The 72089-nt window shown below is 30.5% G+C and overlaps 4 protein-coding genes across 6 annotated transcripts in view; 3 read left to right on the top strand and 1 right to left on the bottom strand.

Annotated features, from left to right (window-relative positions):
• The window catches only part of LOC141392610 (pickpocket protein 19-like), a 13402-nt gene extending 9179 nt beyond the window's left edge, over nt 1-4223 (bottom strand). The window contains exon 1 of one of the 2 annotated variants that reach the window (XM_073965543.1): nt 3756-4223. In XM_073965543.1, the coding sequence (XP_073821644.1) occupies nt 3756-3985 (230 nt within the window). In that variant the 5' untranslated portion in view covers nt 3986-4223. The remainder of the gene's footprint in view (nt 1-3755) is intronic. The other variant, XM_073965542.1, reaches the window with a different exon arrangement.
• Nucleotides 4224-11646: 7423 nt separating this feature from the next.
• LOC141392608 (pickpocket protein 19-like) lies at nt 11647-31876 on the top strand. The gene is made up of 4 exons (XM_073965541.1): nt 11647-11896; nt 11966-12623; nt 12680-12830; nt 31761-31876. Exons 1-3 carry the CDS (start codon nt 11739-11741, stop codon nt 12809-12811), a joined length of 948 nt encoding a protein of 315 aa, XP_073821642.1. The 5' UTR covers nt 11647-11738; the 3' UTR covers nt 12812-12830; nt 31761-31876.
• A 977-nt stretch (nt 31877-32853) lies between these two features.
• On the top strand, nt 32854-41778 carry LOC141392607 (pickpocket protein 19-like). The gene is made up of 6 exons (XM_073965540.1): nt 32854-33053; nt 33118-33775; nt 33830-33979; nt 40926-41112; nt 41175-41420; nt 41480-41778. Exons 1-6 carry the CDS (start codon nt 32896-32898, stop codon nt 41692-41694), a joined length of 1614 nt encoding a protein of 537 aa, XP_073821641.1. The 5' UTR covers nt 32854-32895; the 3' UTR covers nt 41695-41778.
• Nucleotides 41779-45814: 4036 nt separating this feature from the next.
• LOC141392606 (pickpocket protein 19-like) lies at nt 45815-70393 on the top strand. Of its 2 annotated transcripts, none has more exons than XM_073965538.1 (6): nt 45815-46160; nt 46218-46881; nt 46959-47108; nt 68763-68949; nt 69015-69260; nt 69332-70393. In XM_073965538.1, the coding sequence occupies exons 1-6, from the start codon at nt 45955-45957 to the stop codon at nt 69517-69519; spliced, it is 1641 nt and encodes a 546-aa protein (XP_073821639.1). In that variant the 5' UTR covers nt 45815-45954; the 3' UTR covers nt 69520-70393. The 2 variants fall into 2 exon arrangements, with proteins under 2 accessions (XP_073821639.1, XP_073821640.1); XM_073965539.1 differs by lacking the exons at nt 45815-46160; nt 46218-46881; nt 46959-47108 and adding exons at nt 58213-58495; nt 58553-59216; nt 59275-59424 and having other exon boundaries at nt 69332-70013.
• Nucleotides 70394-72089: the final 1696 nt, after the last annotated feature.

Here is a 72089-nt window from a genome sequence, read left to right as displayed (position 1 = left end):
GTCAATGAAAAAATAATTTTTAAAAAATCCACGTTTCTGTTAGTCAATGAAAAAATAATTTTAAAAAAATCCACGTTTCTGATAGTCAATGAAAAAATAATTTTTAAAAAATCCACGTTTCTGTTAGTCAATGAAAAAATAATTTTTAAAAAATCCACGTTTCTGATAGTCAATGAAAAAATAATTTTTAAAAAATCCACGTTTCTGTTAGTCAATGAAAAAATAATTTTAAAAAAATCCACGTTTCTGATAGTCAATGAAAAAATAATTTTTAAAAAATCCACGTTTCTGTTAGTCAATGAAAAAATAATTTTTAAAAAATCCACGTTTCTGATAGTCAATGAAAAAATAATTTTTAAAAAATCCACGTTTCTGATAGTCAATGAAAAAATAATTTTAAAAAATCCACGTTTCTGTTAGTCAATGAAAAAATAATTTTTAAAAAATCCACGTTTCTGTTAGTCAATGAAAAAATAATTTTTAAAAAATCCACGTTTCTGTTAGTCAATGAAAAAATAATTTTTAAAAAATCCACGTTTCTGTTAGTCAATGAAAAAATAATTTTTAAAAAATCCACGTTTCTGTTAGTCAATGAAAAAATAATTTTTAAAAAATCCACGTTTCTGTTAGTCAATGAATAAATAATTTTTAAAAAATCCACGTTTCTGTTAGTCAATGAAAAAATAATTTTTAAAAAATCCACGTTTCTGTTAGTCAATGAAAAAATAATTTTTAAAAAATCCACGTTTCTGTTGGCCAATGAAAAAATAATTTTTAAAAAATCCACGTTTTTGTTGGTCAATGAAAAAATAATTTAAAAAAAACACGTTTTTGTTGGCCATTTAAAAAAATAATTTTTAAAAAATCCATGTTTCTGTTAGTCAATGAAAAAATAATTTTTAAAAAATCCATGTTTCTGTTAGTCAATGAAAAAATAATTTTTAAAAAATCCACGTTTCTGTTAGTCAATGAAAAAATAATTTTTAAAAAATCCACGTTTCTGTTAGTCAATGAAAAAATAATTTTTAAAAAATCCACGTTTCTGTTAGTCAATGAAAAAATAATTTTTAAAAAATCCACGTTTCTGTTAGTCAATGAAAAAATAATTTTTAAAAAATCCACGTTTCTGTTAGTCAATGAAAAAATAATTGTTAAAAAATCCACGTTTCTGTTAGTCAATGAAAAAATAATTTTTAAAAAATCCTCGTTTCTGTTAGTCAATGAAAAATAATTTTTAAAAAATCCACGTTTCTGTTAGTCAATGAAAAAATAATTTTTAAAAAATCCACGTTTCTGTTAGTCAATGAAAAAATAATTTTTAAAAAATCCACGTTTCTGTTAGTCAATGAATAAATAATTTTTAAAAAATCCACGTTTCTGTTAGTCAATGAAAAAATAATTTTTAAAAAATCCACGTTTCTGTTAGTCAATGAAAAAATAATTTTTAAAAAATCCACGTTTCTGTTGGCCAATGAAAAAATAATTTTTAAAAAATCCACGTTTTTGTTGGTCAATGAAAAAATAATTTAAAAAAAATACGTTTTTGTTGGCCATTTAAAAAAATAATTTTTAAAAAATCCACGTTTCTGTTAGTCAATGAAAAAATAATTTTTAAAAAATCCATGTTTCTGTTAGTCAATGAAAAAATAATTTTTAAAAAATCCACGTTTCTGTTAGTCAATGAAAAAATAATTTTTAAAAAATCCACGTTTCTGTTAGTCAATGAAAAAATAATTGTTAAAAAATCCACGTTTCTGTTAGTCAATGAAAAAATAATTTTTAAAAAATCCTCGTTTCTGTTAGTCAATGAAAAATAATTTTTAAAAAATCCACGTTTCTGTTAGTCAATGAAAAAATAATTGTTAAAAAATCCACGTTTCTGTTAGTCAATGAAAAAATAATTTTTAAAAAATCCTCGTTTCTGTTAGTCAATGAAAAATAATTTTTAAAAAATCCACGTTTCTGTTAGTCAATGAAAAAATAATTTTTAAAAAATCCACGTTTCTGTTAGTCAATGAAAAAATAATTTTTAAAAAATCCACGTTTCTGTTAGTCAATGAAAAAATAATTTTTAAAAAATCCACGTTTCTGTTAGTCAATGAAAAAATAATTTTTAAAAAATCCACGTTTCTGTTAGTCAATGAAAAAATAATTTTTAAAAAGTCCACGTTTCTGTTGATCAATGGAAAAATAATTTTTAAAAAATCCACGTTTCTGTTAGTCAATGAAAAAATAATTTTTAAAAAATCCACGTTTCTGTTAGTCAATGAAAAAATAATTTTTAAAAAATCCACGTTTCTGTTAGTCAGTGAAAAAATAATTTTTAAAAAATCCACGTTTCTGTTAGTCAATGAAAAAATAATTTTTAAAAAATCCACGTTTCTGTTAGTCAATGAAAAAATAATTTTTAAAAAATCCACGTTTCTGTTAGTCAATGAAAAAATAATTTTTAAAAAATCCACGTTTCTGTTAGTCAATGAAAAAATAATTTTTAAAAAATCCACGTTTCTGTTAGTCAATGAAAAAATAATTTTTAAAAAATCCACGTTTCTGTTAGTCAATGAAAAAATAATTTTTAAAAAATCCACGTTTCTGTTAGTCAATGAAAAAATAATTTTTAAAAAATCCACGTTTCTGTTAGTCAATGAAAAAATAATTTTTAAAAAATCCACGTTTCTGTTAGTCAATGAAAAAATAATTTTTAAAAAATCCACGTTTCTGTTAGTCAATGAAAAAATAATTTTTAAAAAATCCACGTTTCTGTTAGTCAATGAAAAAATAATTTTTAAAAAATCCACGTTTCTGTTAGTCAATGAAAAAATAATTTTTAAAAAATCCACGTTTCTGTTAGTCAATGAAAAAATAATTTTTAAAAAATCCACGTTTCTGTTAGTCAATGAAAAAATAATTTTTAAAAAATCCACGTTTCAGTTGGTCAATGAAAAAATAATTTAAAAAAACCGCGTTCCTGTTGGCTCCGATGGAAACTATTTGTTAAAAATACATGTCTGTTGGCTCCTCAGAAATTTTGTTGTAAAAATCAATTTTCTTTGTCTAAAAATAAAGTCTTTAATATGCCCACGTTTCATGACCTTCTTGAAAAAAATCGTTTTTCGGTTTCTTGGTCATTGGGTCAAATTTATTTTCCCGACGATGTTTATTCACCAACAGTTGTCCTGTTTCTGAACCAAGGTTTGTATTACCAATCCACCACATTGTCTGGCCCTTAAATGTTAACTGCATTTAATTTGTCATCATTTATTCTAAATATACTTCAACCTGTGCAAATTACCTTCTAAATTAATGTTGATATTTGCAGAAAAGGGCTCTTTAAAATTAACATGCAACAATCTTGCAAAACCACGTGTTAGCTTGCGTGATAAAATATTATTTTTATAAATAGTTGTTACCATTAACATTTGACATGTTAGTGTAAAATGCTGTTAATAGGAAATCTGGTCTTGTACTAATAACTGGGGTACAGGGTTAGTTAGATATATGGGACAGGAGCCTTTTGTTTTTTTTTGCAAAGACATTTAAATGCTATAGAGAGCATCCTTGGTTACTCCATTTTTGGCAATATAACTGTTAGAGATCTTCTAATGATGATAGTATCCTTCTATATCCCCTTTGAAATTCAAATTATTATTTTACATATCTTCATTATAAAAATTTTTGAAATTAGTTGACTTCTTAAAGTTTCTCAAAAACATGTATTAATTGCATTGTTTTTAACTGCTTTTCTTCTCACTTACCTCTCATATTTATTGGCATTTCGATTGAATAACCTTCCCATACCATGTACGGTGGTCTTCTCACTGAAGATCGCCAATAACTCCAATAAATCATCTTTTAGCTTCAACAGATACTCCTTACGACTGGCATACACCCGATTTTGTGAATCTCGACGTTGAAATTTTTGATTTAATCGACGAATGGCTTCTGGTTGGGCTGGCTTAAAATCCGGGTAAGCCATTATGGCCATAACATTACAAGCGAACCTTCTAAACTACACTACGTCTACGTCTTGCGGTTGTTAATATCCAAGGCTAAATACATGTCCTTTTTGGCCTCTAGCCAAATTGTTACTAACCTAATCAGTCAAAAGCCAGTCAATTAACATTTGTGAGTTGAAGTTTATGGTCACACAAAAGTGGTTAGATGACCATCGGCTTTTCTATGACTGTTTCCTCTCTATGCAAATAAGCTAATCTCTGATTTGACTTTTGATAACACAGGACAACAGAAATTTGTTTCATAAATATTTTTATTTTATAATATTTTTTCACAGCTCCGAGAATGTTTTTTTAAGCACCCAAACAGAACATGAATTTTTTTAAGAACATATTTTCAAGTACCCAAAGGGAACGTGGAGTTTTTTTTAAGAATTATTTTTCCAGCAACCAAACAAAACTCGGATTTTTTAAAAATATTTTTCAAACTCTCAAACAAAACGTGGATTTTTTAAGAATATTTGTTCAAGCACCCAAACAAAATTTAAATTTTTTAAGAATGTTTTTTCAAGCACACAAACAAAACGTGGATTTTTTAAGAATTATTTTTCAAGCACCCAAACAAAACGTGGATTTTTTTAAGAATTATTTTTCAAGCACCCAAACAAAACTCGAATTTTTTAAAGAATATTTTTTCAAGCACCTACACAAAACGTGGATTTTTTAAGCACCCAAGCAAAATCTGGATTTTTAAAAGAATATTTTTCAAGCTTCCACACAAAACGTGGATTTTTTAAAGATTATTTTTTCAAGAAAGCAAACAAAACGGTGATTTTTAAATGAATATTTTTTTAAGAATCCAAACAAAACGTGGATTTTTTAAAGAAATTTTTTCAAGAATCCAACAAACAACACGTGGGGTTTTTAAAGAATATTTTTTTAAGAATCCAAACAAAACGTGGATTTTTTAAAGAAATTTTTTCAAGAATCCAACAAACAACACGTGGGGTTTTTAAAGAATATTTTTTGAAAATTCCAAACAAAATGTGGATTTTTTAAAGAACTTGTTCAAGAATCCAAACAAAATGGGAATCTTTAAATAACTTTTTTCTGAAGAAACCAATATCCAATATTTTTTTGAAAAAAATCCATGTTACTGAAAAAAATATTTTTAAAAAATCCACGTCTCTGAAAAATACATTTTCAAAAAATACACGTTCCTGAAAAACATTTTTAAAAATCCACGTTTCTAAAAAAATGTTTTAAAAAAAATCCACATTTCTGAAAAAATATTTAAAAAACCCACGTTTCTGTTTAAAAAAATTCACGTTTCTGAAAAAGAATATTTCTTAAAATGCAACGTTTATATTTTTTTAATCCAAAAAAAAAATATTTTTAAAAAATCCACATTTCTAAAAAATATTTCTTCAAAAAACAGCGCTTCTGAATTTATTAAACCCAAAAAAAATATTTTTAAAAAAATCTATATTTAAGAAATACATGCTTCTGGAAAAATATTTTTATTATTATTATTTTTTTTTTTTTTTTTTGAAAAAATTCACGTTTCTGAAAAAAATATTTTTTGAAAAAATGCACGTTTCTGAATTTTTTTTTTTAAATATAACGTTTCGGAAAAAATATTTTTTTTTCTGAAAAAATTCACGTTTCTGAAAAAAAAAATTTTTTTGAAATATCAACGTTTCGGAAAAAATATTTTTTGAAAAATCCACGTTTCTGGAAAAATATATTTGAAAAATCCACGTTTCTGAAAAAAATATTTTTTTTTTTTTGAAAAATCCATGTTTCTGAAAACATTTTTTTAAACAATCCACGTTGCTGAAAAAAATATTTGTTATTAAATTTTACCGAAAAACTATTTTTTAAAAGAATCTTCATTTCTGAAAAAATGTTTTTAACAGAATCTTCATTTCTGATATATGTTTTAAAAAATCCACGTATCTGAACAAATATTGTTTTGAAAAATCCACTTTTTTGAAAAAATATTTTTTTAAAAATCCACGTTTCCAAAAAAGTTTTTAAAAAAGCCACGTTTCTGAATTTTTATTGTTTTTTCGTTTCTAAACATCCACTTATCAAAAAAAATTTATAGAAACCCGACGTTTCTTAAGAAATATTTTTAAAAAATCCACGTTTCTTAAGAATTTTTTTAAATCCATGTTTCTTAAAAATTATTTTTTAAAAAAATATACGTTTCTTAAGAAATATTTTTTAAAAATTCACGGTTCTTAAGAAGAAATTTTTTGAAAATCCAAGTTTCTTAAAAAATATTTTTTACAAAATCCAATTACCTAAAAAGTAACTTTAAAAAAATCCACATTTCTTAAAAATTATTTTTAAAATTAAAAATAATTTCTAAAAAATCCACGTTTCTTAAAAAATAATTTCTAAAAAATCCACGTTTCTTAAAAAATAATTTTTAAAAAATCCACTTTTCATAATAAATAATTTTTAAAAAATTCACGTTTCTTATAAAATAATTTTTTAAAAATTTACGTTTCTTAAAAAATAAATTTTAAAAATTCACGTTTCTTAAAAAAATTTTAGAAATCCACGTTTTTTAAAAAATAATTCTTATAAACTCATGTTTCTTAAAAAATAATTTCCAAAAGACTCACGTTTCTTAAAAAATAATTTTTTAAAAATCCACTTTTTTAATTATTATACCCTACACCACTATGTGGTAAGGGGTATTATGTGTTAGTGCATTTGTATGTAACATACAAAAGGAAGCGAGATAGACCCATAGTTCCTTCTAGGGATATACATAGAATCACTTTCTGAGTCGATTTATGCATGTCCGTCCGTCCGTCCGTCCGTCCGTTCGCAATATACAGGTCGCATTTGTTGACCGATTTCGCTGAAAAATGGGGAATACCATTTTTTTAGCCGTCGGAAGATCAAGTTCGAAGATGGGATATATCGGTCCACGTTTTGGTATAGCCCCCATATAACGGTACCCCCCGATTTACGATATTTTGACGTTTTCAGCTACATTTTCAGACCGATTTGGCTATAATTTGACATTTAGGGTTCTTAAGTGTCAATAAACTTATATAACAAAAGTTGTGGACATAGGTCCCCGTTTTGGTATAGCCCCCATATAACGGTGCCCCCCGATTTACGGTGTTTTGATGTTTTTAGCTACATTTTCAGACCGATATAGCTATAATTTGACATTTAGGGTTCTTAAGTGTCAATAAACTTATATAACAAAAGTTGTGGACATAGGTCCACGTTTTGGTATAGCCCCCATATAACGGTACCCTCCGATTTGCGGTATTTTGACGTTTTTAGCTACATTTTCAGACCGATGTAGCTATAATTTGACCTTTAGGGTTCTTAAGTGTCAATAAACTTATATAACAAAAGTTGTGGACATAGGTCCACGTTTCGGTATAACCCCCATATAACGGTACCCCCCGATTTACGGTATTTTGACAGTTTTAGCTACATTTTCAGATCGATTTAGCTATATTTTGACACTTAGGGTTCTTAAGTGTCAATAAACTTATATAACAAAACTTGTGGACATAGGTCCACGTTTTGGTATAGCCCCCATATAACGGTACCCCCGATTTGCGGTGTTTTGACGTTTGTAGCTACATTTTCAGACCGATGTAGCTATAATTTGACATTTAAAGTTCTTAAATGTCAATAAACTTATATGACAAAACTTGTAGACATAGGTCCACGTTTTGGTATAGCCCCCATATAACGGTTCATTTAAGTTCATATTTTCGTATAGCCCAGATACCTCCGAACTAGCTGTTAATGACATTTGAAGTTCCCACGTTATGTACCGATTTTCGATATTTTGAAGATTCTAGCTAAATTTTTTAACCGAATTAGGAGTTATTTGACATTAAAGGCTCCCATCAAAAAATGTCAACATAGGCCCATGTTTTATTATAACCCCTATATAACAGTACCTCCCAATTTCTAGCCCACCAAAAATTGTCAACATACATAGTTAGATATAGGCACCATAAAAAAGGGCCTCCCGAATGAAGCATAAATGTACATAAACATTATCTGACATTTTAACGTACCCACTTAAAGTTGGGGACAGGAATATAAAGTAATTATTTCATTTTAGTTCAGAATATTTTATGGTGGAGGGTATGAAAAGTTCGGCCCGGCCGAACTTAATGCTTTTTTTACTTGTTTTTTTAACTCCGCGTTTCTTAGGAAATATTTTTTTAAAAATCCTCATTCTTTAAAAATATTTTTTAAAAAACCATGTTTCTTAAAAAATAATTTTCAAAAAGCCAACGTTTCTTAAAAAATAATTTAGAAAATTCGCGTTTCCTAAAAAATAGTTTTAAAAAAATTCACGTTTCCTAAAAAATAATTTTAAAAAGATCCACGTTTCTTAAAAAATAATCTTTAAAAAAAACAAGTTTCTTAAAAAATAATTTTTCAAAGATTCTACTTTTCTTACAAAATAATTTAAAAAAAAAAAACACGTTTCTTAAAAAATAATTTTTCTAAGATTCTACTTTTCTTACAAAATAGTTTTTAAGAAATCCACGTTTTTTAAAAAGTATTTTTTAAAATTTTATTTAAAAAACAATAGTTAAAAACCTTTCGTTATTAAAAAAATATTTAAAAAATCCACGTTTCTTAAAAAATAATTTCTAAAATTTAATTTCAAAAAAAAAATTAAAAAACATGTTTCTTAAAAAAATCTTAAAAAAATTACCACACTTCTTAAAAAATAATTTTTAAGAATACTTTCAATAAAATCCATAAAATCAATCTTTCTTAAAAAATACTTTTTTTTTAAATCCATGTTTCTTAAAAATAATTTTTAAATATTCACGTTTCTGAAATATATCTTTTTTAATCCACGTTTCTAAAAAAAAAAATATTTTTAATAAACAAGGATTTTTTAAAAAATTCTTTTTTAAGAAGCATTGTATTTTTTTAAGATTTTTTTAAGAAAGATGTTTTTTTAATTATTTTTTGAAATTAAATTTTAAAAATAATTTTTTAAGAAACGTGGATTTTTTAAATATTGTGTTTAAAGAAAAATTGATTTTATTATAAATTATTTTTTAAGTTTTTTTTTTGAAATTAAATTTTAAAAATAATTTTTTAAGAAACGAGGATTTTTTAAATATTTTTTAATTAACAAGGATTTTTTGAAAATTATTTTTTAAGATTTTTTAAGAAAGATGTTTTTTATTTTTTTTTTAAATTAAATTTTAAAAATTCTTTTTAAAGAAACGTGAATTTTTTAAATAGTATTTTTTAATAAAGAAAGTTTTTTAACAATTGTTTTTTAAATAAAATTTTAAAAAATACTTTTTAAGAAAAGTGGATTTCTTAAATTATATTTTTTAATAAAGAAAGTTTTTTAACAATTGTTTTTCAAATTAAATTTTAAAAAATACTTAAAGAAACGTGGATTTCTTAAAAATTATTTTTTAAGAAAAGTAGAATCTTTGAAAAATTCGTTAAAATTCGGTTCATAAAAAAATTAAAATATTCATGTTTCAAAAAAATCATTTTTAAAAATCCATGTTCCTTAAAAATAATTTTTAAATATGCACGTTTCTGAAATATTTTTTTTAATCCACGTTTCTAAAAAAATTTATTTTTAAAAAATCCACATATCTGAAAAATATATTTTAGAAAATCCACATTTCTAAAATAATAATTATAAAACAAACACGTTTATTAAAACAAAAATTTTAAAAAATTCACGTTTTTAAAAAAAAATATTTTTAAAAAATCCTCGTCTCTTAAAAAATAATTTTTAAAAAGTCCACGTTTATTAAAAAATAATTTTTAAAACATCCACGTTTCTTAAAAATAATTTCTAAAAAATCCACATTTCTTAAAAAATAAATTTCAAAACATCCACGTTTCTTATTTTTAAAAAATACACGTTTCTTAAAAAGTAATTTTTAACACACCCACGTTTCTTAAAATATAATGTCTAAAAATCCACATTTCTTAAATAAATAATTTTTAAAAAATCCACGTTTTTTATTTTTTGTTTTTTAAATACACGTTTCTTAAAAAAAAAATAAAAAATCACGTTTCTTAAATTTTTTTATACACGTTTCTTAAAAAATAGTTTTTAAAAAATTCAAGTTTCTTAAAAAATAATTTTTAAAAAGTCCACCTTTCTTATTTTTTTTCAATCCACGTTTCTAAGAAATATTTCTAAAATATCCACCTTTCTCAAAAAGTATTTTCTACCAAGTCCACGTTTCTGAAAAACTGATTTAAACAAATCCACTTTTTTGAAAAATATATTTTTAAAAAATCCAACTATCTGAAAAATATATTTTTTTTAAAAAATCCACATTTCTAAGATAAAAATTTTAAAACAAAAACGTTTATTAAAACAATAATTTTAAAAAATTCACGTTTCTTAAAAAAAGTAATTTTTAAAAAATCCTCGTCTCTTAAAAAGTAATTTTTAAAAAATCTGCATTTCTTTAAAAAGTAATTTTTAAAAAATCTACATTTCTTAAAAATAATTTCTAAAAAATCCACGTTTCTTAAAATATAATTTTTTTAAAAGTCCACATGTCTTAAAAAATATTTTTTAAAAGTTTAAAAAATCCACCTTTCTTAAAATATAATTGTTTAAAAGTCCACATGTCTTAAAAAATATATTTTTTAAAGATCCACGTTTCTGAAAAAAATTATTTTTTTTTTTCAAATCCACGTTTCTTTGCTGTTGGTCCCTGAATATTTGTCTTTTCAATGACCAACCTCTCTTTCCCTTTACCCATTCAATGTTAACAAATAGAAACCGTTAACTTGATTTGTTTATCTTCCATTTAGTTTTGTTTCTTAACCAAACAATTTAGTGTTTATTAATGTGCGTGGAGGATTCCCCTGAGCATAAATCATTGAACTTAATACCTTGACATTATTTTGAATGATATTTACACACAGTTTTTACAGACAATCGTGTGGCAAGGACATGTTTACTGGTGTTAATCGCATTGCATGTTAAAATAACTTTTGACGGTTTGTTTTTTGTTCATTTGATTTGTTCAGATATAAGTTTACAATGTATCCACCGTAGTATGTATGAGGCTTACAAGCTGGCAGATAATGCAAAACATATTCGACATATGTATGTCATTTAAAATTCAAAGTGTCAAATGCTACAATTAACAACTATCGATGCCCTACATGCTCTAAGGAAGACAGATGGATAATATAAAGAGTTCGTAGGAAAATTTTAGAAGTTTTCATCTTTCATTCGTTATTCCTTCATCTACAGATCAACCCAGATAGAGGTCATAAAGGTACAATAGATATGGGACCTTCATAAAGTAGTTGATTTGCAATTTTTTGAGTCAAGACATTTCAATTCATTTCAAGACAGTTCAAGACTAGATGTTGTGTTATTTGGTAATCTTAAAAGCCGCTTGACCCAAATTTTTTAGCACATTCTGAATTAAAATATATTTTTGCTAGGGTAAGCCAATACGTTTACTGACTGAAATCACAGAACGTAGAGTACAATTTACCTGTCTTTTTTACTCTATGCACTCCGCATTGGCGCTTGTTGGTAACAAAAGGTTGCAAAAAATAAGAACTTAAAGAAATAATTATTAGGCTGATTTAAATTATTTGATTGTTAGCACCCACAAATGACACATGTCACATGTCACAAGCACACACCAACAAACACATTTTGCACAATTAAACAATCACGAATATCTGGCATGGAGACTGTGGACAGACAGTTCACTCGAAAGCTATAAAGTAGAAAGTTCACATCAACAAAAAATGCAGCTGAGGGAAAAGTATGCAAAACGAATTGAGGAGAAAAATGGAAAAATTGGTGTGGCCAAACTTGTAGAGGATATATGCAACGATTTGCTTAGAATATCCACAGTACATGGGGTTGCAGATATATTTTCAAAATCTACAAAGCTCTTACAAAGGTAAGCTAGAAGAATATCCAACGACTACTACCAGCTTTAAATGTAAAACTTACTTCCTTCACATTCTAGAATTTTTCTCATAACCGGTTGGATAATATCAATTATCTTCTTTAGCATCATTGCATGGAACATTATCTACATTTGTCGCTATAAACCCTTCGAAACTGTCATTGCAGAACTGCATTATCCCATATATAAGATACCCTTTGCCGATGTTACAATTTGTAATTTGAATCGTTTAAATTGGCAACGTTACGAAGAGGCTAAGGTGGAATTTATACAGCCGCAACACCAAACCCCAGAATACGAACAGGTGTTTGTGGAAACCCTCAATGCTTACGATAACCTACGATTTAATCGTTTAGATATGTTGCGGAATCTCTACGAATTATTCCCCCAGAAGCTTTTGTATGATTTAAATTACATTAATTTCACACAGGCTGTTGAATTTATGGCCTGGAAATGTGATGAAATATTTTCGGATTGTTCGTGGCATAATGTTAGCTATGATTGTTGTGAAATCTTTACGCCCCGACGTTCCCAAAAAGGCATGTGTTTGGCTTTCAATACCATTGAAGGTGAGTTGGGTGCCCGAAGAGCCCAAGAAGACCCTTACTATCCCAGACGTTCGGCGGGCATAGGTCCCTCAACTGGTTTAAGGGTTGCCATACACATCCATGAAGCTTGGCATTCACCAACAACAACACAACTTAAGAAGGGGATTATGGTAAGTTGCATTTGGTTCTATATATGAAAAAGTTTCTATATTTATTCCTGTAATAGGTAATGTTTGTTGAGCCTCATGTCTGGGGTTATGTACATCGAGAAATTCCAACAAACACTAGAGCATGGGTTTCTTTAACCGCCCAAATGCACATACATCACAACAATACAAGGATTTTTTTCACCCGATGACAGAGAGTGTGTGTTTCAGGTATGTTGGGAAGGAGCAAACCAATTATTAGTTAAAAACAAGTAAGCAAAGGTTATAGTCGGACGGGGCCGACCATGTGATACCCTACACCACAATTTTTTTCAGGCCATTGCGAAAATAGTTCATTGTGGTTATATCCATATTTTATACCGATAGAAATAGCTAATAACGAATAGAAATTCAAATATAATAATAACACTGTGAACCGAAATTTTGGGGGGTGGAAAATTCCTATTGGAGATGAAAGCCCTTGGTGAGTATATACAGAACCCCGAAGGACAGATTCGCCGTGAGTCGAACTTTCGCGATATGGCGTGATGAATATTTTGCTGGACACCCCAAAAGCCATCTGGAGTCAACGTTATATCATTGTTCGCTGTTATTTAGCCTTATATTTAAGATGACATGTCTTCAGTCAAATCGAATGAGGATTATTTTCGTAGAGCACTTCGACCTTCTAGCTCGCTTCCTTCAATGTCCTTTTCGTCCTTTATTTTAAGAGCCGCTATAAAAGTACCACAAGATGACGTTTTTCAGCTTCGAAATGTTCTGCAAAAATGTCGGCCAGAAAATTTTAGGTACGGCTCTCCTTGACAACAAATCGATTTTGTCGCGTTTTCGTGGTCGTTTTGTGCATTTGTCCTGTTTTTGTTCAGAAAAATAATATATTTTGTTTTTATACCCTATACCACAATGTGGAAAAGGGTATTATAAGTTTGTTTTGGTAAAAATTCATGTAACACCGCGAAATATTCGTCGGAGACCCCCAATGTGGTATACCAATCTTCATATCTCGACGAGATAAAGCGATTTTGAGATGTGTGTCCGTCCGTCCTTCCGTCCGTCCGTCCGTCCGTCCGTCTGTCCATTATAAATTGTAAACACGCTCCAGGCCGCAATTATGGACCGATCGTCACGAAATTTTGTATGGAGGTCGGGTTCAGATCAGAATAGATCCATATTCTTATTGGTGATGATCGTGAAATGTTTAGCGGGTGAAATGGACCAAAAACATAATATTTATCCAATTTTCTAGCGGCTCTGTAGGTCTCAATAATAGTCCGATCAACGCGTAATTTTAAATAAGGAAAGAGTATATCACAAAGAAGAAGCTTGCAATTTGAGATGGCGATCGGATAATATTTAGAGGGTTAAATGGACCAAAACTTCTGTGTGAAAATTGTGAAAATTTTTAATATACAGCCTATATCTTAATTCCTGGAAGTGACATTCCAGGCAAGTGAGATATACTTGAAAGTGGAACGCTTGACCTTTCAATTGATGCCAATTATGTTGGTGTGCATGATCAGATAACAGAGTTACAGCCTAATATAGTCCGTTATTTGTTTGTAGTGTAATAATACACTCGCTAGAAGTCGCAATTATACATCAATAGTCACGACATTTGCACCGGGTAAGAGTATAGGTCGAAAAAGATGCCTACAATTTTGAATGATGATCTGATATTCTTTAGCGGGTGAAATGGACCATTACTTTTGTATGAAAAATATAAAATTTGTATTTTTGGTCGATATTTTAATTCCTTGAGGACATATATATTTCGCAAAGTAGCCTACATATGGAAAAAAACTACTGACCTTTCCTCTGATGTAAATTAAAATAAGTGCTTGCTAGATAACGGGGCTAATGCCTAATATATAATGGGTTCTGTGTAGAGAACCACATTTTTATCTCATGCTACATATTGTCTCTCCAAAAGTTTATGTAACACCACGAAATATTCGTCCTAGACCCCTTAGTTGGTATGCCAAAATTCATATCTCGACGAGATAAAGCGATTTAGCGATGTGTGTCCGTCCATTAAAAATTGTAAACAAGCTTTAGGCCGCAATTATGGACCGATTGTAACGAATTTTTTAAGGAGGTTGGGTTCGGGCCAGAATAGAAATGATTATTTTTTGCTGATGATCGTGAAATGTTCAGGGAATGAAATGGACCAAAAACGAAATTTTAACCAATTTTGTAGCGGCTCCGTAGGTCAAAATAATAACCCGCAAAATTTTAAACAAAGTTTGAGTTTATGATAAAGCAGAAGGGTACAAACCAACGTGAAGATCAGATAATACTTAGCGGGTTAAATGGACTGAAACTTTTGTGTGAAATTGGTAAAAATTTCAATAACGTAGCGGTTAAACAACGGAAGTAGTAGTACTACATAAGTGAGTTTCATTACATTTTAGTTTGTGTGAACTAAATTTTCCTTTCCTGCTACAAAAATGTCTTTGTCATGCTAGATAACTTTTTGGTTTTGGTCATAAGTATTATACATTACATCTCTGATATTTGATAATTAAATTTTCACAATCATTGAAAAGAAGTTCCGTGGAGAGCGATTGTCCAGGGATAGTGGTATAGGGTATCCCATGGTCGGCTCCGTCCGACTATAGACTTTTCTTACTTGTTTATTTTTGTTTTAAGTTCATGTCGTAAGAAAAATATTTTTTTAAGTGCAAGACCTAAGACAAATATTTTTTAATCTATATCCTCACAAAAAAAAAAAAAAATATTAATAAAATAAAAAAATAAATATATGTTTTAAACACACTACCATTAATAGACATTTATTAGAAATCGACGTCCTTGACTTTATTGTTCTGAAATCCACGTCCTTGTTGTTGTTTTCAATCCACTTCTTTGAAAGAATTATTTTTTTAATCATTGTCATTAAACAATAGCTTTTTTATAATTCAAGTTCTTGATTTTTTTTAATTCATGTCCTTGAAAAATGTTTTTTTAATACACGTCCTTGAAAATTATTTTTTACTCCATGTCCTTAATTTTTTTAAAATTCACTAAAACATATATCTTAAAAATCCACGTCCTTGAAAGATCATTTTCTTTTAAAATCCTAGAAAAATTAGTTTTAAACTCACGTCCTTGAAAAATTTTGCTTTAATCTGATAATAATCATTTCCACGTCAAAAATATTTTTTTATATATCCACTTTCTTGAAAAATATTTCTGTTAAAATCTAAAATCCTCAAAAAAGGATTTTTTAAACCACGTTCTCACGTTCCCACGTTGGTAAAAAAAAATTCGTTTAAAAAATCCACGTAGTTGAAAAAAATCCAATATGGTGAAAAAAAAATATTTTTTTAAAAAAATTTTCTTTTAAAGAATCCAAGTAGGTGAAAAAAACTATTCTTTTAAAAAACACAAGTCCTAAAGGAAAATATTTTTTAAAAAATTCAAAAAAATTCAAATACTCCACTCAAACAATCGAAAATTCAGTTCCGTAAAAAAATATTTTTTTAAAAAAGGCACGTCGCACAGTGGTTCAGAATAGTTTTTTCCTGGTCAAAATTCTGTAACTTTTGAACGGATAAAGATATTTTCACAATTCTTTTTTTGTTAGACAGATAACACAAATTCAGTAGGGTAGTTGCAGAGGAATTCAATGTCAAATTTAAACTTTTGAATTTTTTACTATTTTTCATCAAAATATCAGTGTTTTTGTGTCTTTTTATCTTCTTATATATTAAAGAAGGTCAAACGCCAATAAATAAATTATAAAAATACCAAAAAAAAAAATTAATAAAAAAGTTTTTCGAAAAAAAAAAATTAAAATTTTTTTCACAAATTTTTCACATAAAAATATACAATTTGTGTAAAAAAGCTTTATTTCATATGGGAATTTTTATGGAAAAACACACATTTTTACCCATGTAATTTCAATAAATTTAAAAAAGTGTTAAACGGACGTAACATGACGGGAACAAAAGTATAAATGGGCTGAAAGAGGAAACTCTCTGGCATATTTCTGTGGAAACAGAACATTGTTCCATGTTGTTCCACAAAAGTTCTAGTCCACTAAATTTGGAATTTCATAAAATTTAGTACCTGAGGAAAAGTAAAATAGCTCATGTTGTGTAAACGCCACAGTAATTTGTTTAATTTTTAAAGGCCACAATTCTACCTACCTAACAAAAAACAGCGAATGCAATATATGTTATAGTTTCCGAGAAATAGCAATTTCTTTCTCCAGAAGTTTTCAAAAATTACGTATTTCTCAAACATGGGAAAAATGTTCGTCTTTAGGGGCACCCCACGCCCGCACCTTCCAATATTTTGACCCAATTTTTTGGTTTCCTTAGTTTCAATATGTTTACTATCGAATCCCATATAGAAATTTAATATCTGATTTTTGGCCAGGAAAATCGTTTCTTGAACCATTGTACGTCGGTAAAAGATTATTCTTTTAAAAAATCCAAGTCGGTAAAAAATTATTCTTTTAAAAAATCCAAGTTGGTAAAAAATTATTCTTTTAAAAAATCCAAGTCGGTAAAAAAAACGTCTTTTAAAAAATCCAAGTTGGTAAAAAAACGTCTTATTAAAAATCGACGTCGGTAAAAAAATATTCTCTTAAAAAATCCACGTCCTTAAGGAAAATATTTTTTAAAAAATCCACGTCCTTAAGGAAAATATTTTTTAAAAAATCCACGTCCTTAAGGAAAATATTTTTTAAAAAATCCACGTCCTTAAGGAAAATATTTTTTAAAAAATCCACGTCGGTAAAAGAATTTTCTTTTAAAAAATCCACGTCGGTAAAAGAATTTTCTTTTAAAAAATCCACGTCGGTAAAAGAATTTTCTTTTAAAAAATCCACGTCGGTAAAAGTATTTTCTTTTAAAAAATCCACGTCGGTAAAAGAATTTTCTTTTAAAAAATCCACGTCGGTAAAAAAATATTCTTTTAAAAAATCCACGTCGGTAAAAGAATTTTCTTTTAAAAAATCCACGTCGGTAAAAGAATTTTCTTTTAAAAAATCCACGTCGGTAAAAGAATTTTCTTTTAAAAAATCCACGTCGGTAAAAGAATTTTCTTTTAAAAAATCCACGTCGGTAAAAGAATTTTCTTTTAAAAAATCCACGTCGGTAAAAGAATTTTCTTTTAAAAAATCCACGTCGGTAAAAGAATTTTCTTTTAAAAAATCCACGTCGGTAAAAGAATTTTCTTTTAAAAAATCCACGTCGGTAAAATAATTTTCTTTTAAAAAATCCACGTCGGTAAAATAATTTTCTTTTAAAAAATCCACGTCGGTAAAAGAATTTTCTTCTAAAAAATCCACGTCGGTAAAAGAATTTTCTTTTAAAAAATCCACGTCGGTAAAAGAATTTTCTTTTAAAAAATCCACGTCGGTAAAATAATTTTCTTTTAAAAAATCCACGTCAGTAAAATAATTTTCTTTTAAAAAATCCACGTCAGTAAAATAATTTTCTTTTAAAAAATCCACGTCAGTAAAATAATTTTCTTTTAAAAAATCCACGTCGGTAAAAGAATTTTCTTTTAAAAAATCCACGTCGGTAAAAGAATTTTCTTTTAAAAAATCCACGTCGGTAAAAGAATTTTCTTTTAAAAAATCCACGTCGGTAAAAGAATTTTCTTTTAAAAAATCCACGTCGGTAAAAGAATTTTCTTTTAAAAAATCCACGTCGGTAAAAGAATTTTCTTTTAAAAAATCCACGTCGGTAAAATAATTTTCTTTTAAAAAATCCACGTCGGTAAAAGAATTTTCTTTTAAAAAATTCACGTCGGTAAAAGAATTTTCTTTTAAAAAATTCACGTCGGTAAAAGAATTTTCTTTTAAAAAATCCACGTCGGTAAAAGAATTTTCTTTTAAAACATCCACGTCGGTAAAAGAATTTTCTTTTAAAAAATCCACGTCGGTAAAAGAATTTTCTTTTAAAAAAACCACGTCGGTAAAAGAATTTTCTTTTAAAAAATCCACGTCGGTAAAAGAATTTTCTTTTAAAAAATTCACGTCGGTAAAAGAATTTTCTTTTAAAAAATCCACGTCGGTAAAAGAATTTTCTTTTAAAAAATCCACGTCGGTAAAAGAATTTTCTTTTAAAAAATCCACGTCGGTAAAAGAATTTTCTTTTAAAAAATCCACGTCAGTAAAATAATTTTCTTTTAAAAAATCCACGTCAGTAAAATAATTTTCTTTTAAAAAATCCACGTCAGTAAAATAATTTTCTTTTAAAAAATCCACGTCAGTAAAATAATTTTCTTTTAAAAAATTCACGTCGGTAAAAGAATTTTCTTTAAAAAAATCCACGTCGGTAAAAGAATTTTCTTTTAAAAAATCCACGTCGGTAAAAGAATTTTCTTTTAAAAAATCCACGTCGGTAAAAGAATTTTCTTTTAAAAATCCACGTCGGTAAAAGAATTTTCTTTTAAAAAATCCACGTCGGTAAAAGAATTTTCTTTTAAAAAATCCACGTCGGTAAAAGAATTTTCTTTTAAAAAATCCACGTCGGTAAAAGAATTTTCTTTTAAAAAATCCACGTCGGTAAAAGAATTTTCTTTTAAAAAATCCACGTCGGTAAAAGAATTTTCTTTTAAAAAATTCACGTCGGTAAAAGAATTTTCTTTTAAAAAATCCACGTCGGTAAAAGAATTTTCTTTTAAAAAAACCATGTCGGTAAAAGAATTTTCTTTTAAAAAATCCACGTCGGTAAAAGAATTTTCTTTTAAAAAATTCACGTCGGTAAAAGAATTTTCTTTTAAAAAATCCACGTCGGTAAAAGAATTTTCTTTTAAAAAATCCACGTCGGTAAAAGAATTTTCTTTTAAAAAATCCACGTCGGTAAAAGAATTTTCTTTTAAAAAATTCACGTCGGTAAAAGAATTTTCTTTTAAAAAATCCACGTCGGTAAAAGAATTTTCTTTTAAAAAATCCACGTCGGTAAAAGAATTTTCTTTTAAAAAATCCACGTCGGTAAAAGAATTTTCTTTTAAAAAATCCACGTCGGTAAAAGAATTTTCTTTTAAAAAATCCACGTCGGTAAAAGAATTTTCTTTTAAAAAATCCACGTCGGTAAAAGAATTTTCTTTTAAAAAATCCACGTCGGTAAAAGAATTTTCTTTTAAAAAATCCACGTCGGTAAAAGAATTTTCTTTTAAAAAATCCACGTCGGTAAAAGAATTTTCTTTTAAAAAATCCACGTCGGTAAAAGAATTTTCTTTTAAAAAATCCACGTCGGTAAAAGAATTTTCTTTTAAAAAATCCACGTCGGTAAAAGAATTTTCTTTTAAAAAATCCACGTCGGTAAAAGAATTTTCTTTTAAAAAATCCACGTCGGTAAAAGAATTTTCTTTTAAAAAATCCACGTCGGTAAAAGAATTTTCTTTTAAAAAATCCACGTCGGTAAAAGAATTTTCTTTTAAAAAATCCACGTCGGTAAAAGAATTTTCTTTTAAAAAATCCACGTCGGTAAAAGAATTTTCTTTTAAAAAATTCACGTCGGTAAAAGAATTTTCTTTTAAAAAATCCACGTCGGTAAAAGAATTTTCTTTTAAAAAATCCACGTCGGTAAAAGAATTTTCTTTTAAAAAATCCACGTCGGTAAAAGAATTTTCTTTTAAAAAATCCACGTCGGTAAAAGAATTTTCTTTTAAAAAATCCACGTCGGTAAAAGAATTTTCTTTTAAAAAATCCACGTCGGTAAAAGAATTTTCTTTTAAAAAATCCACGTCGGTAAAAGAATTTTCTTTTAAAAAATCCACGTCGGTAAAAGAATTTTCTTTTAAAAAATCCACGTCGGTAAAAGAATTTTCTTTTAAAAAATCCACGTCGGTAAAAGAATTTTCTTTTAAAAAATCCACGTCGGTAAAAGAATTTTCTTTTAAAAAATCCACGTCGGTAAAAGAATTTTCTTTTAAAAAATCCACGTCGGTAAAAGAATTTTCTTCTAAAAAAATCCACGTCGGTAAAAGAATTTTCTTTTAAAAAATCCACGTCGGTAAAAGAATTTTCTTTTAAAAAATCCACGTCGGTAAAAGAATTTTCTTTTAAAAAATCCACGTCTGTAAAATAATTTTCTTTTGAAAAATGCACGTCGGTAAAAGAATTTTCTTTTAAAAAATCCACGTCTGTAAAAGAATTTTCTTTTGAAAAATCCACGTCGGTAAAGGAATTTTCTTTTAAAAAATCCACGTCGGTAAAAGAATTTTCTTTTAAAAAATCCACGTCGGTAAAAGAATTTTCTTTTAAAAAATCCACGTCGGTAAAAGAATTTTCTTTTAAAAAATCCACGTCGGTAAAAGAATTTTCTTTTAAAAAATCCACGTCTGTAAAATAATTTTCTTTTGAAAAATCCACGTCGGTAAAAGAATTTTCTTTTAAAAAATCCACGTCTGTAAAAGAATTTTCTTTTGAAAAATCCACGTCGGTAAAGGAATTTTCTTTTAAAAAATCCACGTCGGTAAAAGAATTTTCTTTTAAAAAATCCAAGTCCTTAAGGAAAATTTTTTTTTTTAAAGATCCACGTCGGAAAAAGAATATTCTTCTAAAAAATCCACGTCGGTAAAAAAATATTCCTCTAAAAATCCAAGTCGGTAAAAAGAACATATATTTTTAAAAATCGACGTCGGTAAAAAAATATTCTCCTAAAAATCCACGTCGGAAAAAAATATCCTTTTAAAAATCCACGTCCTTAAGAAAAAATATTATTTAATAAAATATTATTTAAAAAGATATTCCTTTAAAAAATCCACGTGGGTGAAAAAACATATTCTTTTAAAAATCCACGTCCTTAAAAAAATATTTTTTTAAGATATTGTTTAAAAAATTCACGTCCTTAAGAAAAGTAATTTTTAAAAAATCTACTTCAGTGAAAATAATATTTTTTTAAAAAATGCACGTCGATGGAAAAGTTATTTATCTTAAAAATCCACGTCCGTTTAAATCCACGTCAGCGTCGGTGAAAGGAATATATTTTTTTTTAAAAATCCACATCAGTGAAAAAGTATTAGTTCTTTGTATTGAAACAAAGAACTCTGGCCCAGTTTTATGACGATTCGAGCTCAAGAATAAATCTGACCGGTGAATTTGTTTACATGCGAATTCAACAGAAACATTTAAAAACTCTCTCGTATGTAAATCAAATAACTAATCCCACTGTTAAGGTAGTTTTGGAAATTCGTACTTATGGGCACTAAATTTGGTACAATTTGGATTTGGGTGAACAGATAGCGCTTGATTCCTGAAAATCGAAAATTACTGTTGGGATGCTGAAATTACTGTTGGAGTTTAATACTGAGGTAGTTTTGGATATTCATAGTTATGGATACGAAAAGTACTAAGTGGTACTACATTTGGTACAATTTGGATGAACGGATAGAGCTGGAATCCTAAAATTTGGAATTAAGATTACTGTTTGACTGAATAATTGAGGTAGATTTGGAAATTCGTACTTATGGGAACGGAAAGCACTAAATGGTACTTAATTTGGTACAACTTGTATTTGGGTGAACGAATAGAACTGGAATACTGAAGTTTTGAATTAAGGCTACTGTTGGAGTGTGGTATTGCGGAAGTTTTGGAAATTCGTACTTATGGGTACGAGCAGTACTAAATTTGGTACAATTTGGATTTGAGTGAACAGATTGAACTGGACTCCTGAAATTCGGAATTAAAATTACTGTTGAAGTGTATGGCTGAGGGAGTTGTGGCAATTCATTCTTATGGGTACGGAAAATACTAAAATTTGTTACAATTTGGATTTTAGTAAACGGTTGGAATTTGGAATTAAAATTACTGTTGGAGTGTAGGATTGAGGAAGTTTTGAAAATTCGTACTTACGGTTAAGAGAAGTACTAAATATGGTACAATATGGATTTTTGTGAACGGATAGAGCTGGAATCCTTAAATTTGGAATTATTATTACTGAAGAAGTGTAGGATTCAGTTGGTTTTGGAAAGTCGTACTTATGGGTAAGAAAAGTACTACATGTCGTACAATTTGGTTTTGGGTGAATTAATAGAGCTGGAATCCTGAAATTTGGAATTACAATTACAGTCGAAGTGTAGGATTCAAGTAGTTTTTAAAATCGTACTTATGGGTACGAAAAGTATTAATTGGTACTAAATTTGGTACAATTTGGATTTAGATGAACGGATGGCGGTAGAATCCTGCAATTTGAAGTTATAACTATTGTTGGCCTGTTGGATTGAGGAAGGAAAATTCTAAATTGTTCTAAATTTGGTACAATTGAGATTTGGTTTAACGGATAGAGCTGGAGTCCTGAAACTCGGAATTAAGATAACTGTTAAAGTGAAGGATTGATGTAGATTTCGAAAATCTTACTTATGGGTACGAAGAGTACGAAATGGTTCTAAGTTTGGTACAATTTGGAATTGGACGAACGGATACAGTTTTTTTTTTTTTAAATATAATCCTTTATTTCTCAAAAAATATTTACTTGAAACTATTGTAAATATTTTTTGAGATGCCTCAGCGCCCAAATGGCTTTGTAGAGGCTAGCTGGCAATATTAACAATATTATCAATTCATAATTACACAATAATATATATATATTTTAATAATATTTTATTAAATGTTATCTAATAATGGAGTTTTATGTTTTTTGATATTTACAATGGAAGAAGTATTTCAACATTTTCTATTAAGTAATCCTTTAACTTCCGTTTAAAATTCGAAAATTCCACGATTTCTTTTAGCTCTTCTGGTAATAAGTTATATTGCATGGGACCAATATGTGCGATGCGTTGCTTAGTAAGTTCTAAGCGACAACGAGCGATGTTTAAATTCCTTGACTGCCTTGTTATTCGTTGTGTAACAATTAAATTTGTAATAAAGTTATTAGTTAGTGATCCTACCCCTCTCAAACATTTAAATACATACATATTTACTTGCTGTTTGTATAAACCTTTTATTGGAAGTATGTTTTTAGCATAATTTTTAAAAAGTTCAATTGTACCAAATCTTCGGGGAAGGTTAAAAACAATTTTCAATGCTGAGCTTTGAGCTGCCTGCACAGATCTTAAGGTTGTCGTATTCCTTGATGCATATATCATTGGTAGATACGTTAAACGCGAATGAATTAAAGACTGGTATAGCATCATTTCCAGATCAACACCAAATTTGTTTTTAAACTTATACAATATTCCTATTCCCGATGCCATCATGGATTTAAGATTGCCGATGTGCTCATCCCATAACAAATTTCTTCTTAGGTGCATTCCAAGATATTTTACACTGTCCGACTCAATAATCTCATTACCATCCACATGAATGCTCACAACCTCATCATTTTTAGAAGCATACGGTCGAAAACGTATAAATTTAGTTTTATTTGAATTCAATACGAGTTTATTTATCCGCAAATATTCGCAAAGTATGGAGGCATCATATTCGATTTGTGTTTGTAATACTCTCGTATAATTGTAGTTGTAAATTAAGCTGATATCATCAGCAAACATAAATAATTTGCCGTAAAAGTTAATATTTTTAATATCATCTATATATATTTTGAACAGTAGAGGTCCAAGTGCACTTCCTTGCGGAACCCCACATAAGACTGGACGTATACTGCTGGTATCATCTTCAATTTGTACGTATTGTTTTCTCATGGTCAAGTAGCTCTTAAATGACATAAGTGTGTTGGGAGAAAAACCAATAATTTTAAGTTTTTGAATTAGAATATCATGATCAACTAATTCGAATGCCTTCGAAAGATCAAAAAACACCACTACATACACAATCAATCAGATTTACGACACATTCATTTGTACCTGAACCCTTTTTAAAACCATATTGACGCTCATATATGAATTTATTACTTTCAAGATATTCACTCAGTTGATTGACTTTCAATGACTTTGCTTATAGTAGAAAGCGTATTAATCGGTCGATAATTTTGAATCGATTGTGTATTGGAGCATTTAGGAATTGGCACTATCTTCTGCATTTTCAATATGTCTGGAAAAATTGACTCGTTGGTCATTGAGATAAAAATATTAGAAAGAATCTGTGCTACTGCATATTTCCTTGTTAGCAGTAATTTCGAAGTAATTTTATCAAAACCAGGGTACCTATTCTGTAACTTTTTAACAACTTTACTCATTGTTTATTTTACAACAATCTAATTTGTTTGTTTTGTTTTTGTTACAAAAACAAAAGAAATTTTAACAACTTTTTAGTCGATAAAAGTTACAGAATAGGCCTACAGGGGCTTTATGTCTCTGTAACTTTTCCATTATACTTTCTATGACATCAGAGGAAACTGGTTCAAGATTAAAGCTTTTGTTAGTTGGAACCAAAGTTCCAAAAACATTAATATTATCATCGGCATAACTTGCTACTCCCGAACGTAATTTATCTATTGAATCTGAGAAGAATTTATTTAAGTACTCAACTTTATCTTGGTTTAATGATAAAACAACTCCATTTTCTGTAACAATTTCAGGTACAGTTGTACGCTGTTTCCCTAAATGTTTGTTCAAACATTTCCACGTTTTCTTTGTGTCACCGCGGCATTTTTCTAAGTTATTTTTATAATAATTTTCCATTAAAAACCTACTACACTTTTTTATAATTTTGCTCGTTCTTTTAAGTATTTCAGATATTTCCTTGTTGTGCCTATTCTTCCTTCTTTTAGATAAGAGATTATTTTTATAATCAATCAAACGTTCCAAAGCATCATTAATCCACGGATTAATCTTTCTTTTTTTATTAACAGGCGACATAGAGATTGTTGTGCATTGATCTATCGCTGTCGAAAAAATGTCTATTAAATTCTTACTTAAAACAGAACATGTCATACTTTCATCAAACAATAAATGCATATCAAGGAATTTTCCGACATCATCGTAATTAATATAGCAACGTTTTTCATAAGTAGTTTGAATCATTGGTTCTGTTAACTCTACTGTACAAACAATCATGTTGTGATCAGCGAAATTATTCTCAATTGAATATACCAGGGTTTCGGAGTCGAGGTATTTTCGGCTCGACTCCGACTCCGACTCCAGGCGAGTTTTTTTTACGACTCCGACTCCGACTCAGACTCCGGGTCGACTCCGAGAGTGAATTCCTATACCACTTAAAAAGTATTAAAATGTGCACAAAATTGTAATTTTTTCCTATATAGGCTAATGTGTTAGTTCAAATACATTCGAACATATCAATACTGTTTCTGCCGAATCTTACATTGACAAATATCAAAGTTAGAAAGTTTTCTTTCGGTTTTCCTTTTTTTGCACGAGTATATTCTGGACGGAATTCTTCCGCATGAGAGAATCTTTAAGCCTTCAAAATATTTGAAAATGATGGGGCAATACAAATCGTAAGGACTACATGCAATAAAAACTATAAGCAATTCACGACCAAGTTTCAAACTGGATGTAAGCCAAGAATTTGTTGTGCTTAGCCTCAAAAGGAGACCCCCAGTTGTAAAGCACAATTAAAGCCACTTTTCATGATTTTTTCCCGAAAAAACTACTTAACTTTATGGCAGATTTTTTTCTTCATCTGAAAGAGAAAAATATTACCAAGTTTTGAGGTCGTCTACGAATCCTTTTTTTATTAAAGTATTTTGCGGTGCAAACTCTATCTCAAAAACTATCGCGAGAAAAACACAGTTTATATGCTGCATACAAAATAAAATAAATTGTTCCCATCCAACGCTCATACTGTGGCAATATTGTTCCGATCGACTTACAAATTTTACCACATATTCTATGCTACTTATACTTTCTACTTTTTTCTGAAATTTATAAGTAGGGATCACCCATTAAACCCTCACATTTTGAACTTGGTGTGGTGTGGATAATTTTATTGAAATATTTGAGATATATTGTGTACACCACTCAGCACGTAGGCAGATGGATGTTTTCTGGAACTGAAAAATTAGCAAACGATGAGATTTCGTGCATGAAAATATTCTACAAAAATGTTGCTAGGAACATTTCAAGTAGGGTCGGTTCACTAGGACGAGAAATCGATATTGCCATGTTTTCATACTGTTTTTTGAGAAAGTAACGGGTAAAACTGATAAAAGACAATGAAAACGTGACAATGTCGATTTCTTCATATAATTTTCGGTGGAACATTTTTGTAGAAACTTTAATTTTGTTTTACTTTTTTGGTTCAAGAACAAAAAGGACATGGAAGAAACTGAGCTAGGATATTTGACAGAAAGTTTCCTCATTCCATTTAACTGAAAACATGTCATCTAAAAATGATGAAAAAATATCTCCAAACAGAGATATAAAACTATTTTCTCAATGATTGATAGGGGTCAAATAAAAAAAAAAAAACATTATGTCATGACTCAGAAATTTCAGCTATGGGATCCATTGGGGTTCTCAATTGGGGCTTTCATTCCCAAAAGGAATTTTCCTCCCCCAGATATTAACTTCCATTTTGTGTCACAGGGTATTCAGTAAGATTTCCCATATATATCACAATGTCTTTTATAGAAGACAAGGATGACTTCTCATAAAAGACAAGATGAGAATACCAATAGACCTTTGTGAGAAGACCAGTAAGACTTCTGACGAAAGGTCCAGTCTTAATTCGATTGTCATAGAACTTTACTTTTGTTTGCAAAAATGTAATATTTTTTAATATTTCTTTATTTATCGATATTTCGCAATCATTTAAATTGCATTTATGAATTATTGTAGAATATCCTGAAGATGCAATTTAAATGATTGCGAAATATCGACAAATAAAGAAATATTAATACAAAAGACCTCGAGATTGGAAAAATCATTAATTTCAATAAATAATGAGTTTAAAAAAGTTCTTGTTTCAAATTTAATGTTATATTTCTATAACGTGGAAAAAATTTTGCCCGGAGTCGGAGTCGAGTTATTTTTTTCGACTCAGACTCCGACTCCGACTCCAGTAAAATTGCTCGACTCCGACTCGTAGACTCCGACTCCGACTCCGACTCCGAAACCCTGGAATATACGGATAAACATCTAGACACATTACTAAAAACGCAATCCAAACAAGATTTGCTAGAAGGCCGTGTAACAAGATTGTGACACGATTCCAATTTTGATTCAGCAAATATGTCAATTAGGGCATTTTTTTGGTTGTTAAAATTAAGCAAGTTTACATTTAAATCTCCCATGACAATGCAAGGTGAATTGTTAATTTTCAAGAGAAATATTTCCAGTTTTTGTAAGAAAATGTTATATGAACATTTTTGTGATCTGTATATAGAAAAGATTTTTACAGGTTGACCGTTTATTTTTATGTCTGGCAAAGACAAAACTATCACATCAACGAAATTGTCACTTTGGTTAAGTAAAACATCATCTTTAATAGTTTCTGTTATGTAAACGGTTGTTCCCCCATACGAATCTTTCCTGCAACGGTGAATCGCTTTGAAGCTATCCATCGCATATATACATATTGGTAATTTTCCGATCAAACCATGTTTCTTGTACAGCAATGATCTAAGGTATGCAATTTAACTCACTTATAACTCTTTTGAATTCATTAAATTTATTCAGCGATGAAATACTTCTCACATTGAAAGACAATATATTCATTGAATTTTTATTTAATTTATTGATTGAATACTCATTGAAAGAATTTACGTTATAAAAATAGTTCAAAATCATTAATTTTTTAAAGTTTAAAACTTTAATATTACTATATGTTTTAGATTATTTTAATTTGGTGACTCAAAGGTTCCATCTTCTTCACATTCGTCTTCAGTACTGATTTCATCTTCATCCACAGGAATTTTTCGTTGACAAGATCTTATTCCAACCCTTTTACACAAAATATTATCAACATCTTTCATTGAGTTTAAACGGATCGGCTTAGAATTTTCATCTTTTTTAACAAAAACGTTGCCATGTTTGGTATGAACATATTTGAATCCCACAGATTTCAAAGACTTGGCGTAATTAAATAGTTGTAGAGATTCACGACTCAAAAAATCGTTGACGTACACTCCTTTCAAATCATCAACATTTTTTAGTTTTGATTTTTCATTCATCAGTTTGGATTTCGATTTAGAATTTGCAACTTTGACAATCATGGATGTTTTATTTCCCGTGTTTTTATTTTTGTTTACAAAATATGCATCATCAACATCTTCTTTATTTATGTTTGCTTCAACTTTCTTTGAGATTTCCAACAACAAGTCGATAGCTTCAACATTCTCTCTGTTTACCAAACCATTTATGACACAATCGTTCATTACACGAACGTCATTTAAAAGTTTAACAGATGATTTGAGACAGTTAACTTCTTCTCTCAAATTTTGATTCTCCTTTTCCAACTTCTCTATTTTCTTATTGTTCTTATGAACTCCTTTTAATATTTCGTCATACTGTGTTGACATAAATTGCATAGTTTCTTTTATTTCGCGTAATTGAGTAAGTTGAGACTTTATTTCACTCAATTCACTCATCAACGACGTTTCACTAGGCATGCATAAAAAACATTTGTACTCAAGAGATCGGTCTTCAATGAGAGCATCGATTTTTTTCTCGTCTAACTTCGTACAACGTGCATGGAGAAACTTTTCACAAACGTCACATCAGGGATGGAAAATTCAGTACAATAGTACTTTTTTCAGTACCATTTCACTATAAAAAGTACCGAAGTACCCCCGCGGTCAATACAGTACCATTTCCATACTCTAGTCTAGAAAAATTTTATGTGGAACTAAAAATGCAATATTCAAGATAAGGGTACTAGAAATTTTAAAAATCTGGATATATGTTGGGAATATACCAAAATATGAACCTATATTGATCATTTTCTTCGTGGAGTTCTTCCACCCTTTGAGAATCCGAAATATCAAGTTACAGTCACAACGGTAGGCTAGGCTAATCATTTAAAAGACATTACAACGAGCGGTATCGAAGCACATTCCAATATGAGAATGTGCAATACCTCTTCTATGGGGGCCATATTGGTGCTAGAAAACTATCGACAGTCTGACTATCGATAGTCGAACTATCGATAGTTTGCCAGCTCTAGGCTATTTAAAACTTGCATCTATACCCACATTCTCTATAGGAATGTTTTATATCCATATCGAATACAAAGTATCTAATTTCAGTAATTTCGATGGGATAATGAGGGTAAAACTTTCAAAAGACCGTTCTATGGGGGCTATATCAGAACGTGGACCTGCACTGACAAATTTCTGGGGGAGAGTTTTGTAGCCCCAACGAAGACTAAATACCAAATTTCAACAATTTTGGTATGATAATGTGGCTCAAACCTTCAATATACCGAAAATCGGGAGGTACCGTTGTATGGTGAACCGAATAGAGCCCATTTTCAATACCAAACTTCCTAGGAGTAATTGAAGCTTCCATAACAAAAAAAACTCCATATTTAATATTGAGAGCTGTATCTGGAATTCAACAGACACGGACTTGGTTAAATACTTTATAGAGTCTCCGACGAATATTTCGATGTGTTACAAACGGAATGACAAAATTAATTATTGAAATTTTGAAATATTCTTCAGATTACATAGATATAAGCCTTTGTTGTTGTTTTTTACTGAACAAAATTTTTTTCCTTAAAAATAGTAAAAAAGTACCTTTTCAATGAAAAAAGTACCATTTTAGTACTGTTTGAAATTTTTAATTTTCCATCCCTGCGTCACATTGCATCGAATCATCATTTTGTTGTATTTGTAATTTGCAATGGGCACAAAATATTATAGGTTTAGCAATGCTTTTTCTTTGTTTTCCAGGCATTTTTTTGCAGTTCTTTTAAAAAATTTGTTTATTGATTCACTGGTGTAATTCTCGGTGTAAATGGTATTATATTTTCCAATTAAAAAGTCGTTTTATTAGAGAGCGATCGAACTGTGAGAAAAACACGTCTTGACACACGTAGGGTTGCCAGCTTCTTTTTTCAGTTGGAATCTTGAAATTTGGAATTAACATTACTGTTAATTTTTTGGTATTAATGTCAGTGTAGGGTTGAGATATGTCGTCGAAGTATACGAAAAGTGCTTAATGGCACACAATTTGTTGTGGGTGTAGGGATTTAGGGTAGTGTTTAGTGTAGTGTTGATGTGCAGCGTTGGTCTCGCTGTTAATGTGTATGGATGAGATACGGCTGATCATTTTGAAAATCGAACTAAATATTATTTAAAATTGGTATTAGTGCAACAAAATTTTCAGTTTTCGCCATTTCTATATTGAAGGGTGTTCTTTTATAGAGGTATAGACTTGAAGTTGCAATAAAACAACGAAAGATAATCTGGCATATGGCCACCGCTGGCGCCGATATAGTCCAATCTGGACATCCAATTTTCGATTACTTTTCCCAGCATTTGTGGCCGTATATCGGCAATAACACGGCGAATGTTGTCTTCCAATGGCCTTTACATAGACTCACAGAAAGTAGCCTAGCGGTGTTAAATCACAAGGTCTTGGAAGCATGGTGAATTGGCAAACCAAACTGTGAATAAATCACTTGACAGCTGGTAAACCGGTCTCCATATTGAAAAGTAATGACAACTTAAAGTTCTATACCTCTATTATTTGTTTTTATATCCATCTGCATACGAAACAGCGGGTTCTTTGCTAATAAAATATATTTAAAAAAACTTCCAGGATGAACTTGGCACGATATTCTTCAAATCTCTGCAAGGCCATAAATATATGTGGGAAAATTGTGTTGCCGAATGCCAGCAAGAGTATATGGAACTATATTGTAATTGTTCATTGGATTTATTTTATCCTCCAGGACGTTTTAGGCCATGCCTTTTAACCGATTTGGTATGTTTGTATAGGCATGAAGGTAATACCACAAATATAACCTCTAAGAAGATCTCCAATAAATTCTTCTTTGGTTTCCGCAGCTTTTCTAAGGTCATTTGAAAACAAAGAAGAAGCCCAATATGTTCAGAACGCCGGACATGGCATGAATTGTCCATGTCATTTCAATTGCATGTCAATGGATTATTTTCCCGACTTTATCATACAACACATTCCGAATGATAATGTCAATGATAATAATACAAAAATTGAACTTGCTGTATATTATTTAAGGCATACAATGCGGGTTTATGAGACCTCAGCTGTTTATCCATTTGTGGATTTGATAGGTGAGAGATATATTGTATTAATTCAAGTAAATGTATTTTTTATTTTCTTTTTCAGCTTCTTTTGGTGGTTTAGCTGGCCTTTTCTTTGGCTGTTCTCTTATTGGTATTACGGAAATTCTATATTTTTCATTTTTCGATGTACCCAAGCTGGGAATTCGTTACTTACGCTCGGGCAATCGTCTTCATCTAAAACATCAGAGTTTACAAGCTAAACGTATTATGGTAAAGCAGTATTTAAAATCGGACATTATTAGGAGGGAAAATATATAGAATTTTCTGCTTACATATGTAGTATTATAATAAGATAAAAAATATTTATGATATAAAAATAATTGTAAAACCAGTCATCTTGAAAATATTATTGTTTTAGTGCGTATTTATAGTTGGAGTACATCTTAAATCATATGTTATGTATCTCCATACGGTTTGTGTCTTGAATGTGTAAATAAGTATATTCACCATATCTAAGACACAAGTCATGGTTGCAGACTAGACTAATAACTACTCACCCTCTTATATGTGGTTGGCAATGCGTGTGTGTGCGTGGAAAATATTGCATACCTACTCACACACAGCATGCAGAAGATAATTTTTTAATAAAAACCGGTGTTGAGTCTTAACGTCAAATAAAAGGGGGGAAACTAAGGTGAAGCTTTGCCTCTGTTGACGTGAAGTATCAGACACTCCAAGCAACGTATAATTTTATACCAGGTTACAGTAGGTATGTAACAGGCAAAAGACTCTAAGAGTACAACATTATTACAAAATATTGCAGCACTTCGACATTGGATCCTTTCATCGAAGTAAGGTTTTATTTGGATGTCTGCATGAAGTAAGCCATAGTATTGCTGCGCTAGTATATATCACGATCGCACTGTGGAAAGAAGTAAGTATTTTATAAATAATTGGCGTGATTAAAATCACAGAAAGTAGCATATAGTTTAGTTGCTTTTAAAAGCTTTTCAAACCGCCAAATCGCATGTTCTTAATAAAAAGCTGCAGAAATAGGACTTGACAAAATAATTATTAGGCGGATTTTAATTATCTCATTATTAACACCAACAAATCTCCAAATTTCGCTGGCACATGCAAACGATATTTTGCAAATTTAAACAAACACGCATATCTTGCATGGAAACTGTGGACAGTTCCCTGGTAAGCTACAAAGCAGACAGTTCACTTCATCAAATATGCTGCTGAGAGAAAAATATCCAAACCGAATTGAGGAGAAAAATGAAAAAAATGGTATGGCCAAATTTGTGGAAGACACGTGGAACGATTTGCTTAAGATATCCACAATACATGGGCTAGCAGTTATATTTCCAAAATCATCAAAGGTCATACAAAGGTAAGGCGAAAACCTAAGGACCATTACTACTAGCTTCAAACGTAAAACCTGCTTGTCATTCCAGAATGATATTGCTAACGGGTTGGATAATATCAATTTCTTTCTTCAGCTTTATTGCATGGAACATTATCAGCATTTGTCGTTATCAGCCTTTCAAAACAGTCATTGCAGAACTACATTACCCAATGTATAAAATACCATTTGCCGATGTTACAATTTGTAATTTGAATCGTTTAAATTGGCAACGTTATGAAGAGGCTAAAATGAAATTTATGCAGCCGCAACACCAAACCCCAGAATACGAACAGGTGTTCGAGGAAACTCTCAATGCCTACGATACCCTACGATTTACACGTTTCGACATGTTGAAGAATCTCTACGAATTATTCCCCCAAAAACTACTATTTGATTTAAATTACATAAATTTCACACAGGTTGTTGAATTTATGGCCTGGAAATGTGATGAAATATTTTCGGATTGTTCGTGGTATAATGTTAGCTATGATTGTTGTGAAATCTTTACGCCCCGACGTTCCCAAAAAGGCATGTGTTTGGCTTTCAACACCGTTGAAGGTGAGTTGGGTGCCCGAAGAGCCCAAGAAGACCCATACTATCCTAGACGTTCAGAGGGCAAAGGTCCCTCAACTGGTTTAAGGGTTGCCATACACATCCATGAAGCTTGGCATTCGCCAACTACAACACAACTTAAGAAGGGGATATTGGTAGGTTGGGTTTTGTTGTTTAAAACATTTTTTTTATATTTTCTACTGTAAAAGGTAATGTTTGTTGAGCCTCATGTTTGGGGTTACGTACATCGTGAAGTTCCCACCAACACTAAGGCATGGGTTTCTCTAACGGCCCAAATGCACATACACCACAATAATACGAGGGTATTTTCTCCCAATGAAAGGGAATGTGTTTTTCAGGTAAGTTGGGAAGGAAGTAAGAAATTATTATTAAAAAACTATTAAAATATTAAAAAAATATTTTTTAAAAAATCCACGTCCTTAAAAATTTTTTTTAAAAAATCCACGTCCTTAAAAAATATTTTTTAAAAAATCCACGTCCTTAAAAAATATTTTTTAAAAAATCCACGTCCTTAAAAATTTTTTTTTAAAAAATCCACGTCCTTAAAAAATATTTTTTAAAAAATCCACGTCCTTAAAAAATATTTTTTAAAAAATCCACGTCCTTAAAAAATATTTTTTAAAAAATCCACGTCCTTAAAAAATATTTTTTGAAAAATCCACGCCCTAAAAAATATTTTTTAAAAAATCCACGTCCTTAAAAAATATTTTTTGAAAAATCCACGTCCTAAAAAATATTTTTTAAAAAATCCACGTCCTTAAAAAATATTTTTTTAAAAATTCACGTCCTAAAAAATATTTTTTAAAAAATCCACGTCCTTAAAAAATATTTTTTAAAAAATCCACGTCCTTAAAAATATTTTTTGAAAAATCCACGTCCTAAAAAATATTTTTTAAAAAATCCACGTCCTTAAAAAATATTTTTTTAAAAATTCACGTCCTAAAAAATATTTTTTAAAAAATCCACGTCCTTAAAAAATATTTTTTGAAAAATCCACGTCCTAAAAATATTTTTTGAAAAATCCACGTCCTAAAAATATTTTTTAAAAAATCCACGTCCTTAAAAAGTATTTTTTAAAAAATCCACGTCCTTAAAAAATATTTTTTTAAAAAATCCACGTCCTTAAAAAATATTTTTTGAAAAATCCACGTCCTAAAAAATATTTTTTTAAAAAGTCCACGTCCTTAAAAAATATTTTTTGAAAAATCCACGTCCTTAAAGAATATTTTTTAAAAAATCCACGTCCTTAAAAAATATTTTTTAAAAAATCCACGTAATTAAAAAATATTTTTTAAAAAATCCACGTCCTTAAAAAAATAATTTTTAGAAAATCCACGTCCTGGAAAAAACAAATTTTTAACAAATACACGTCCTTAAAAAATATTTTTTTAAAAAATTCCACGTCCTTGAAAAAACAATTTTTTAAAAGATTCCACGTCCTTAAAAAAATAATTTTTAAAAAATCCACGTCCTTGAAAAAATAATTTTTAAAAAAAATACACGTCCTTGAAAAAACAATTTTTTAAAAAATCAACGTCCTTAAAAAATAATTTTTAGAAAATCCACGTCCTGGAAAAAACAAATTTTTAAAAAATCCACGTCCTTAAAAAAAAATTTTAAAAAAATCCGCGTTCTTGAAAAACAATTTTAACAAATCCACGTTCTTGAAAAACAATTTTTTAAAAAATCCACGTTCTTGAAAAACAATTTTTTAAAAAATCCACGTCCTTAAAAAAATATTTTTTAAAAAATCCACGTCCTTAAAAAAATGTTTTTTAAAAAATCCACGTCCTTAAAAAAATATTTTTTAAAAAATCCACGTCCTTGAAGAAATAATTTTTAAAAAATCCACGACCTTAAAAAATATTTTTTAAAAAATCCACGTCCTTAAAAAATATTTTTTAAAAAATCCACGTCCTTAAAAAATATTTTTTAAAAAATCCATGTCCTTAAAAAATCCACGTCCTTTAAAAACTAATTTTTAAAAAACCCACGTCCTTGAAAAAAAATTAAAAAAATCCACGTCCTTGAAAAAACAATTTTTTAAAAAATCCACGTCCTTGAGATAAGAATGTTTAAAAATTCCACGCCCTTGAAAAAAGAATTATTAAAACATCCACGTCCATGAAAACATAATTTTTAAAAAAATCCACGTCCTTGAAAAATGTTTTTTTTTTTAAATATACATCCTTATTTTTTTTTTAGATTCACGTCTTTGTAAATTTTTTTTTAAGAAATCCACGTCTATGAATTATTATTTTTTTAAAATCCAAGTCCTTGAAAAAATATTTTTAAAAATCCAAGTCCTTAAGCAAATATTTTTAAACAATCTCTGTCTGCGATTTTTTTTTAAATTCGCGTGTTTGAAAAAATATTTTTAAAAATACCCGTCCTTAAAAAATGTATTGGTAAAAAATCCACGTCCTTGAAGAAAATATTAAAAAAACAACATCCATGGAAAAATATTTTTAAAAATACCAAGTCCTTGAACAAAATATTTTTTTTCAAAAAATACACGTCTCTGTCTACGATTTTTTTTTTTAAATCCCGTGTTTGTATTTTTAAAATATCCCCGTCCTTGAAAAATGTATTTGTAAAAAATCCACGTCCTTGAAGAAAATATTAAAAAAACAACATCCTTGAAAAAATAATTTTAAAAATACCACGTCCTTGAAAAATTATTTTTAAAAATACCACTTCCTTGAAAAAATATTTTTAAAAATACCACGTCCTTGAAAAAAAGTATTTGTAAAAATACCACGTCCTTGAAAAAAAATTTTTAAAAATACCACTTCCTTGAAAAAATATTTTTAAAAATACCACGTCCTTGAAAAAAAGTATTTGTAAAAAATCCACGTCCTTGAAGAAACTATTAAAAAACAACATCCTTGAAAAAATATTTCTAAAAATACCACATCCTTGAACAAAATATTTCTAAAAATACATCGTCCTTAAAAAAATATTTTTTTCAAAATCCACATCCTTGAAAAAATATTTTTCTAATATCTACGTCCTTGAATTTTTTTGTTTTTTTAAACAGCGTCTTTGTAAAAATATTTTTATACCCTCCACCATAGTATGGAGGGTATATTAAGTTTGTCATTCCGTTTGTAACACATCGAACTAATCATTTGCGACCGTTTTAAGTATATATATTCTTGATCAGGATAAAATTCTAAGACGATCTAGCCATGTCCGTCTGTCCGTCTGTCTGTCCGTCTGTTGTAATCACTCTAGCGTCCGCAATAATTGAGATAGAGTGCTGAAATTTTGCACCCGAGGGTCTTTTTTCTATAGGCAGGTCAAGTTCGAAGATGGGCTATATCGGTCCACTCTTTGGTACAGCCCCCATATAACGGTACCTCCCGATTTTCGGTATTTTGAGAATTTTAGCTACAATTTTCACCCGAACTAGTTGTAAATTGACATTTGAGGTTCTCAGTGGTCATCAAACTTCTCCACCAAACATCGCCAACATAGGTCCATGGTTTGGTATGGCCTCAATATAACGGTACCTCCCGATTTTCGGTATTTTGAGAATTTTAGCTACTATTTTCACCCGAACTAGCTGTAAATTGACATTTGAGGTTCTCAGTGGTCATCAAACTTCTCCACCGAACATCGCCAACATAGGTCCTTGATTTAGTATAGCCCCCATCTAACGGTACCTCCCGATTTTCGGTATTTTGAGAATTTTAGCTACAATTTTCACCCGGACTAGCTGTAAATTGACATTTGAGGTTCTCAGTGGTCATTAAACTTCTCCACCAAACATCGTCAACATAGGTCTATGTTTTGGTATAGCCCCCATATAACGGTACCTCCCGATTTTCGGTATTTTGACAATTTCAGCTACAATTTTCACCCGAACTAGCTGTAAATTGACATTTGAGGTTCTCAGTGGTCATCAAACTTCTCCACCGAACATCGCCAACATAGGTCCATGGTTTGGTATAGCCCCCATATAACGATACCTCCCGATTTTCGGTATTTTGAGAATTTTAGCTACAATTTTCACCCGAACTAGCTGTAAATTGACATTTGAGGTTCTCAGTGGCCATCAAACTTCTCCACCAAACATCGTCAACATAGGTCAATGGTTTGGTAAAGTCCGCATATAACGATACCTCCCGATTTTCGGTATTTTGAGAATTTTAGCAACAATTTTTAATCGAACTACCTATATTTAGACATTTGAATTTTCAGTGATCACGAAACTTCTTCACTAAAATTCGTCAACATAGGTCCATCTTTTCGTATAGCTCCTATATAACGGTACCTCCCGATTTTCGGAACTTTGAGGGTCTGCATTGTTTGATGGAACTACCCTCAATTTAATTTGACTTTTGAGGTTCTCTGCAGTCCCGTAGGTGGTACCTTTCACCTGGCTGAACACATTTTTTAGATAAGATTTGATAATTAAGACAATTGGTGTATCTATCCATGTCCGAAATTTTTTTCAACCTAAAATTGTGAAAGGACACTAATTATTCCATTTTAATTAAAACTATTTTATGGTGGAGGGTATAAAAAGTTCGGCCCGGCCAAACTTAACGACTTTTTACTTGTTTTAAATATCCACGTCCTTGAAATTTTTTTTTTTTTTTTTTTTTTTTGTAAACAGCGTCCTTGAAAAAACATTTGTTTAAAAATCCACGTCCTTGCATTTTTTTAATAATATTTAATAATTTTTTTAAGAATCCACGACCCTGAAAATATATGTTAAAAACAAAACAAAATATTTTTAAAATCCATGTCCTGGAAAGAAAAAATTTCACGTCCTTGAAAAATATTTTTTTAAATATCCATGCTCTTGCTTTTTTTTTTTTAAATTTACGTCCTTAAACAAATATATATTTTTTAAAATCATCCATTTCGAAAAATTTAAATTTTTCTAAAATCCACATCATAAAAAAATATTTTTTTTTAATCCAAGCCATCAAAAATCCTCTCCCTTGAAAAAAATATTTTTTTTTAAAAAATCCACGTCTTTGAAAAATATTTTTTTTTAAATTCCGCATCTTAGAAAAAATATTTTTTTTTTTAAAAAATGCTTTTTTTTAAATTTACGTCCTTAAACAAATATATATTTTTTAAAATCATCCATTTCGAAAAATTTAAATTTTTCTAAAATCCACATCATAAAAAAATATTTTTTTTTAATCCAAGCCATCAAAAATCCTCTCCCTTGAAAAAAATATTTTTTTTAAAAAAATCCACGTCTTTGAAAAATATTTTTTTTTAAATTCCGCATCTTAGAAAAAATATTTTTTTTTATTTTTTTATCTTTGAATCTTTTATCTAAAAATCCAAGCCCTTGAGATGAGAATTTTTCTTAAAATTAAGTTCTCAAAAAATATTTTTTAAATGAAAGCTCCCAAAGGATGTTTTTTAAATATTCAAGTTCTTTAAAAATATTTTTGTTAAAATCCATTTCTTAAAAAAATATTTTTGTAAAATAATTTTTACAAAAATATAATTTTCGACTTTTTTCTGAAAGATTGAAAAATTAATTTGAAAAAAAGCTCTTTCTTAAATAATATTTTTAAAAATCACGTCCTTGAAAAATATTTGTTAAAATCCAAGTCCTCCAACTCCACATCCTAGAAAAAATATTTTTTTCTAAATCCATGATTTTGAGTTTTTTTTCTAAAAATCCAAGCCCTTGAGATAAAAAATTTTCTTAAAATCAAGTTTTCGAAAAATATTTTTTTTAATTAAAGTGATCAAAATATGTGTTTTTAATTATTCGTTCTTTTAAAACATTTTTGTAAAAATCCACTTCTTAGAAAAAATATTTTTGTAAAGTCCATGTCTTTGAGAAAATGTTTTTTTAATATCCACGTCATTGAACATATTTTTTTTTTTTTTTTTTGTAACAATGTCTTTAAAAAAAATATTTGTTTAAAAATCCACGTCCTTGATTTTTTTAATAATCTTTAATTACGACCCTGAAAAATATTTTTTATTTTATTCCTTAAAAATATATTTTTTAATATCCACGTCTTTGAACATATTTGTATTTTTTTTAACAATGTCCTTAAAAAAAATTTGTTTAAAAATCCACGTCCTTGATTTTTTTTAATAATCTTTAATTACGACCCTGAAAAATATTTTTTATTTTATTCCTTAAAAATATATTTTTTAGAAATCCACGTCCCTGAAAAAATATTTGAAGAACAAAACGAAATGTTTAAAATCCACGTCCTGGCAAAAAAAAAATTAATTAACGGCCTTTCAAAAAGTATATTTTTTTTTAATATCCACGCCCTTGAAAAATTATTTTTTTTAAGTCCACGTCCTTAAAAAATATTTTTTTTTAAAATCCACGATCTTGAGAAATTATTTTTTTTTAAGTCCACGTCTTTAAAAAATATTTTTTTAAAATCCACGATCTTGAAAAATTACTTTTTTAAAATCCATGTCCCTTAAAAATATTTTTTTAAAATCCACGCCCTCATTTTTTTTAATTCCTGTCCCTTGAAAAAATATTTTTTTTTAAAATCCACTTCCCAAAAAAAATATTTTTTAAAAAATTATTGTCTTTGATTTTTTTTTTTCAAAAAATCCAAGCCCAATCCAAAATTTTCTTTAAATCGATTTCTATAAAAAAAGGTTTTTAAATGACAGTACTCAGGTGTTTTTTTTACATATACAAATTCTCTAAAAATATTTTTGTTAAAATCCATTCCTTGAAAAATATTTTTGTAAAATAATTTTTACAAAAATATCATCTTCGACTTTTTTCTAAGATATTGAAAGAATAATTTAAAAAAATCCTCGTTCTTCAAAAAATATTTTTAAAAATATAGTCCTTGAAAAATGTTTTTTAAAATCCAAGTCCAACTCCACGTCACAGAAAAAAATATTTTTTTTTTTTAAAAAATCCATGATTTTAATTTTTTTTCCAAAAATGCATGCCCTTGAGATGAACATTTTTTTTGTTTTAAATCAAGTTTTGAAAAATATTTTTCAAAAAGTACTCAAAATATTGTCTTTAAAAAATACAAGTTCCTCAACAAATATTTCTGTAAAAATCCATTCACTTGAAAACATATTTTTCTAAAAGTCCACGTCCTTGAGAAAATAATTTTTACAAAAATATCACTTCATTTTTTTATCTGAGTCCTTGAAAGAATAATTTGAAAAAGTCCTCGTTCTTAATAAAAATAATTTTTAAAAATCACGTCCTTGAAAAAAAATTTTTAAGTCCTAGTTCTTGAAAAGGGGAGATTTCTAAAGATCCAAGTCCTTGAAAAAAATTATGTATGTTTTTTATTCTAGGATGAACTTGGCAAAATATTCTTCAAATCTCTTCAAGGCCATAAATATATGTGGGAAAATTGTATTGCCGAATGCCAGCAAGAGTATATGGAACTCTACTGTAATTGTTCTTTGGATTTATTTTATCCTCCAGGACGCTTTAGACCATGTCTTCTAACCGATTTGGTATGTTTGTATAGGCATGAAGGTAATACAGCAGCAAAAATAACCCCATAAGAAGGCAGCTAAATTATTCTTCTGTTTCCGCAGCACTTCTAAAATCTTTTGAAAACAACGAAGAAGCCCAATATGTCCAGAACGCCGGACACGGCATGAATTGTCCATGCCATTTCAATTGCATGTCAATGGATTATTTTCCCAACTTTTTCATACAACACATTCCGAATAATAACGTCGATGATAATAATACAAAAATTGAACTTGCTGTATATTATTTAAGGCATACAATGCGGGTTTATGAGACCTCAGCTGTTTATCCCTTTGTGGATTTGTTAGGTAAGTGAGAGATATATTTGAGTAATTTAAATAAATGTATTTTTTATTTTCTTTTTCAGCTTCTTTTGGTGGTTTAGCTGGCCTCTTTTTTGGCTGTTCTCTCATTGGCATAACGGAAATTATATATTTTTCATTTTTCGATGTACCCAAGCAGGGAATTCGTCACATACGCTCGGCCAATCGAACTCATCTGAAACGCCAGAGCTTACAAACTAAGCGTATTATTGTAAAGCAGTACTCAAAATCGGACATTTTTAGGAGGGAAAATATATAGAAGTTTTATCGCATATGAAGTAATAATTTGAAAATTTAAAATTTACTCAAAAATAAATTTAAAAAAGCTTATTTGAAATATAAATTTATTACGTCGTAAGACGTATACTATTTACTAACATACGATTTGTGTCTTGGATATGTGAATAAGTACATCACCATACCCAATACTCAAATCAAGGTTCATGTTTAGACTAACAACACAACTACCCTATTACATGTGGTTGCCAACGCGCATATTTGAGAAGCAATTATTGCATAGTCATATCATAGTCATATCATTCATGACCTTGAAAAATATTTTCAAAAAATCCAACGCCTTAAAAAAATATTATTTAAAAATTCATGAGAAAATATTTTAATAATCCACGTCCTTGAAAAAATATTTTAATAATCCAAGTCCTTGAAAAATATTTTTAAAAAAATCCACGACCTTGAAAAGTATATTTTTAAAAAAAGTCAGGGTCAATAAATCTAAAAAAAATCTACGTCCAAAAAAAATGTTTAAAAAATCCACGTCTTTGAAAAATTTTTTTTTAAAAAATCCACGTCCTTGAAAAAAAATGAAAACACCACGTCCTTGAAAAAATATCTTAAAAAAATTTGCGTCGTTGAAAAAATAGATTTTAAAAATCAAAGTCCTTGGAGAAATGTTTTTTAAAATCGAAGTGCCAGCACAAAAAAAATACTTTTTTGAAAATACTCGTCCTTGAAAAAATATTTTTTTGAAAATACACGTCCTTGAAAAAATATTTTTTTGAAAATACACGTCCTTGAAAAAATATTTTTTGAAAATACACATCCTTGAAAAAATATTTTTTGAAAATACACGTCTTTGAAAAAATATTTTTAAAAAATCCACGTCCTTGAAAAATATTTTTAAAAAATCCACGTCTTTGAAAAATATTTTTAAAAAATCCACGACCTTGAATAAATATTTTTAAAAAATCCACGACCTTGAATAATTATTTTTAAAATATCCACTAACTTTAATGATTTTTTTTTAAATCCATGTCCTTGAATGATTTTTTTTAAAAATCCACGTCTTTGAAAAAATATTTTTAAAAAATCCACGTCTTTGAAAAAATATTTTTAAAAAATCTACGGCCTTGGAAAAGTATACTTTTAAAAAAGTCAGAGTCCTTGAATAAATAAATCTAAAAAAATCCACGTCTTTGAAAAAATATTTTTAAAAAATCTACGGCCTTGAAAAGTATATTTTTAAAAAAGTCAGAGTCCTTGAATAAATAAATCTAAAAAAATTCACGTCTTTGAAAATATATTTTTTAAAAATCCACGTCTTTGAAAAAATATTTTTAAAAAATCCACGACCTTGTTTTAAAAAATTCAAGACCTTGAATAAATATTTTTAAAAAATCCACGTACTTGAATGATTTTTTTTAAAAATCCACGTCTTTGAAAAAATATTTTTAAAAAATCCACGACCTTGTTTTAAAAAATTCAAGACCTTGAATAAATATTTTTAAAAAATCCACGTACTTGAATGATTTTTTTTTAAAAATTCCATGTCCTTGAATATATATTTTTTAAAAATCCACGTCTTTGAATAAATATTTATAAAAAATCCACGTCTTTGAATAAATATTATTAAAAAGTCCCGGTCCTTGAAAAATAATATGTTAAAAAATCCACGTCCTTGAAAAATTGGTTTTAAAAAATATTTTTAAAAAATCCTAGTCCTTGAATAAATAATTCTAAAAAAGTTCTCGTCCTTGAAAAAAATATTTTTAAAAAATCCTTTGAAAAATTTGTTTAAAAAATCCAAGTCTTTAAAAAAATATTTTTAAAAAATCTACGGCCTTGAAAAGTATATTTTTAAAAAAGTCAGAGTCCATGAATACATAATTCTAAAAATATTATATAAATAATTCTAAAATATTTATTTGAAAATACAAGTCCTTGAAAAAATACTTTTTTAAAATTGAAGTGCCAGCACAAAAAAAAATATTTATTTGAAAATACACGTCGTTGAAAAAATACTTTTTTAAAAATCCAAGTCCTGGAAAAAATATTTTTTTTAAAATTCGACGTTCTAGAAATCCGCTTCCTCGAAAAAATATTTTTAAAAAATCCACGTCCTTGAAAAAATATTTTTAAAAAATCCACGTCCTTGAAAAAATATTTTTAAAAAATCCACGTCCTTGAAATAATATTTTTAAAAAATCCACGTCCTTGAAAACATATTTTTAAAAAATCCACGTCCTTGAAAAAATATTTTTAAAAAATCCACGTCCTTGAAAAAATATTTTTAAAAAATCCACGTCCTTGAAAACATATTTTTAAAAAATCCACGTCCTTGAAAAAATATTTTTAAAAAATCCACGTCCTTGAAAAAATATTTTTAAAAAATCCACGTCCTTGAAAAAATATTTTTAAAAAATCCACGTCCTTGAAAAAATATTTTTAAAAAATCCACGTCCTTGAAAAAATATTTTTAAAAAATCCACGTCCTTGAAAAAATATTTTTAAAAAATCCACGTCCTTGAAAAAATATTTTTAAAAAATCCACGTCCTTGAAAAAATATTTTTAAAAAATCCACGTCCTTGAAAAAATATTTTTAAAAAATCCACGTCCTTGAAAAAATATTTTTAAAAAATCCACGTCCATGAAAATATATTTTTTAAAAATCCACGTCCTTGAAAAAATATTTTTAAAAAATCCACGTCCTTGAAAAAATATTTTTAAAAAATCCACGTCCTTGAAAAAATATTTTTAAAAAATCCACGTCCTTGAAAAAATATTTTTAAAAAATCCACGTCCTTGAAAAAATATTTTTAAAAAATCCACGTCCTTGAAAAAATATTTTTAAAAAATCCACGTCCTTGAAAAAATATTTTTAAAAAATCCACGTCCTTGAAAAAATATTTTTAAAAAATCCACGTCCTTGAAAAAATATTTTTAAAAAATCCACGTCCTTGAAAAAATATTTTTAAAAAATCCACGTTCTTGAAAAAATATTTTTAAAAAATCCACGTTCTTGAAAAAATATTTTTAAAAAATCCACGTCCTTGAAAAATAATTTTAAAAAATCAACGTCCTTTAAAAATATTTTTAAAAAATTTACATACTTGAAAAAATATTTTTAAAAAATCCATGTCCTTGAAAAAAATTTTTTTTGAAAGACCACGTCCTAGAAAAAGGAATTTTAAAACACCACGTCGTTGAAAAACTATTTTTAAAACACCACGTCGTTGAAAAACTATTTTTAAAACACCACGTCGTTGAAAAACTATTTTTAAAAAAATCCACGTCCTTGAAAGAATATTTTTAAAAAATCTAAGTCCTTAAAAAAATATTTTTAAAAAAAATTCACGTCCTTGAAAAAATAATTTTAAAAAATCCACGTTCTTGAAAAATTATTTTTAAAAAATCAACGTCATAGAAAAAAAGAATATTTAAAAAAATCCACGTCCTTAAAAAAATATATTTAAAAAGTCCACGTCCTTAAGAAAATATTTTAAAAAATCCACGTCCTAGAAAAAAAGAATTTTAAAACACCACGTCGTTGAAAAACTATTTTTAAAACACAACGTCGTTGAAAAACTATTTTTAAAAAAAATCCACGTCCTTGAAAAAATATTTTTAAAAATCTACGTCCTTAAAAAAATATTTTTACAAAATCACAACGTCCTTGAAAAACTATTTTTAAAAAATCCGCGTCCTTGAAAAAATAGTTTTAGAAATCCACGTCCTTGGAAAAATATGTTTTAAAATCCAAGTCCTGAAAAAATATTTTTTTAAAACCCATGTCCTTTAAAAAATGTACTTTTAAAAATCCACCTTTTGGAAAAAATATGTTTTTTTTTTTTTGAAATTCGACGTTCTTGATTTTTTTTTTAAAAATGGAAAAAATATTTTTCAAAGAACACCTCAAAAAAAATTTTAAAAATCCACGTCTTTGAAAATATATTTTTAAAACTTCCAGATCCTTGAAAAATAATTGAAAATAAACAAAAGCCATATCTGAATATTTTCCCCCCCAATAAATCAAAAGGCTCACTTCGGTACATTGTATCTCGCAAATTGTTTCATTTATTCTTATCTAAACAGCCAGACATAATTATGACTTGTTGACTGACCGGCACTCATTAATGAGTTGTTGTCACACATAAATTGTCAGAAAAAGGAAGGCCACGGACAGTAAACTGGCCTAGACACGAATATTCAAAACAAAGCGATAAGTTAAAATGCAGTCAACAACAGGCAATCAAAGGACTAAGACGTTTAGCAACAGCCCCGATGATGTTGTTTGAAGAAAATTACAAAACCGTGCGAAGGGAATCAACCAATTTGCAGAATTTTATGATGGACATTAAAGTTCAGGGCCGCATGGTTACCCCTGCTGTGACCCGATTTAAGAGAGGTTTAGAGGATGATGCATTGCGCATACAAACCGTACATGGCATAGAACGAGTTTTTCAAAGAACATCACGCTGGATTGAAAGGTGAAGTGAGAATTCTACAAAATCGTGAGAAGTAACGAATAATGCCTTCCTTTGCAGAATTTTAATTATGGCCGCTTTCATTGCTGCCATTTCTGTCTTTACCCGAATTGCCTTAAGCATTACCCACATTTACCGCTACAAACCCCTGCAAACAGTCATTTCAGATCTACAATATCCAATTTTTAAGATACCATTTCCTGAGATAACCATTTGCAATCAGAATCGCCTAAATTGGCAACGTTATGAAGAGGCCAAAGAGAAATTTCTTCTGGAACAACATCTCACTTCTCACGAACATGAGGAAATATTTCGTAGAGCCGTAAATGCTTATGACACAATGCGTTTTGGCCACTTTCAAAGTTTAAAAGAGCTGACGGAATTTCACGAGGGTTCATCTGAGCTTCTCCAGGATTTGGACTATGTAAATTTGACTCATGTTGTGGAATTTATGGCCTGGCGATGCAACGAAATGTTTTCCCAATGTTCTTGGTTAAATGCCACCCATGATTGTTGTGAACTTTTTACCCAGCGGAAATCGCAAAAGGGTTTGTGTTTGTCGTTTAACACCATTGAATCGAAAGAGGGTGCCCTAAAACACCAACAGGATCCCTATTATCCATGGAGTGTGGTCAACGTTGGTGACTCCAGTGGACTGTATGTTCGCATAAATATCATAGAGGATTTGCATTCACCTCTTAGCCACAATAGCAAGGGGATTTTGGTAAGTTGTAGTTTTATGTGTCGGTATGTGTAGGCGGGAGCTCTAAAGCAAATGCTTTTTTTTCAATTTTTGTCTAGGTAATGATTAATGAGCCATATTCCTGGTCTTACATACACCGTGAAATACCCACCAATACCCATACATATATCTCTATTGATGCTTTTTTGCGAACCCATCACATCAACACTCGCTTCTTTTCGAATGATGTTCGGCAGTGTATTTTTGAGGTAAGTTCGTGCGACAGGGCAGAAGGGTGGAAGGAATATTTATGAAATAGCCTAATTTAAAAATTTCCAAAGATATTTTTACAACAACGTGGACTTTTTAAAAATATTTTTTTCCGATTTGGTCCAACATTTGGCCTTCGTAATATTTTATCCAAACTTAGATTAAGTTCGAAGATGGGCCATATTGGTCGACACCTTTCGGTACCTCCCCCATAAAAGTTCGAAAATGTTCGGAAAATTTGTTCGCACGATAACTCTTGAAGGAAGTAACCGATTTAGTCCATACTTTGCACATCGTGAAATTTCTGCCAGACTTAGATGAGGTATCAAATCGGTCCACTCCTTCGGGTACCTCCCACACAAAATTTCGGAAAAGTTCAGTTAAGACCAGCTCTCGAATCGCTTTGATTTTATTCTAACAACTTGTATTCACTGCCCCACATACGACGAAACAAGTTTCATCAGGGGCAAGTCAATACTTCTTAAGAAAAAGCCTGAAAGTTGCAAAAAAAAACCCTATTACACAGTGTGTACTTGTTGGAGCACAAGATAACATTTGGCCTTCGTACTATTTTGTCCCAACTTAGTTTAAGTTCGAAGATAAGCCATATCGGTCCACTCCTTAGGGTACCACCCCCACACAAGTTCAAAAATGTTCGGAAAAATTATTGGCACGATAACTGTTGAAGGGAGTGACCGATTTGGTCCATACTTTACAAATCCTAATATTTCTACCAGATATAGATCAGGTTCGAATATGGACTATATTTGTCCACTCCTTCGGGTACCTCTCACACAAAATTTCGGATAAGTTCACTTTAAGACCTGCTCTCGAATCACTTTGATTTTTGTTGAAGCCACTTGTATTTACTGACCCCCTTTACGACGGCACAAGTTTTTTCAGGGGCAAGTAAATACTTCCGGAGAAAATAGCCTAAAAAATGGTAAAAATCTATATGGCACCATGTGTAGTGGCTGGAGCTCACCATAACACTCAAACTGGTCAACTGATTGGATCCGAAATTTGACCTTCGTCAAATTTTGTCCAAACTTAGTTTCTGTTCGAAGATGGGCAATACCGGTTGACAACTTCCAGTACTTCCCCACAAAATTTAAAAAATGTCACTGAAATGGTCCTCACGATACACTTTCTTGAACGGGGTAACCAATTTGGTCCAAACTTTGGATCTTCTAATATTTTGTCCAAATTTAGTTTAACTTCTAAAATAGCCCATATTAAGGTACATCCCCCTCCAAAAGTTCAATATTTTTGTTTAAGTGCAGTTTAGGGTCTGTTCGTAGATCCTTTGGAAATGTATACCGATGCCATTCGTTGTGGTCGTGTTTACAGCGATATTATGTTTTCCGTGGACAAGTTCATGCTTCCTGAACTTTTGAACTTTAATCCTAATCCACATTTTTGTCTGTAAGTTCAAATGTTCAAAAAGGGCCACACGGAACTTCTTTTCAATGATTGTGAAAATTTAATTAGCAAATATCAGAGATGTAATGTATAATACTTATGACCAAAACCAAAAAGTTATCTAGCATGACAAAGACATTTTTTGTAGCAGGAAAGGAAAAATTAGTTCACACAAACTAAAATTTAATGAAACCCACTTATGTAGTACTACGAGTACTACTTCCGTTGTTTAACCGCTACGTTATTGAAATTTTTACCTATTTCACACAAAAGTTTCAGTCCATTTAACCCGCTAAGTATTATCTGATCTTCACGTTGGTTTGTACGCTTCTTCTTCATCATAAACTCAAACTTTGTTTAAAATTTTGCGGGTTATTATTTTGACCTACAGAGCCGCTACAAAATTGGTTAAAATTTTGTTTTTGGTCCATTTCATCCCCTGAACATTTCACGATCATCACCAAAAACTAAAAATTTCTATTCTGGCCCGAACCCAATCTCCTTAAAAATACGTTACAATCGGTCCATAATTGCGGTCTTAAGCTTGTTTACAATTTTTAATGGACGGACACACATCACTAAATCGCTTTATCTCGTCGAGATATGAATTTTGGCATACCAAATAAGGGGTCTAGGACGAATATTTCGAGGTGTTACATAAACTTTTGGAGAGAAAATATGTAGCATGGGATAAAAATGTGGTTCTCTACACAGAACCCATTATATATTAGGCAGTAGGCCCGTTATCTAGAAAACACTTTATTGCAATTTGCATCAGAGGAAAGGTCAGTAGTTTTTTTCCATATGTAGGCTACTTTGCGAAATATATATGTCCTCAAGAAATTAAAATATTGACCAAAAATAAAATTTTTATATTTTTCATACAAAAGTAATGGTCCATTTCACCCGGTATAGAATATCAGATCATCATTCAAAATTGTAGGCAACTTTTTCTACCTATACTCTTACCCGGTGCAAAATTTCGTGACTATTGATGTATAATTGCGACTTCTAGCGAGTTTATTATTACACTACCCTGCAAGCAAAAACTATCGCAGAAGTGACTTAGGCGTGTCGCTCAGGGCGATGAAAACAGTCGCGGCGATAGTCGCGGAAGTCACCCTGGAGTGCCCTCCGTTGTGAAGAAATGAACCACGCCGTCGTGTCGTCCTGGAAGTCACTCCAGGGACAATTCTGGAAGATCATTTCCGCGATAGTTCTTGGAATAAAAAAAATTATTTTTTTCATTTATTTTAATTTTTTTATTTTTATTGTTTTTTTTTTAATTCTACTTATATTTTTTAATTTTTTTATTCCTATTTTTTAAGTACGTTCTATTAGAGAAATTACTTTTTGGAATATCCGCCTACATTAATTTTGTAATTTTAAAAATGTGATGTTTTATTGCCTGACTTGGGAAGCGAACCCGGACATTCAGAGTGCAAAGCGAATGTAAACAAAATAAATGTAAACAATCGCCTTGAAAGTCACTCAGAAGTCACTCCGAAGTTTTGGCAAACGCGATAAAAGGTAATCACAATAAGGCTATAGAAATTGTTTGTGTAATTCACCAACGATCTTCCTTGGCGTGTCTCCGGAGTGACTTCCTAGGCGAGGGAGTGAGTGAGTGACTTCCAAATGCTGGCAGGGTACAAACAAATAACGGAATATATTAGGCTGTAACTCTGTTATCTGTTCATGCACACCAACATAATTGGCATCAATTGAAAGGTCAAGCGTTCCACTTTCAAGTATATCTCACTTGTCCGGAATGTCACTTCCAGGAATTAAGATATAAGCTGTATATTAAAAATTTTCACAATTTTCACACAAAAGTTTTGGTCCATTTAACCCTCTAAATATTATCCGATCGCCATCTCAAATTGCAAGCTTCTCCTTTGTGATATACTCTTATCTTATTTAAAATTACGCGTTGATCGGACTATTATTGAGACCTACAGAGCCGCTAGAAAATTGGATAAATATTATGTTTTTGGTCCATTTCACCCGCTAAATATTTCACGATCATCACCAATAAGAATAGGGATCTATTCTGATCTGAACCCGACCTCCATACAAAATTTCGTGACGATCGGTCCATAATTGCGGCCTGGAGCCTGTTTACAATTTATAATGGACAGACGGACGGACGGACGTACACACATCTGAAAATCGATTTATCCCGTCGAGATATGAAGATTGGTATACCACATTGGGGGTCTCCGACGAATATTTCGCGGTGTTACATGAATTTTTACCAAAACAAACTTATAATACCCTTTTCCACATTGTGGTATAGGGTATAAATATTTTGAAAATATTCACGTTTTCTGAAAAAATATTTGTTGACAAAAATAATTTGAAAAATCCACGTTAGTTAAAAAAAAAACAAGTAAGAAAAGTCTATAGTCGGACGGAGCCGACCATGGGATACCCTATACCACTATCCCTGGACAATCGCTCTCCACGGAACTTCTTTTCAATGATTGTGAAAATTTAATTATCAAATATCAGAGATGTAATGTATAATACTTATGACCAAAACCAAAAAGTTATCTTTCATGACAAAGAAATTTTTGTAGCAGGAAAGGAAAATTTAGTTCACACAAACTAAAATGTAATGAAACCCACTTATGTAGTACTACTACTTCCGTTGTTTAACCGCTACGTTATTGAAATTTTTACCAATTTCACACAAAAGTTTCAGTCCATTTAACCCGCTAAGTATTATCTGATCTTCACGTTGGTTTGTACGCTACTTCTTCATCATAAACTCAAACTTTGTTTAAAATTTTGCGGGTTATTATTTTGACCTACAGAACCGCTACAAAATTGGTTAAAATTTTGTTTTTGGTCCATTTCATCCCCTGAACATTTCACGATCATCACCAAAAACTAATCATTTCTATTCTGGCCCGAACCCAACCTCCTTAAAAAATTCATTACAATCGGTCCATAATTGCGGTCTTAAGCTTGTTTACAATTTTTAATGGACGGACACACATCGCTAAATCGCTTTATCTTGTCGAGATATGAATTTTGGCATACCAAATAAGGGGTCCAGGACGAATATTTCGTGGTGTTACATAAACTTTTGAAGAGACAATATGTAGCATGGGATAAAAATGTGGTTCTCTACACAGAACCCATTAAATATTAGGCAGTAGGCCCGTTATCTAGCAAACACTTTATTGCAATTTGCATCAGAGGAAAGGTCAGTAGTTTTTTTTTTCCATATGTAGGCTACTTTGCGAAATATATATGTCCTCAAGGAATTAAAATATCGACAAAAAATAAAATTTTTATATTTTTCATACAAAAGTAATGGTCCATTTCACCCGCTAAAGAATATCAGATCATCATTCAAAATTGTAGGCAACTTTTTCTACCTATACTCTTACCCGGTGCAAAATTTCGTGACTATTGATGTATAATTGCGACTTCTAGCGAGTTTATTATTACACTACAAACAAATAACGGAATATATTAGGCTGTAACACTGTTATCTGTTCATGCACACCAACATAATTGGCATCAATTGAAAGGTCAAGCGTTCCACTTTCAAGTATATCTCACTTGTCCGGAATGTCACTTCCAGGAATTAAAATATAAACTGTATATTAAAAAATTTCACAATTTCCACACAAAAGTTTTGGTCCATTTAACCCTCTAAATATTATCCGATCGCCATCTCAAATTGCAAGCTTCTCCTTTTTGATATACTCTTACCTTATTTAAAATTACGCGTTGGTCGGACTATTATTGAGACCTACAGAGCCTCTAGAAAATTGGATAAATATTATGTTTTTGGTCCATTTCACCCGCTAAATATTTCACGATCATCACCAATAAGAATAGGGATCTATTCTGATCTGAACCCGACCTCCATACAAATTTTCGTGACGATCGGTCCATAATTGCGGCCTGGAGCGTGTTTACAATTTATAATGGACAGACGGATGGACGGACGTACACACATCTTAAAATCGCTTTATCTCGCCGAGATATGAAGATTGGTATACCACATTGGGGGTCTCCGACGAATATTTCGCGGTGTTACATGAATTTTTACCAAAACAAACTTATAATACCCTTTTCCACATTGTGGTATAGGGTATAAATATTTTTAAAATATTCACGTTTTCATTTATTGTTGTTTATTCGACCTATTTATTGGTTTCAAATGAAGCAAATATTTTTTGAGCTTGAGGTCATGTTTTTTATTTTAATTTTTCCAATATTTCGCAATTACTCTAAATTGCATCTTCAGGGAAAATCTACAAAATATTTATTTCATATTAGTATCACAGCATTTAACATAATAATAAACAAACACAAAATTTAAAGAAACGAGAATCGCTTACATTAATAACTTATAAAACTAGTGTCAAGATTACTTATAACTATGATAGACTTCACTATCGTCGTCGTCGAGTGTAAATATTGCACTGAGTTAATCTAGTTATTGCACGATTTCTCTTTCTGTGTAAGATGTCGGTAACAGTATGCTGCATTGTCCGTATCACTCTTAAAGTTAATTCTCTTTGTTGTTGGTATGTTGTTAATATGTAGCATCTGCAAAGTAAGTCTCCTATTGTATTGGTTTTCCGTTTGTAGTATTTGCACTCTATCGAAGTTTGGCATATGGTCTCTTGCAGTGGTCTGCAAGAGCTGTTTTTTGAATTGCATTATTGTTTCTCAATTTAATATCGGATTTGTGAGCCGATAGTCTAGTTTTCAATTTATTTTTCGTGGTTCCAACGTACATCTTCCCACATTGTTCTCCAGCGTTACCATCACATTCTATTTTATAAATAACATTATGTTTGTCCAATAGGAGACTTACTTTGGAGATGCTACATATTAACAACATACCAACAACAAAGAGAATTAACTTTAAGAGTGATACGGACAATGCAGCATACTGTTACCGACATCTTACACAGAAAGAGAAATCGTGCAATAACTAGATTAACTCAGTGCAATATTTACACTCGACGACGACGATAGTGAAGTCTATCATAGTTATAAGTAATCTTGACACTAGTTTTATAAGTTATTAATGTAAGCGATTCTCGTTTCTTTAAATTTTGTGTTTGTTTATTATTATGTTAAATGCTGTGATACTAATATGAAATAAATATTTTGTAGATTTTCCCTGAAGATGCAATTTAGAGTAATTGCGAAATATTGGAAAAATTAAAATAAAAAACATGACCTCAAGCTCAAAAAATATTTGCTTCATTTGAAACCAATAAATAGGTCGAATAAACAACAATAAATAAATAATTAACGGAGAGCACGCCGCAAAAACACAACATCAACATGATCTACAGCAAAGTAAAGAACAAATACAACATCAGGCACAGCATAAACAGACACAAAAACATAAAGGTAAAAGCTGCAAAAACGAAATGTTCACTAACAGTCTTAATCAGATGCAGAAATAATGGTATTATACCAAATTGTATAAACAATGCAGTAAAAAGCATTTATAATATTTTTAAAACTTCACACATACATCACATTCGAAAAACATTAGACGGATACATCGACATTTTCCAAAATAAAATATTAAGCTTGGTTATAAAACAGAAACATCATGAACTTAAACGTCATAACACTGAAATGCAAGCACTAGAAAAAGAATTAGATGGACTCATAACACAAGAGGAGAAAGACAATATAATTTCAAGAGAAGATAAAATAACAACTAACATACAAAACAAAACTAACAACATACAAAAACAAAAATTTGACAAATTAAAGAAGAATCAAATGAACGAATATAACATAAAACATAATGAAAAATGGTTCGTAAACAAAACAAGCACTGAATTTCCCAATGAAGTAAAGTGGCTTCTCTCCCTTGGTGACAAGTTCGGATTACCAACAACAAGAAGAGATTTCCCCTTGTTTAAGTTTATAGCGGACGGTGATGACATTATCCAAACTAACAACAACAAAGAAGAGCAAGAGATAATGAGAACCAAATTTACAACAATGATAGACACACATTTGAACAAACACAAAGAAAGTGGAAGAGACAAATTTATAAACCGGGCAGTGGTTCACACTAGAACTTTTTTGAAAAAGAACAACAACATATTGATTTTGAATGCGGACAAAGGGAACGTTACGGTAGCGATAACCAAAGATGACTATAAAATAAGGATGAAGAATATACTTTCCGATATGATGACGTATCAACGCATCAATAAGGATCCAACTACTAGCCTAATTAAGAAGAATAATGAGCTCGTGGAAGAGCTATATAATAGTAATATAATTAGTGCAATAGAAAGACGAAAATTAAAATCTGACGTGGCCACAGCACCTAGACTATACGGACTCCCTAAAATACATAAGGAAAATTACCCATTACGCCCTATATGTTCCTCTGTGAATTCACCGTCCATACAACTTTGCAGATACATGGTCCAAATACTTAAGAATTTGACAAGCAACTCAAAATATAATGTTAAAGACTCCCTCGAATTCAAAAATAAGATAAAAAATGTTACGATTAGTGAAAATGAGAAGATGGTATCTTTTGATGTGGTATCATTGTTCCCGAGCATACCAGTTGACCTAGGAATTCGAATAATAGAAGAAAGATGGAATGAAATAAAAGAATACACTAATATGACAAAGGGCTTATTTTTTAGTATTCTTACTTTTTGTATTAAGGACAACCGCTATTTCACATATGACGATAAAGTTTATAAACAGAAAAAAGGACTCCCAATGGGTTCACCAGCTTCTCCGATTGTAGCTGATATAGTGATGGAGAAACTACTTGACACCTGTATGGAACAACTGACGACAAAACCTGTGATATTAACCAAATATGTTGACGATCTTTTTGTGATTCTTAAGAAAGATGCAATATCTGATACCTTGACGAAATTAAACAGCTACAATAACAACATTAAATTCACAATGGAAGAAGAATATAATGGATCCATACCGTATTTAGACACTATTATCCATAGGAATAAAGAAAAATTGGAACTGGACTGGTATCAGAAACCGACGGCCTCGGGGAGAATGTTAAACTTCTTTTCCAATCATCCAAAACAGATGATTATGAACACGGCAAAGAATATGGTAAACAGAATATTGAATATTAGCGAAGAAAAATTCCACAATAAGAACAAAAATAGAATTAGAGAAATTTTGACCAAAAATAACTTTCCGATGCATATTATCAACAAATTAATTTACGCAAAAGTACCAAGTAGGACACAGGATACAAAAGAGAAAATCTACAAATCTATGATTTATGTTCCAAAAATATCTGAAAGGTTTCAAAAATCAGATCTTTATGATAAAGATAAATACATTGTGGCACAAAAAACAAATAATACCCTTAAAAAGGTGTTTTCAAACACAAAAAACAAAATACAGAATTTGGACAAACATAATGTTATTTATAAAATAGAATGTGATGGTAACGCTGGAGAACAATGTGGGAAGATGTACGTTGGAACCACGAAAAATAAATTGAAAACTAGACTATCGGCTCACAAATCCGATATTAAATTGAGAAACAATAATGCAATTCAAAAAACAGCTCTTGCAGACCACTGCAAGAGACCATATGCCAAACTTCGATAGAGTGCAAATACTACAAACGGAAAACCAATACAATAGGAGACTTACTTTGGAGATGCTACATATTAACAACATACCAACAACAAAGAGAATTAACTTTAAGAGTGATACGGACAATGCAGCATACTGTTACCGACATCTTACACAGAAAGAGAAATCGTGCAATAACTAGATTAACTCAGTGCAATATTTACACTCGACGACGACGATAGTGAAGTCTATCATAGTTATAAGTAATCTTGACACTAGTTTTATAAGTTATTAATGTAAGCGATTCTCGTTTCTTTAAATTTTGTGTTTGTTTATTATTATGTTAAATGCTGTGATACTAATATGAAATAAATATTTTGTAGATTTTCCCTGAAGATGCAATTTAGAGTAATTGCGAAATATTGGAAAAATTAAAATAAAAAACATGACCTCAAGCTCAAAAAATATTTGCTTCATTTATTCACGTTTTCTGAAAAAATCATTGTTGACAAAAATAATTTGAAAAATCCACGTTAGTTAAAAAAATATTTTGAAAAATCCACGTTAGTTAAAAAAATATTTTGAAAAAATCCACGTTTGTTGGAAAAAAAATTTCGAAAATATCCACGTCTATTGAAAAAAAAATTTAAAAATTCACATTTATTGAAAAAATATTTTGAAAAAATCTACGTTTGTTGAAAAAATCCACGTTTGTTGAAAAAAATATTTTTAAAAAATCCACGTTTATTGAAAAAATATTTTTAAAAAATCCACGTTTATTGAAAATATATTTTTAAAAAATCCACGTTTATTGAAAAAATATTTTTTAAAAAATCCACGTTTATTGAAAAAATATTTTTTAAAAAATCCACGTTTATTGAAAAAATATTTTTAAAAAATCCACGTTTATTGAAAATATATTTTTAAAAAATCCACGTTTATTGAAAATATATTTTTAAAAAATCCACGTTTATTGAAAAAATATTTTTTAAAAAATCCACGTTTATTGAAAAAATATTTTTAAAAAATCCACGTTTAAAAAACTATTTTGAAAAATCCACCCTAATTGCAAATCTATTTTGAAACAAGTAATACGGGCGTTTAGTTCGGGAAGGCCGAACTTGTTGTACCTCACCACCACGAGTTGTATTGAATTAAATTGAACAATTAGTTTCCTTTCGTTTTTGAAAACAGCTAAATACTAAACTTAAGCAAGATCAGTAAAACAATGAGATACCGAAAGCAAGATCAGTAAAACAATGAGATACCGAAATTAGAGTGGTATCGTTAAATGGGGGCTATATCAAAACGTCGATCTATACCTAAACATTTCTAGCGGAAAGTTTTTAGACTCAAAGAAGACGAAATTCCACATTTCCGATATTTCGGTAAAACCTTCAAAATACCGAAAAACAATAGGCACGCATCTATGGGGGATATAGGAACTCGCGGATCTACACTGATAATTCTCTTCTCGAATATTTTATAAGCCCATGGAAGACTAAATAACAATTTTCAGTCTATCGTTGGGATATTCATCAAAACTTTCAGAATTACGAAACTCGGGAGGTACCGATCTATGGGGTCATACCGAAAAGTGTACCCATACCGACGAATTGCACTCAGATAGGCTTTTGCCTCCAACAAAGAATAAATACCAAATTTCAGTCATTTCCTTGGAAAAAAATTTACAAAATCCACGTCCTTGAAAAACAATTTTACAAAATTAAGAACGTGAATTTTGTAAAATTGTTTTTCAAGGACGTGGATTTTGTAAAATTTTTTTTTTCAAGGAAATGACTGAAATTTGAATTTAAAAAATCCACGTCTTTGAAAAAAACATGTTCTTGAAAAATAATTGAAAATATACAAAATCCATATCTGAATATGTTCGAGTTAATCAATCAGGAGGCTCACCTCACTACAAAGTATCTCTCAAATAGTTGCATTTAATCTTATCTAAACATCCAGACATCATTATGACTTGTTGACTTACTGACACTCATTAATAAATTGTTGTCACACGTAAATTGTCAGGAAAATGTGGCCTTCCACATTGTTGCTAACGAACAGCAAACTCGTCTAGACACGAATATTCGAAATGAAGCGATAAGTGGAAATGCAGTCAACAACAGGCAATCAAAGGACTAAGACGTTCAACAACAGCCCCGATGATGTTGTTCGAAGAAAATTACAAAACTGTGCGAAGGCATTCAACCAAGTTGCAGAATTTTATGATGGACGTTAATGTTAAGGGGCGCATGGTTACCCCTGCTGTAACCCGATTTAAGAGAGGTTTAGAGGATGATGCATCGCGCCTACAAACTGTACATGGCATAGAACGGGTTTTTCAGAGAACATCACGCTGGATTGAAAGGTGAAGTGAGAAATCTACAAAATCGTGAGAAGTAACGAATAATACCTTCCTTTGCAGAATTTTAATTGTAGCCGCTTTCATTGCTGCCATTTATGTCTTTACCCAAATTGCCTTAAGCATTGCCCACATTTACCGCTACAAACCCATGCAAACAGTCATTTCAGATCTACATTATCCCATTTTTAAAATACCCTTTCCTGAGATAACCATTTGCAATCAGAATCGGCTAAATTGGCAACGTTATGAAGAGGCCAAAGAGAAATTTCTCCTGGCACAACATCTCACTTCTCACGAACATGAGGAAATATTTCGTAGAGCCGTAAATGCTTATGACACAATGCGTTTTGGCCACTTTCAAAGTGTAAAAGAGCTAACGAAATTTCAAGAGGGTTCATCTGAGCTTCTTCAGGATTTGGACTATGTAAATTTGACTCATGTTGTGGAATTTATGGCCTGGCGATGCAACGAAATGTTTTCCCATTGTTCTTGGTTAAATGCCACTCATGATTGTTGTGAACTTTTTACCCAGCGGAGATCGCAAAAGGGTTTGTGTCTGTCGTTTAACACCATTGAATCGAAAGAGGGTGCCCTAAAACACCAACAGGATCCCTATTATCCATGGAGTGTGGTCAACTTTGGTGACTCCAATGGACTGTATGTTCGCATAAATATCAGAGAGGATTGGCATTCGCCTCTTAGCCACAATGACAAGGGGATTTTGGTAAGTTGTGATGGTATGTGTAGGCGGGAGTTAAAGCTTTTTTCCAATTTTTGCCTAGGTAATGATAAATGAGCCCTATGTCTGGTCTTATATACACCGTGAAATACCCACCAATACCCATACATATATTTCTATTGATGCTTTTTTGCGAACCCATCACATCAATACTCGCTTCTTTTCGAACGATGTTCGGCAGTGTATTTTTGAGGTAAGTTCGTGAGCAGAAGGGTGGAAGGAATATTTATGAAATAGCCTAATTTAAAAATTTCGAAATATATTTTTACAACAACGTGGACTTTTTAAAAATATTTTTTCAACAACGTGTATTTTTTTAAATATTTTTTCAATAACGTGATTTTTTTAAAAATACTTCTTCAACAACGTGTTTTTTACTACTCTTTCAAAAACCTGCATTTTTTAAAATATTTTTTCAACAACGTGGAACTTTACATGAATTTTCCAACAAAATTAAATTAAAACAAGTAAAAAGTCGTTAAGTTCGGCCGGGCCGAACTTTTTATACCCTAAACCAAAAATAGTCTTAATTAAAATGGAATAATTAGGGTCCTTTCAAAATTTTAGGTGGAACAACTTTTCGACAATGGATAGACTCCTACTGCCTCCCACTATTGCTTAAATTACACTGCGAACACAAATGTTGGGGCAGATATAATTCCTTTTGGAGATGAAAGCCCTTGGTGTGTGTATATTAAAAACCCCGAAGGACAGATGCGCCGTAAGTCGAACTTCCGAGTTATGGCGTGATGAAGTTTTTGCAAGAGACCCTGTAAGCCATCATGAATTAGCATTATATCTTTGTTTGTTGTTTTTGTAGAGCACTTAAGCAACAGTGAACAAAGATATAACGCTAATTCCTTATGGCCCACAGGGTCTCTAACAAAAATTTCATCACGACATAACGCGGAAGTTCGACTCACGGCGGATCTGTACTTCGGGGTTCATAATATACTCACCAAGGCCTTTCTTCCCCAAGAGGAATTTTCCGTGCCCCAGACTTTCACTTCTATTTTGTTCCACAGTGTTATCTAACCTAATCTAAAAAATGTGTTCAACTAGGTGAAAGGTACCACGTACGGGGCTATATCAAAGAGTCAACATATCTTTATTTTTTTTTTTTTGGCGGAAAAGTTTTATAGCTGCAGGGAACTTCAATAGTCAAATTGAGGGTAGTTTCATCAAAACAATGTAGACCCTCAAAAATGGACCCATGTTGACGAATTTTAGTGAAGAAATTTCGTGACCACTGTAAATTCCGAAAATCGGGAGGTACAGTTATATGGGGGATATACCAAAACGTGGACCTATATTGACGATTATTTTTGAATAATAAAATACCGAAAATCGGGAGATACCGTTATATAGCTATACCAAAACATGGACCTATGTTGACGATGTTTCGTTGGAAATGTTTTATGACCACTGAGAACTTCAAATGTCAAATTACAGCTATTTCGGTTAAAAACTGTAGCTTAAATTCTCAAAATACCGCAAATCGGGAGGTACCGTTATATGGGGGCTATACCAAAACATGGACCCATGTAGACGATGTTTAGTGGAGATGTTTCATGACCACTGAGAACCTCAAATGGCAAATTACAACTAGTTCGGTTAAAAATTGTAGCTAAAATTCTCAAAATACCGAAAATCGGGAGGTACCGTTATATGGGGACTATACCAAAACATGGAACTATGTTGACGATGTTTCGTGGAGATGTTTCATGACCACTGAGAACCTCAAATGTCAAATTACAGCTAGTTCGGTTAGAAATTGTAACTAAAATGCTCAAAATACTGAAAATCGGGAGGTACCGTTATATGGGGACTACACCAAAATATGGACCTATGTTGACGATGTTTCGTGGAGATGTTTCATGACTACTGAGAACCTCAAATGTCAAATTACAGCTAGTTCGGTTAGAAATTGTAACTAAAATGGTCAAAATACCGAAAATCGGGAGGTACGATTATAAGGGGGCCATACCAAAACATGGACCTATGTGGACGATGTTTGCTGGAGATGTTTTATGACCACTGAGAACCTCAAATGGAAAATTACAGCTAGTTCCGTTAAAAATTGTAGCTAAAATTCTCAAAATACCGAAAATCGGGAGGTACCGATATGTGGAGGCTATACCAAAACATGGAGCTATGTTGACAATGTTTCGTGGAGATGTTTCGTGACCACTGAGAACCTCAAATATCAAATGGCAGATAGTTCGGTTAAAAATTGTGGCTAAAATTCTCAAAATACCGAAAATCGGGAGGTACCGTTATATGGGGACTATACCAAAACATGGACCTATGCCCATATCCTCTGGGATATAAGTTTGTTGATCAGTAGGAACCCTAAGTGCCAAATTATAGCTAATTCGGTCTCCAAATGTGGCGAAGAACGTCAAAATACCTCAAATGCGGAGGTACCGTTATATGGGGGCTATACCAAAGAGTGGACCGATATGGCCCATCTTCGAACTTAACCTGCCTATGGAAAAAGGACCCTCGGGTGCAAATTTTCAGCACTCTATCTCAATTATTGCGGACGCTAGAGTGATTACAACAGACGGACAGACGGACATGGCTAAATCGTCTTAGAATTTTATCCTGATCAAGAATATACATATATACTTTATAGGGTCGCAAATGATTAGTTCGATGTGTTACAAACGGAATGACAAACTTAATATACCCTCCATACTATGGTGGAGGGTATAAAAATTTCAATATTATTGTTTTTCAACAACGTGGATTTTTTAAAAGCATTTCCTCAACAACGTGGGTTTAAAAAAATATTTTTCAAAAATGTGAATTTTTTAAAAATATCTTTTCAACAACGTTGATTTTTTTTAAATATTTTTCAACAACGTGGATTTTTTAAAAACATTTTTCAACAACGTGGATTTTTTTAAAATGTTTGTCCAACATTATAGATTTTTGAAAAAAAAAATTTCAACAATGTGGATTTTTAAAAATTTCCTTCCAACAACGTGGCTTTTTTTAAAAATATTTTTTCAACAACGTGGATTTTTTGAAAATATTATTTCAAAAACGTGGATTTTTTTAAATATTATTTCAACAACGGGGATGACTAAAAACTAGTCTTCAACAAAGTGGATATTTTAAAAAATACTATTTAAATAACGTGGAGTTTTTAAAAATATTCTTTTAATAACGTGGATTTATTAAAATATTTTTTTAAACAACGTGGATTTTTTTAAATCTTTCAATAACGCGGACTTTTTAAAAATCTTTCAATAACGTGGATTTTTTAAAAACAATTTTTCAACATCGTAGAATTTTTTTTAAATATATTTCAACAACGTGGATGTTTTAAAAACAATTTTTCAACATCGTAGAATTTTTTTAAATATATTTCAACAACGTGGATGTTTTAAAATTTTTTCACAATGATGATCTTTTAAAAATATTTTTCAACAACGTGGATTTTTTAAAAATATTTTTCAACAACGTGGATTTTTTAAAAATATTTTTCAACAACTTGGATTTTTTAAAAATCATTTTTCCAACAACGTGGATCTTTTAAAATATTTTTTCCAACAACGTGGATCTCTTAAATTTTTTCCACCATGGTGATTTTTCAAGGATGTAGAATTTTTATAAATATTTTTTCAAGGGCGTGGATTTTTTAAAAATATTTTTTTCAATCAACGTGGTTTTTAAAAAAATCAAGAATGTGGATTTTTTTTAAATACTTATTCAACAACATGTTATTTTTTTATATGTTTCTCAACAACGTGAATTTCTTTAAAATAGTTTTTCAACAACGTGGATTTTTTAATAGATTTTTCAATAAAGTGGATTTTTTGAAAATATTTTTAAAATCGTAGATTTTTTAGAAAAATTGTTTACACAACAAGTATTGTTTTTAAATCGTGTATTTTTTACTTGTATTTTTATTTAAAATATTTTTTCAACAACGTGAAATTTTTTAAAAAAAATTTCCAACAACTTTGATTTTTTTTTTTAATTTTTTTAACAACGCTGATTTTTTAAAAATATATTTTCAAAAAAGTTGTTTTTTAAAAAAATATTTTGAATTTTTAAAAAAATTTTTTTTTAATTTTTTTTTTCAACAATGTGGATTTTTTAAAAATATTTTTTCAACAACGCACAGTGGTTCCGCCCGTGGACAAAAATCGAAAAATTGATGGCGACAAATTTTATTGCGGTTGAAATCAATATTCTCTAAACATATCATATTTTTATATCCAGCCTTATTTTTGTAAATTTACAGCGGTTATACGCCAAGTTAAGTCGAAGAAATTGTGATTTGTATGTGAGGCCTTAAAAACGAAAAATACATCCGCAAAGCATTCGTAGGTTATGAGTAAAATTATAAAAATAAAAAATTGGAGAAGTAAATGTGCAATTTTCAAAATGAAACTTATAGGTGATGGCATTGGCAATCTTTTTACGAAAAAACAGATTCATAATTCGTTTTCTAACTTCATTAAAAATAAATTCTTAATAAATGACTTTTTCCGCTACTTTTAATATATTAATACAATTCATTTATATTGAGTTTTACTAATGTTGTGAGCATTTGTGAGTCTCAAAATTTTTTTTTGGAATGCAGGGGAAAGTCTCTAGTTTACGATTAAAAAAAGTCCAGCTGCCCCCATCTGCCACCCGCTATGTTATTCCTCTTACACCACGCCCGTAAAATCGTTAAAATTCCAAAAATCGGTAGGTACGTTTATATGGGAGCTATACCTAAACTTGGACCTATACTGAACATTTTTGGCAAGGATGTATATTGCTCACTCAGAACTCAAAATGCAAAATTACAGCCATATCGGTTAGAAAATGTGGGTAAAATCGTCAAAATTTCGAAAATCGGGAGGTACGTTTATATGGGGGATATACCTAAACTAGACCGATATTGACCATTTTTTGCATGAAGGTATTTGGTTCACTCAGAACTCAAAATGCCAAATTACAGCCAAATCAGTTGGACAATTTCGCTAAAATTGTCAAAATACTGAAAATCTGAGGGTACATTTATATGGCGGCTATACATAAACGTGGACCTATATTGAATATTTTTTGCAAGGAGGTAGTTTACTCACTCAGAACTCTAAATGCAAAATAACATCCAAATCGGTTGGTTAATTTGGCCAAAATCGTCAAAATGCCACAAATCGGGCGGTACCTTTCTATGGGAGCTATACCCAAATATGGACCTACATCCACTAAAAATGGTTTTCTTTATTTTTGGCTTGTTATAAACCTACGTTTAAAATTTGGAGGAGGTAACTCTATTAGAACTATTTTTGGCACTCTTTTCCATACAAGTGGAACCACTGTGCAACGTGGATTTTTTTTTTTAAATTTTTTCTACAATAATGTTTTTTTGAAAATATTTTTCAATAACGTAGATTTTTTAAAAATAGTTTTTCAACAACCTGGATTGTTTAAAAACATTTTTCCAACAACGCGGATTTTTTAAAAATATTTTTCAACAACGTGGATTTTTTAAAATATTTTTTTTTTTTAACAACGTGGATTGTTAAAAAAAATTTCTTCAACAACGTAGATTATTAAAAAATATTTCTTCCACAACGTAGAATATTAAAAAATATTTCTTCAACACAGTGGATTTTTTATATATTTTTTCAATAACGTGGATCTCTTAAATTTTTTTTTACAATGATGGTTTGTTAGAAATATTTTTTAACAACGTGGATTTTTTAAAAATATTTTTTTAACAACGTGCATTTTTTAAAAATATTTTTTTTACAACGTGGAACTTTTAAAAATATGATTTCAACTACGAGGATTTTTTAATTTTAATATTATATTTTTTAAAATCTATACTAAGATTAAAAAATATTTTTTAAATCCATGTTTAGTATAATTTCAAAAAATATTTTTGTTAAAAATCCGAGTTTGCCACCACCACTTATGGTAATTTCAATATTTTATTTTCTTAAATCCAAAATAATATTTTTCTAAAAATCCAAGATTTGCATGATGTCACAAATATATATTTTTTAAAAAAATTCAAAAGATTGGTAAAATTTTAAAAAAATTATTTTTTTTTAATTTCTTTTTTTTTTGTTTTTTTAAGCAAACAAATATTCTTTTAAATCGAACTTGGAATAAACAAGTAAAAAGTCGTTAAGTTCGGCCGGGCCGAACTTTTTATACCCTCCACCATAAAATAGTCTTAACTAAAATGGAATAATTAGGGTCCTTTCACAATTTTAGGTGGAACAACTTTTCGACAATGGATAGACTCCTACTGCCTCCCACTATTGCTTAAATTACACTGTGAACACAAATGTTGGGGCAGAGATAATTCCTTTTGGAGATGAAAGCGCTTGGTGTGTGTATATTAAAAACCCCGAAGGACAGATGCGCCGTGAGTCGAACTTCCGCGTTATGGCGTGATGAAGTTTTTGCAAGAGACCCTGTAAGCCATCATGAATTAGCATTATATCTTTGTTTGTTGTTTTTGTAGAGCATCTAAGCAACAGTGAACAAAGATACAACGCTAATTCCTGATGGCCCACCGGGTCTCTAACAAAAATTTCATCACGCCATAACGCGGAAGTTCGACTCACGGCGGATCTGTCCTTCGGGGTTCATAATATACTCACCAAGGCTTTTCTTCCCCAAGAGGAATTTTCCGTGCCCCAGACTTTCATTTCCATTTTGTTCCACAGTGTTATCTAATCTAATCTAAAAAATGTGTTCAGCTAGGTGAAAGGTACCACCTACGGGGCTATATCAAAGAGTCAACTTATCTTTAAATTTTTAAGCGGAAAAGTTTTATAGCTGCAGGGAACTTCAAGAGTAAAATTGAGGGTAGTTTCATCAAAACAATGTAGACCCTCAAAAATGGACCCATGTTGACGAATTTTAGTGAAGAAATTTCGTGACCACTGAAAATTACCGAAAATCGAGGGGGGGGGATATACCAAAACATGGACCTATATTGACGATGTTTTGTTGGAGATGTGTTATGACCACTGAGAACTTCAAATGTCAAATTACAGCTATTTCGGTTAAAAACTGTAGCTAAAATTCTCAAAATACCGAAAATCGAGAGGTACCGTTATATGGGGGCTATACCAAAACATGGATCTATGTTGACGATGTTTGGTGGAGATATTTTATTACCACTGAGAACCTCAAATGGCAAATTACAGCTAGTTCGGTTAAAATATGTAGCTAAAATTCTCAAAATACCGAAAATCGGGAGGTACCAACCAAAACATGAACCTATGTTGACGATGTTTCGTGGAGATGTTTCATGACCACTGAGAACCTCAAATGTCAAATTGCAGATAGTTCGGTTACAAATTGTGGCTAAAATTCTCAAAATACCGAAAATCGGGAGGTACCGTTATATGGGGGCTATACCAAAACATGGACCTATGTTGACGATGTTTAGTGGAGATATTTCATGACCACTGAGAACCCCTAATGGCAAATTACAGCTAGTTCGCTTAAAAATTGTAGCTAAAATTCTCAAAATACCGAAAATCGGGAGGTACCGATATATGGGGACTATACCAAAACATGGACCTATGCCCATATCCTTTGGGATATAAGTTTGTTGATCACTAGGAACCCTAAGTGCCAAATTATAGCTAATTCGGTCTGCAAATGTGGCGAAAAACGTCAAAATACCTCAAATCCGGAGGTACCGTTATATGGGGGCTATACCAAAGAGTGGACCGATATAGCCCATCTTCGAACTTGACCTGCCTATGGAAAAAAGACCCTCGGGTGCAAAATTTCAGCACTCTATCTCAATTATTGCGGACGCTAGAGTGATTACAACAGACGGACAGACAGACGGACATGGCTAGATCGTCTTAGAATTTTATCCGGAAGGCGGCCGGTATCGACAATGTCCATGTAGAACTCTTTAAAGCGGATAATGAACTATCTGCTCTGGCTTTGCATGAATTATTTAAGGATATCTGGACGTCAGAAACGTTTCCAAACGATTGGCTACAAGGCATAGTGGTAAAAATACCGAAAAAAGGGGCACTAAGCGACTGTAACAATTGAAGAGGAATCATGATCCTGTGCAGCTGTCTAAAAATATTCTGCAAAATCATTCTAAACCGTATTGAGAAGAAAATTGACGATACGCTTAGGTGCCAACAAGCCGGATTCCGCAGTCGCAAATCTTGTGTCGACCATATTGCCACTATATGCATAATAATGGAAGAAATAAACGAAATGCAAGACTCGCTCCACCTTGTCTTCATTGACTTCAAAAAAGCGTTCGACTTAATTAAGCACCAGAGTATTTGGGAAGCCATGAGCAGAAAAGGTGTCCCCGACAAGATTTGTAACCTAATCAAAGCACAATACCACCGTTTTGAATGCAGAGTAAGACATGGCGATAAACTCCCCCTCCCCCCCCCTATATCCGTAAAATCCGGGGTGAGACAAGGATGTGTGCTGTCACCGCTGCTATTTCTTATTGTTATTGATGAAATACTTGTCAGGACAATCGACAACAATCCGCTCCGAGGAATAATGTGGCACCAATTAAAGATGGAACACCTCAACGACCTTGTATATGCTAATGACATTGTTTTAATATCTAAGCGGTTATCAGATGTACAAAGCAAAATAACCGACATAGCATCAACTTCAAGTGCATATGGCTTAAAGATTAACGTGGACAAGACCAAATCACTTCACTTAAACTCCTCTCAAAGACAACCGCTCTCTCTGTATGGACAATACATCGAACAGGTGGCGAACTTTACGTACCTAGGCAGTCAAATTACGAAAGATGGAGGTACACGTGATGATATATCAACCCGCATCCGAAAGGCTAAGGTCGCTTTTGCGGGTTTGTATAAAATATGGAGGTCCAATCAACTAAGCACCAAAACAAAGATACGCATATTTAAAAGTAATGTTCTGTCAGTTCTGCTTTATGGATGCGCAACCTGGCATGTGTCCAACGAGCTCACGAATAAGCTGCAATCTTTCGTTAATAGATCCCTGCGATTTATTCTCCGCATATGGTGGCCAAATAACTGGATATCAAACTTGGATCTTTATCAGAGGAGTGATATTAAGCCGATTGCCACAGTAATCCGTGAAAGGAAATGGAGGTGGATAGGCCACGTTCTTCGTAAACCAGCGGATGATATATGTCGAGAAGCCTTTGATTGGAATCCACAAGGAATGCGAAGAAGAGGAAGACCAAGGGGTAGCTGGAGAAGAAGCATTGAAGAAGAAATTACCTTACATCCAGGAAATCTGTCTTGGAATAATGTTAAAACTTTAAGTTCAAATAGAAATGATTGGAATAATTTTGTATTGGCACTATGCGCCCACGACTTGGCGTAAAAGCAATAAATTATAATAATAAAAGAATATATATACTTTATAGGGTCGCAAATGATTAGTTCGATGTGTTACAAACGGAATGACAAACTTAATATACCCTCCATACTATGGTGGAGGGTATAAAAAGTATAAACTATTATATTTTATAATTTTAAGTTGTTTTTCTTATAATTTCAGGATGAACTAAAAAATCTCTTCTACAAATCTCTGCCAAATCGCCAATATATGTATGAAAATTGTCAAGCGCAATGTGAGCAGGAATACACCATGGAATTTTGCAATTGTAGTGTTGATTTATTTTACCCACCTTCGATTTTTCCACCGTGTCGCATTAAGGATTTACCCTGTCTATATCGGAATGATGGTAAAACAGTCTCGGAAACTTTTAGTAATTTAAATAATGTTATAAATTATATTGTATCATTCTAGAAAAACTGAAAGTCTTTGAACAAGTTGGAGAAACGGATTTTGTAAAATTTTCCAGTGGTGGCATGTACTGTCCATGCTATATGAACTGCAAGTCGCTGCGTTATTTAAGCGATTATCGTATACAAAATTTGGCGAAACCCCAAATGGAACAAAACGGTAGTGAAATTGAGTTATCGGTTTATTTTCTATGGAGTACCATAAAGGTTTATCAGACCAGACCGATTTATACGTTCATTGATTTAATGGGTATGTATCGATGGTCTTAATCGAGTAGCTAATTTTTTTGATATCTGTATGAATGTGTGTATATCTTTTAGCATCATTGGGTGGTGTGGCTGGCTTGTGTGTTGGCTCCTCGCTCCTTGGTATAATGGAATTTTTATATTTTATTATATTCGATATAAGCAAACATTTGCTGGTATATCTGAAGACAATTAAAAAGTCCAAAGAAAGGGGCACGGTGGATGTGAAACCTAAACATATTGATGTCAAGGAGTGTCTGTAGTCTTAAGTGTATGGCACAAAAACAAGAATAATAGATGTTAATTAAACTAAAAAGAGGACGCTATACAAGGTGGGCCAGTTAGATTTTACATTATTGTGATTTGAGTGGAACTATTTCAGATCACAATAATGTATTTGACAACAAACTTAATTATCCGGTGGGTTCATTGACCGACCTTGAATAGACATTGTTTTAACCCAAATAAAATTTCAAACGCATATGGCAAATAACAAAATTCCTTTGCAATTCCATTTGAAAAAAATTAAAAAATTTTTTCGCGAGCACATCTACTATTTTTGGTATAGAGTTAAAAGAAAAAAATCTGGTTTCAAATCTGCTCGCGTTCACGAAATTGGCCGATGCGCGCAAAAGATATAGCGGTTTTTATCCTCTTATAAAGAAAAAATATTTTAAAATTTCTTATTTCTTGTATTGAGAAAATGTAAGCATATATCAGTAACAGCATTTGATATCCATCCGTAGATGCACCAAAATTTCCAAATGTGTTTTTATTTTCGCGGAAAATCAAAAAAAATTAAAAAAATCTGGCAATAAATTCAAATTATACTAACTCAGAGTCCGTATAAACCTCTAAAAACTAAATTAAAAATACGTACAGAAACTAGACAACGCGTAAAAAAATGTGAAACCAAAATTATAAACATTGGTTTTATAAATTGCATATTATAACAACAACAAAAGAGAAGCAACTCATTGTTGGAAAATATTGTTACAAATATATTTTTTGGTTTGTTTCGAAAAATTAGAAAAAAATATTTGAGAGTTATCCAACTATTTCGCTAAAATCTAATACATAAATTAAAGTATTCTGATAAAACTTTTTCAAAATATATGGTTTACCATCGTGAAAGCTTAACTGCTTACTGTGATTACTTATAAGGATAGGAAATTAAGAGTAATATTGAAATTACTATCATTTAAAAGATATGAAAATTAAAAAGCCTGTAACTCGCGAATTAGTTAAAGTCGGTTGATGCGCATCCGATTTTGGATAAAGCGAATCAATCTCTTTCAATATTTATGCAGATTTCGATGTTTCACTCAGCGGCCATTGTGTGCCGGCTGTTGCATCATGCACTGCAAAAAACCTTAAAATTGGTAAAAGTCGCGCAATGTGCATACGATTTTGATGCGCATCCGGTTTCATCAGCGCCCATTGAAAAAACGTCAATATATACCTATTTCAAATAGATTCTTCAAAAACCGCGGATGTGCCTCCACATTCAATTTTTGGCGAAATACCCATATTACTCGCGTATCTCTGTTTTTTTTATGACACGTGTTTTCGCAAATATTATAATCGCGAGTAAAGGATTCCATTTATGTAGAAAATTTTAAAGAAAATCGCGGTTTAGTACGCGGATTTGTCAAAATATATTTTTGTTGATTTTACGATTTTCAAGGTATCTATATCCGCGGTTTTAGTAGATGAATTCGATCTCGGAAGGCTTCATTAGAACCGTCGCGTAAAAAAAACTAAATTCACGCGGGTTTCAAAGGAAATTGAATGACAGTTGTAAATTTTACACGCAAAAAAAATGTTTTGTAAGAAAATTCACGCATGAAATTTTGGCCTTTCGACTCCAATTACTAGGATGCTGTAAGGAGCACACTCATGAGATATGCACCAAACGACGTAAAATCACGAGTTTTATAATAGTGTTATGAGTTTGGAATATTATCTTCTTGCGCGTCCGGATAATTAAAAAAATTCAAAAAACCTCGAAATTCCGGCTTCAAAATGTCAGCATCAATTTTAGGTGGATGCAGTGGATATATCGAAAAATCATACACAGGTATCTTATTGTCCATGGAGTATTCTGTGATTCATTCTTTGGGAATAGGTCTATAAAATGTAAGGTTAAGCCAGAAATCGCATGGGAACGTAAAAAAACTTGTTAGCTTCAACCCATTTTTACCCATTTTTCTACATTGATGCCAACACAGCTTCCACGAAAATTAATTTCAATGGTCGACATTATGGGATCCCTCCTAAAACACTTCATTTTAAAGAATTGTAGTCATACTTTATGGAATATGTTAACAGTTCGCGAATTCTGAAAGGGTGAAACTCGGAATCATCGATTGTAAAAAATTTTTGTTTTTCGCCATATAAATAATTTTTTTGATTTATTTCTTGTGACCGGTGAGCACACTTTGCGAATTCAAAACAAATAAAGCATCTAAGCGACATTCCCAGCTAAGCTATAAAGTCAAAAATAAATCCGTACTTAAGAATACCACCAAAGTGAAATTGGGAAAATGTGAAATTGAGAATATGAAATGAAAAGAATTATTTATGTTTGAGATGCCAGCAAATGAGTACCCTTATCTCTACCGCAGATTCTCATATTATAATTACGTTTTAAATGAAAATAATTAGAAATTAAATTTAAAAAAATATATATATGAATTGAAACAGTTGAGCTACTGAAACGCTGGCATTAAGTCTTATTGAAGTGCGGTATTGAAAATATTACGATGCCTTGGGGTAATTTCCATATTTATAATTTGTGTTTTTTGGGGTGGATGGAATAAACGTTTCGGAT

This window comes from Musca autumnalis, unplaced genomic scaffold, assembly GCF_047663935.1.
Source record: "Musca autumnalis isolate F117 unplaced genomic scaffold, ASM4766393v1 scaffold_2, whole genome shotgun sequence".
Taxonomy (NCBI): domain Eukaryota; kingdom Metazoa; phylum Arthropoda; class Insecta; order Diptera; family Muscidae; genus Musca; species Musca autumnalis.
The sequence above is the reverse complement of the archived record's forward strand: the minus strand, read 5'-3'. Positions and strand labels throughout refer to the sequence as shown.

Coding starts and splice junctions, on each gene's coding strand:
- LOC141392608 (XM_073965541.1), top strand. CDS start 11,739: ATGCAGCTGAGGGAAAAGTATGCAAAACGAATTGAGGAGAAAAATGGA. Junction 11,897..11,965: donor TCTACAAAGCTCTTACAAAG/GTAAGCTAGAAG, acceptor TTCACATTCTAG/AATTTTTCTCATAACCGGTT. Junction 12,624..12,679: donor AACTTAAGAAGGGGATTATG/GTAAGTTGCATT, acceptor TTCCTGTAATAG/GTAATGTTTGTTGAGCCTCA.
- LOC141392607 (XM_073965540.1), top strand. CDS start 32,896: ATGCTGCTGAGAGAAAAATATCCAAACCGAATTGAGGAGAAAAATGAA. Junction 33,054..33,117: donor TCATCAAAGGTCATACAAAG/GTAAGGCGAAAA, acceptor TTGTCATTCCAG/AATGATATTGCTAACGGGTT. Junction 33,776..33,829: donor AACTTAAGAAGGGGATATTG/GTAGGTTGGGTT, acceptor CTACTGTAAAAG/GTAATGTTTGTTGAGCCTCA.
- LOC141392606 (XM_073965538.1), top strand. CDS start 45,955: ATGATGTTGTTTGAAGAAAATTACAAAACCGTGCGAAGGGAATCAACC. Junction 46,161..46,217: donor ACATCACGCTGGATTGAAAG/GTGAAGTGAGAA, acceptor CTTCCTTTGCAG/AATTTTAATTATGGCCGCTT. Junction 69,261..69,331: donor TACGTTCATTGATTTAATGG/GTATGTATCGAT, acceptor TATATCTTTTAG/CATCATTGGGTGGTGTGGCT.